We start from the raw sequence: 72,089 nt of genomic DNA, 5'->3' as shown, positions 1-72,089 counted from the left end.
TGAGGGTTAAGTTAGAGGAAAGTCTCTAACTATGCAAGAAGGTTGAGTTAACCATTAATGGTTAGGTAGACTTTGAGGGTTAACCTGTTGAAGACATAAAACTTTTAATGCATTTCAAAGACTTTGGAGGCTTTGAGAAGTGACTTCTCTTTTCTTAGGAATGCGACAATAATTAGGAGATGAATTAGGCTAAATTGGAAGTGATTAGAAGAATCTAGAAGGGGTTTAAGAGACAAGTGGGAGATGTAGGAAAATTCAAGTGGATGGAGGAGGATTTTAATTAAAATAAAATTACTTTATTTCAACAAAATAGATGCAACTTGCATAAATACAAGTAAGGGATTTAATAAATAAATTAGATTTATTAATTTGCAAGGATCAATTGAATTAAATGTAAATTTAATTAAAAAAGGAGAAAGGGGAATTAATTAAATAAAGTGATTTATTTAATTAAAGGATAGAAAAGGTTTAGGTGAATTTAATTAAATAATTTGACTAATTCATTTAATCAAATAGATGAATGTGAAGAAATTAATTAAATAGAATTTAATTAATAGGAGGAATAGGGTTAAAATAAATATTAAATATTCATTTAGGAAAGTGGTCAGATTTATACATCTACAGAATCTGCTATGGCAAATTATAGTACACCAATTTGGCATCAATAAGATCATATCCCTCTATGGCAATTAGAATAAAATCTCCAAAGGGAAGGGTACCTGGAATAAGGGATTGTTTTCCAAATGAACTTAAATTCATGAAACTAAAGTAGGCCAATTGTCTCACAGTCTCCAAATAAGCTATTCTGTTAGGCACTGTCTTGGGGAGGAGGAAAGGAGTATCTTCAAACCAAGACACTCTAGTTTTCTTACAATGTTCAAAGGAGTACTAGTTTCCCCAATTGTGATATACTTTTCCTCTCTCATCTCTATTGAAACTTTTGAATCTCAGGTGTCAATGCATAATCATGCGGGTGGCCAAAAATTTTATACAGTGGTTTGACAAAATATTCTTGGAAGTACAAGTAATGGGACTAGGTGCACTTACTATCCCATACTACAATCCACATCTGTATAGATGTTAGATTGTAATCCTGGTCATAGTCCATGATTCTCAAATGCTCTATCCAAATTTTCATCTCTTGGACCACATATAGAATCATATGTATAAGCAAGGAATATTGTGTAAAATATATAATCATAATTAGTTTCAATTGAATGTAGACCTGCATCAATCTTGTTTTCCAAAAATACTACATAATCAAATGGGTAGGCACCATGAATTTGTATATCTTCTTTTAAAACCATTGGCATAAGTGGTATGAGAGGAAGGGCATCTAAACCCAATATCTGACAAACTGAATAGTAAGTAACCTGAAAGTAATCTTTAAGCAATTCCACAGACAATGGAGGTTTATCATCAAAGTCAAACTTTCTAAGATCTTTTTTGTTTATTGTAGGTTGATGCAAAGGTAACCTCCATCTTTTGTAAGCATTATCCATATTGTGATATTCTTCTTTGAGGTCTCCTAGTATTACCTATTTGTCACAGTCATCATCCAACCAAAAAACTAAGGAGATATATTCTTTAGTGATTGCTACAAAGGATATTCCTTGAGAATCATATATCCTTTTTGTCTTTGAGTTGTAGTTTCTTGCAACTACTTTGATCAATTCTACATTTACATATACATTAGGCACAACCAATCTCCCCAAATTTACTTGCCATGGGTTGCACACATGTTTATGCCTAAACATTCTTTTGTAATGGAACATAAACAAGTCATACCCTTTATCGGGTGCCCATATGTCCCCTAAATTTTTCAATTTGTCTTCTAATCTTTCAGCATCAATATTTAATTGTGTGGTTTTTTATTGATTTAAGACTAGGACCAAGAAATTGGTCTATCAAATTTGGTTTTCCGGTCTTCCTTCCTTTGTTTGCCTCTTGGCTTTGGGTTTCTCAGAGGTTCCTTCGATATCTTGATTACTATCTCTTCTTAGTTAAAATAGAAAACCATAGGGAAAAATTCTCTTCAATTACCAAAACTTTGCAAGGAAGGATCCATATACTTGTAATTATAATCTTGAAGTGATCACTTTGATCCTTAACTGGATTCCTCTAATTAACATTTTGCAAGTCATGTATTCTTTATTGTCCTTCAAATTGTTTTTTATCATCTGCACCTAGGTCTCTGCATGAATTCCCACTCATGCGATCATTATTGTCAGCCAAACGACCTTTAATGCGTTTGATTTTTCAAATGATTTCATTGATGTGACAAGTCTTATTGGCAAGACGAAGATAGCTTCTCTTTGGTCATATTGTATTTGTTTGGTGTTATTATCATTATAGCCCTTTTGTATTCTTATATCCAATTGGGGAGACAATAAAATTCTCTCCTTGATATCAAATGTCTCCTCGATGAAGTCTTTCACTAGCCTTGTGACCAATCGCCATCAATCCCCATTCAATGTAATTCTATCTGATTGATTCTCACTCATATGATTGGAGAGACTTTAATAAAATCTCCTCATAGTATGGATATCTTCTCGATGAATTATTTCACTATCTTATGTTATTGTGTTGAAGACATGCCTCCATAGGTGTTTTATCAACAAGAGTTGATGTGGGAGACTTGTTATTTAGGTAGCAAGTGGTGTCAATAGCTTCAACCCAAAACTTTTATTCTAGACTAGCACCACTCAACATACTCCTAGCCTTCTCCATTAGTATCTTGTCCATTCTTTCAAGAACTACATTCTACTATTGAGAATTCAGAGTTGTCATTTGTCTATGAATTCCATAGTCTTTACAAATTCTATCAGTCCTCGAACATTTTATTTTCTTTTGAGTTTGCAACTCAAACATTACTTTAATTTCTTTAAATCAACTGAAAACTTCAAATTTACTCTTTAGAAAATATGCCCATGTCCTTCAACTATAATCATTAATAAATGAAACATAATATGCAAATTTTGCAATGGAAGAAATATCAACAAGACCAAAAATATCAAAATAAATAAGATCTAACACACCACAAAATTTACGAGAACTCAAGTAAAAGTAAACACTTTTTTATTTTGCATAAATGCAATGCTCACATAAATCAAAATCAAGATTACAATCATTAAAACCTTCAACAAGGTTTTTATTCTAGAAGGTCCTTGGAGCCTTTTCTCCAATTTGGCCAAGTCTCTAGTGCCATAACATAGTATTATATGTCAGTTTCTTAAATTCAGAAGAAAGAGCAAACCAAGGTACCAAAAAAATTCATATCCATCTATTGAAGGTGAAATCTTCACCCCTTCCAATGGAGTATTCACATATTTTCTTTTCACATAAGTACCATTCACTCAACAATGTATGCATCCCAAGTCACCGCATTCGCCGAATTTCCGGCTTCAGATTCAGAAATCAACAAATCTATAAAATATAAATAAAATTCAGAAAAGTTTGCTTCAAATTCGTATGTCAAAATGAATTGGTTTTGTTTGTCTGCCATTGAAGCTATATAGCTGTCAATCTTGTCGCTATTCCTATGTCGTGAGGTCCTAACTAGCCATTGTTATTCTCATGCCCAACTAGCCCTATTCGCGTGTCGTCTGAGCCCCTGCCCAGCCGTGACTATTTCCCTCGCGTTCGCAATGCACTTTCCCTCCACAGTATAGTTTTTCGATTACATTTTTTGTTTTGTTTTTTACGATTTTCTCCTTACATTAAGAGTAATGTTATTTTAATATGCTTACTACTTATTAGTTATCGATATTAAATAGATTTAAATTTATTTATTGTTTTATAATTTTAATTTATATTAAACTTTTATTAAAAAATATTTAGTATATTTAATTGATTATTATTTTAATTTATTTTTTATCTGTTTATAATGATTTCGAAAGTTATTAATATTAAATAGATTTAAATTTATTTCATGTTTTATAATTTAAATTTATATTAAATTTTAATTAAAAATTAATATTTAGTATATTTAATTGATTATTATTTTAATTTATTTTTAATCTATTTATAATTTTTCCAAATCTATTTTTCAATCTTAAACTATTTCGATAATTTATGAGATATATTATTTATATTTAAATATATATATTTTTATATATGGCAAATTTAATGTCGATTTTTTTTCCCAAATTTTTTGCCCTTTACAAACTTCATCTGAATTTTATGGTTGCCGAAATCGAACTCGAATTCGAAGACGATGACTTAGTATGCATCCATATTATATAAATGTGACAGATTTGACATCTCTAGCAATCACCATAGCACCTTTAACCATTTTGCATCCTACGTCAAAAAAGACTATTTGAACACTCACATCTATTAGTTTGCTCACAGATAAAAAAATTGTGCTAGTCTATGGATATGCAACACACCATTAATCCTTTTTATTCTGCCATCAAGAAACTTGATTCTAACTTTACCACAACCAACAATATATGAATGCGAATCATCATCGAAGTACACCTTACCTCCAAATTTTTCATAATAAAAACACCAATCTCTATGAGAGGTCATATGAAAAGATGCACCTAATTCAATTATACATGCATCATTACCTGCATGAGTGGCCAAAGTTGCAATGAATGCATCACCATCTTATATTTTTCTTTGCACTCCTTACAAAAGTGATCTAGTAAATAACTTTGGACTTTCTAAGAGATCTTGATCTCCCATTGGGCTTGGATTATTATGCTTCTCATTCTTCTTTCATTTTTCTTTACGTATTCCACAAACACTTAGGGCCTCCTTAGCATTAATGGATACCTTCCTCCTCATCTCTTTAGAAAGAAAAACAATTGCCATATCTTCTTCAAAATAACAAAAGTAGTACCAATATCCATAACAAGAGAATCCCATGAATCAGACAAATAACTAAGAAAACATTTATCTCATCCATCATGACACCAACAAATACCAATTGAGACACCAACATATTGAATGCTTCTAGGTGGTCTGTAATTCGTCCATCCTCTTCCATTCTCAAGGAATACAATTTATTTTTGAAAAAAATCTTATTCACTGGCTTGATACATGTCATCGAGTTTCTTTCATAGCTTCTTTGCAAAGGACTCTTCATGGACATTGATTAAAATAGAGGCCACCTTGCACAATCTAATTATTGGTAGACTTGTGTGAATATTGTTTTCATTGATGTCAAAAGCTATCTAGTTTGGACCAAACAATATATGCACATCTATGTTATCCGGATTTGGTCCAGATACTATATGCAGGCGGTATGTGCAATTTTTTGTTATGGACATATGTTATGATGCAATTAGATGGAGGTGATATAATGAGGTAATCTCTAGAAGATCTTCGTTCCAAAATTTTGAGTTCTCATTAGTCCTGGTATGAACTAAAAGAGGGGTAAAAAATTATTCAAACACAAAAGAGATACTGTATTAGATGTTTTGGTCATGACAGTAGTATCTCTTCGAGTTTCATGTTGCGGTATTCTTGGTATGAGTGGAGTCTATATCTTTGGAAGATTGGAGATGTTATGCTTAATTTTGTAATAATAGGTTAATATATTTGGGTCCGGATGACCCTACCCCATTCTGGTAATATCAGTATATGCATTGGAAAATGAAGTATGAAAAAGGAAGCGTGTAGAGATCTTGTAGAGGCTGATGTGAGTGTCTTGTTTATGTTGGATAATGTGTTGGGCTTGGCCGACACACTATTTCATGTTTGTATCCTCCGGTATATATGTGTGTGTAGTAGTACTACTACTAGTAGTAGTAGTAGTAGTAGTAGTAGTAGTAGTAGTAGTAATAGTAGTAGTAGTGGTATGTGTGTGGTAGAGAGAGAATGTGTGAAAAAGAGATTGAGAAAGTATACGAGGCATGTATGCAGAAGATAGCAAAGAAGCAGAGTGTGTAGTGTGAGTTGCAGACATCAAAGGAAAATAGTTAGTGGTGCAGTAGTTCTTCACTGGGCCTGCTGTAGGACAATTGTACACATATCTTTAACCGGATCTATTGTAGGGTTTGTGAATTGTAATTTGAGATTAATCTTAGAACTGATCTCATGCATTTGGAGATGCAATCCTTTTCAGTTCAACCTTTTCTATTGCAGTGAGCATTCCAGAAGTGAGCCATTCTTTTGTATCTTTCCAGTGAGCCATTTTTCTAATCTGGCAATAAGCCACCTGGTAGTGAGACACTCCTTTGTAAACAAAACATAATTAGTTATATTCTCTTGAGCGTTAACACTCTCTGTGGTTTTTCCCATTTGGGTTTTCCACGTATAAAATTTGGTGTTTCTCTTGTGGTTGTGTTCTTCATGATTATTCTACTTTTGCAGTTTTATATATGTTAAGTATGATAGATGAAGTTTGATATTTCTACGTAAGATTAAAGTATTGCTAAAAGTTTCTTTTTATATATATATGGGAATACCGATTCAACCCCCCCCCCCCCTCTCAGTATTCCGGTCCTTTCAACCTAATCAATAATTAGACCATTGGCTTTATGGTCCACAACATCATATTGAGCAATTGTAGTAGGATTTGTACATGTCTAAAGAGATTTTCATCAATAGCATCCCATAAAATCTTGATCTATTAGCAGATCCTCCATCTTTCGCTTCCACATCTCAAAATTATTTCTAAAAGAATTCTCCACCTCTATTTTCCTTGATAAAATTTTCATTTAAAAATTCCTACAACAAGATCACAAATTATCTTCTACACAAGCTCCCACTCAAATAATTTAAAGAAACACAACAAACCACTACTGAAACCCAAAAAGAAAACTACAAACCACTACTGAAACCAAATGTGATCAAGCTTAAATACCACTTGAAAGGAAGTTAAAGTAGCAGAACAACTTCCTACACTAAACTCGAGAGGATTATGCAAAAAAAATAAAAAATCTTTATGTTGGCATATGATGAAGCGGTGACAAAGTATGTTGTCATTGATGCCAATATGTGTTCAAGTAGGTACATCGGTATGAAGCTTGGAAGCAGTACAGGTCAACCGGTATGAAGAGATGTAGTGAACCAGTGTCAGGGTTTCACTAAGTGTGACTACCGGTTGGTAGTCTCAGCTTTAGGGTTTCCGGTTTGGCAATCTAGCTTGTGCGATGCAACCGATGATATTCTATGATGAGTTAGATAAGAAATAAGGATGAGATCGACATGCCATGTCATTTTTGTGCACGTGAAGGATTTCTTTGAGGATCTTGCATGTGAAGATTGATTGCATTAAATGTCTACCTCGGGAATGAACATTCTTCTTAGCAGTATGAGAAGAAAGCGTGATGGGTTATTGATTTCTATGTGCGGTGAAAAATGGACGATGCAAAATTACTTGTGATTTGTTTGAGATTGTTTCATTCTATGAAATGTGTTTGGACAGTCAGGATTGGACCGCTTGTAATTGTAAACCTAAGATGATTAGGGTTTAGGGTTTGTGTTACCGACCTAATTCTTGTCTATAAGGTCGATGAGTTTTGATATTGTTGTTGTTGGCAAAATTTGTGTATGTATCTGAGTGATGAGATACTTGTCAGACTAGTGAGTGAAAAATGCAAAGTGTGATTGCAGAGTAGAGGAACTGAAAAGGATCTGCCTTAGCATATAGTGTTGTTATCAGATCAGAGTTTTACCTGTTGTCTTCTAACCATTTCAACAGAAGGAAAATCTCTTTACCGGGTAGCTTTAACAGGCTGATTGTAAATCCTCTAACCAGGTGACTCAAGTTAATTGAGTTCTTTAAATCCTTTAGCGAGGTAGCCTTTAATAGGGTTTCAACCTTTAACAGGGTATATAGCCATCCCTTAACCGGGTGATCTTTAACAAGATCGGTTCCTAGTAGAACCTTATTGTAAAGTCTTTAACTGGACTAGGCTCCTAACAAAGAGAGCTTTAAAAGAGTTCAAAGCAAGCTTGTGGGTATTCATCCCCACCATGGTTTTTCCCATTTGGGTTTCCACATGAAAAATCTGTGTGTCATGAGTTGTGCATTTTTCATGTGATGATTAAGCATTCTTTGTTTAAGTGATTATGCATGCAAAGATAATGGGTATGGTATGGCTGATATACCACATGCATATGTTTTCTGGGTGAAGTAGTTATCAAGTATTGAATGTATTTGAAGTGTTCAGTTTTACCGATTTATGTTGTCTGAAGTCTTACTGTGTTTAACCGATATTGCCATGGTTAAGTTCAGTAATGAAGACAACCGGTTAGCATTGTTTTAACTTGATAAGTTGCAAAGAAGTTTTTGTATGTACTGATTCATCCCCCCCCTCTCAGTACCAGTTAGGGTATTTGTTGTTCATCATTATTCATCAATTGGTATCAGAGCAACTCCAGGTCCTTGGTGATATAAGCTTAACCGCTTGAGGTAAAATATCCCGCCTTAATGATGAAGAGGGAAGGTCCTAAGTTCAATAGAGATAACTTCAAAATATGGAAGGACGGAATGAAGATCTATATCAAGAGTTTGGGTTCTCAACGCTGGAGCTATGTTGAGAATGTCTATGTAATCCCCACTGGCATTCTAACCGATGATAAAAAAAGAGAGATTCAAGAAAATGGGCAAGTCATGGAAGCCCTTATTAGCAGTTTGTCTGATATTGAGTTCATTGATGTACAAGATAAGGACACTCCTAAATATGTATGGGACACATTGGAAATTATTTATGGCGGTGATGAGCATGTCAAGAAAGCTAAGGAAGAGAGCCTTAGAGGAAAATTTGAAGACATGAGGATGGTTGAAGGTGAAACCATTCAACAATATGGCATAAGGATCAAGACTGTGGTTGGAGATATCAAGAGCATTGGTGGAACAATTTAAGATGCCACCATCGTCAGTAAAGTTTTGAGATCATTGTTACCAGTCTATGCAATCAGAGTTGCTGCTATTCAGGAGCTAAGGTCTATTGACAAAACCAAGGTATCCTTAGACTCTATCATTGCAAAATTGACTGCATATGAGTTGAATAGCTGTGATGGTAGTGTTCAGAAGATTGAGTCAACCTTTAGAGCATCTGCAACACCAACCAGAAAAGAAAAAGAAGTAAGTATCAGTTATGAATCCAGGCAATGCAGAGATATGGATGATGAAGAGATTCTGATGGAGTTTGAAGCCCTTCTTGCCAAGAGACTTCCAAAAGGCATTGGAAAATATAGAAGTAAGCTTCCTTTAAAATGTTTTTCCTACAATAAGATAGGAAATATAGCTATTAACTGTCCTAACAATGACAATAAGGATAAACCAGAGAGGTTTAGAAAGTATAAAGGAGGAAATAGAAGAAATTGTCTTGTCGCAGTGGATGAAGGTGTTACTGATGAAGAATTTGAGGATGAAGAGAATGAGGACATAGTGTTTGTAGCTGTAAAGGAAGACGTGTCTAACAAGAAAGCACTTGTCTCTCGCATTGAAAACTCTAATGAGTGGATTATTGATAGTGGTTGTTCTCACCACATTACTGGTGACCGGGGAAAGTTTTTGTCTCTAGAAGAATATGGTGGAGGTGTTTTCAGATTTGGGAATGATGCACCATGCTTGGTAAAAGGAAAATGATCCATTTCACTGAATGGAAAGAGCAGTGTGAATGACATCTACTGGGTAGAAGGTCTTAAGCATAACCTGTTGAGTGTTGCTCAGTTAAATGATAAAGGACTCATTCTGGAGTTCAAAGGAGGAATCTGCAATATAATTGGAAAGAGTGGTGAACTTATTGTCACTGGTAAGCAGACCAGAGGTAACTTGTTTCAGTTGAATGCCAAGATTAGCCAGTGTTTGATGGCAAAGTTTGATGACAGTTGGATATGGCATAGGATACTTTGTCATATGAACTTTGATAATATTGTAAAGGCTAGTAAGATCAAGGCAGTAAGAGGATTGCCTTTGCTGAACAAATTGGAGAATGCTTTATGTAGAGAATGTCAACTTGGGAAGATGTCTTCCTCAACTTTCAAAGGTAAGTCTTTTTCAGTAGAAAACTTACTTGATCTGGTGCATATCGATTTGTGTGGTCCTATGAAAACTAGAAGTATTCAAGGAGATAGGTATTTCATGATTCTTGCTAATGACTGTTCAACGATGATGTGGGTCACATTCTTGAAAGACAAGTCTGAGGCATTTGGAAAGTTCAAAGCCTTTAGAGCATTAGTAGAGAAGGAAAGTGGTCAAAAGATAAAATGCCTAAGAATTGATCAAGGAGGTGAATTCACTTATGATGAATTCAACAAGTACTGTGAAGATAGTGGTATCAAGAGGCAGTTGTCTGCCCCAAGGACACCACAAAAAAATGGCATAGCAGAAAGGAATAACATGACTGTAGTTGAAGAAGCCAGAGCAATGTTGATCCAAGGAAAGGTTGCTCACGCTTTTTGGAGAGAAGCGGTGAGCACTGCAGTCTATACTATGAACCAGGTACTCATCAAGAAAGGTAAAAATAAAACCCCTTATGAGTATTGGACCGGGAAGGCTCCCACTGTGAGTTATTTTAAAGTATTTGGCAGTAAGTGTTACATCAAGAGAGGTGAGCATCTGAGCAAGTTTGATGCTAAATGTGATGAATGAATATTTCTAGGATATTCCACTAAGAGCAAAGCTCTCAAATGCTACAATAATAGGACTCATAAAATTGTTGAGAGTATCAATGTCAGGGTTGATGAATCCCCTAAGGAGCATGAAGAAACGTGCAACGAGAAAGTGGAAGATGAACCGGGTATAGCCTTCTGGGAACCCATTAAGAAAGAAACAAGTAAAGACCTCAGTGTTCCTATACCAATAGAAGTTGAAGAAGAAGAAGTAAGTGAAGAAGAAGAAAAGAAGAAAGCAGAACCAACTAGAGTCATTCCTAGATATGTGAAACTACATCATGATCCGAAGTAGATCATAGGAGATAAAGATGCATGGATATTCACAAGAAGAAAGGTGAAATAAAGCTCTTGCATGATTTCTGAATTGGAGCCCAAGACTTCCAGAGAAGCACTTATAGATGAAGATTGGATTAAGGCAATGGAAGAGGAGCTAGACCAAATAGAAAATATTGCAACATGGTCCTTGGTACCCAGACCAGAACACAAAAATGTCATAGGTACCAAACGGGTCTTCAAGAATAAGCTAAATGAAGAAGACATGGTTGTGAGGAACAAGGCAAGACTTGTATGCAAGGGATATGCTCAGGAAGAGGGAGAAGACTATGGAGAAACCTTTGCTCCTGTGGCTAGACTAGATGGTGTCCGAATGCTACTTGCATTTGCAGCATTCAAGGGATTTAAGGTATACCAGATGGATGTGAAGTCTACGTTCTTGAATGGAATCCTAGAAGAGGAAGTGTATATTGAGCAACCGGATGGGTTTGCCTTATCAGAAGATAGTAACATGGTCTGTAGACTACACAAGGCCTTGTATGGATTGAAACAAGCACCAAAGGCATGGTATGAATAGTTACACTCTCATCTTGTGAAAATAGGATTTCAGAGAACAAGTGAGGACAGTAACATATACCTGAAATTTGAAGGTGATCAGATTCTGATCTATGAAGTATTTGTAGATGACCTAATCTTTGGAGGAGATGATGAAATGAGTCATGCTTTTGCAGATGAAATGAAGAAAGAGTTTGAGATGTCTCTGATTGGAGAGATAAAGTTCTTCATTGGTTTACAGATTCAACAAATGAAAGAGGGTATCTTTATTACCCAGTCCAAGTATGTCAAAGAGGTATTGAAGACCTTTGGCATGGAGGAGAGAAAACTGGTTGGTACACCGATGGTGACCAGCTGTAAACTGACTAAGGAAGATGATTCAGCGTTGGTGAATGAGAAGGAGTACCGGTCAATGATCGGTAAGCTACACTATGTGGTGCACAACTGACCAGATATTGCTCATGCAGTGGGCATAGTAGCTCGTTTTCAGAAGAGCCCAAGAGAATCCCACTTGGTAGCGGTAAAGAGGATTCTTAGATACCTGAAAGGGACTGTTGACTATGGATTGTGGTATCCATACAATGGTGATTTTAATCTCAAAGTATTTATCGATGCAGATTGGGAAGGTAATGTGGACGACCGAAAGAGCACAACTGATGGAGCATTCTTTCTTGGTGGAAGACTAGTCTCCTAGACAAGCAAAAAGTAGAGCTGTATTTCTCAATCTACAGCTGAAGCAGAATATGTGGCAGCATTTATGAACTGTACTCAGGCAATCTGGATGAAGCATGTACTGAATGGCTTCAAAGTACCTATATTTGAACCATGAGTATATTTTGTGACAATACTAGTGCAATCAATATTTCCAAGAATCTAGTATTGCATGCTAGAACTAAGCACATTGAGCTCAAGTATCATTTCTTGAGAGGGAAGGTTCAAAATAGAGAGGTCGTATTACAACATGTTTCCAGTAAGGAGCAGATAGCAGACATATTCACTAAGCCCTTACTAAAGACTACATTTACCTATTTGAGAGGTGAATTAGGGGTTTTTCCCCTTCATGAAGTAAACTAAAGATGTGTGCTCCACATCAGTCAGGTATTATAGTGACAAATCTTTCAGGATTGATGTGTTGAAGGATGCTACTCCATAGGGGGAGCAACATAGTGGAGTATGGAAGCTTTTGCCTCCACTTTGGCATTGTTGTCAAAGGGGGAGAAGATATATGATAGGGGAGAAGATATCTGATGAAGATATTTTAGATGCACTGGTCTATGATGTTTATAATTGCAATGCTACACTAAGTATTGCCATCAATGCCAAAGGGGGAGATTGTTGGCATATGATGAAGCGGTGACAAAGTATGTTGTCATTGATGTCAATATGTGTTGAAGCAGGGACATCGATATGAAGCTTGGAAGTGGTACAGGTCAACCGATATGAAGAGATGTAGTGAACCGGTGTCAGGGTTTCACTAGGTGTGACTACCGGTTGGTAGTCTCAGCTTTAGGGTTTCCGGTTTGGCAATCTAGCTTGTGTGATGCAACTGATGATATTATGTGATGAGTTAGCTAAGAAATAACGATGAGATCGAGATGCCACGTTAGTTTTGTGCATGTGAAGGATTTCCTTGAGGATCTTGCATGTGAAGATCGATTGCATTAAATGTCTACCTCGAGAATGAACATTCTTCTTAGCAGTATGAGAAGAAAGCGTGATGGGTTACTGATTTCTATGTGCGGTGAAAATGGATGATGCAGAATGACTTGTGATCTGTTTGAGATTGTTTAATTCTATGAAATGTGTTTGGACGGTTAGGATTGGACCGCTTGTAATTGTAAACCTAAGATGCTTAGGGTTTAGGGTTTGTGTTACCGACCTAATTCTTGTCTATAAGGTCGCTGAGTTTTGATATTGTTGTTGTTGGCAAAAGTTGTGTATGTATCCGAGTGATGAGATACTTTCCAGACTAGTGAGTGAAAACTGCAGAGTGTGATTGCAGAGTAGAGGAACTGAAAAAGATATGCCTTAGCATATAGTGCTTCTATCAGATCAAAGTTGTACCTGTTGTCTTCTAACCATTTCAACATAAGGAAAATCCTTTTGTCGGGTAGCTTTAACAAGCTTATTGTAAATCCTCTAACTAGGTGACTCAAGTTCATTGAATCCTTTAAATCCTCTAGAGAGGTAGCCTTTAACAAGGTTTCAACCTTTAACAGGGTATATAGCCATCCCTTAACCGGGTGATCTTTAACAAGATTGGTTCCTAGCAGAACCTTATTGTAAAGTCTTTAACCGGACTAGGCTCCTAACAGAGCGAGCTTCAAAAGGGTTCAAAGCAAGCTTGTGGGTATTCATCCCCACCGTGGTTTTTCCCATTTGGGTTTCCACGTGAAAAATCTCTGTGTCATGAGTTGTGCATTTTTCATGTGATGATTAAGCATTCTTTGTTTAAGTGATTATGCATGCAAAGATAATGGGTATGGTATGGCTGATACCACATGCATATGTTTATGGGTGAATTAGTTATCAAGTATTGAATGTATTTGAAGTGTTCAGTTTTACCGGTTTATGTTGTCTGAAGTCTTACTATGTTTAACTTGTATTGCCATGGATAAGTTCAGTAATGAAGACAACCGGTTAGCATTGTTTTAACTTGATAAGTTGCAGAGAAGTTTTTGTATGTACTGATTCACCCCCGCCACCACCCCCCCCCCCCCCCCCCCCCCCTCAATACTAGTTAGGGTATTTGTTGTTCATCATTATTCATCACTTTGAAATAGTTACAAAAACTTAACCAAAATAAACATAAATAACATGCATACCACAACCCAATGAGTTACATGGATAAAAATCTATGAAGATAAAATCCCACACTCGAAAAGCTGCTCAATATACTTTTAGAGAAAGCTTCTCATCAAAGTATCAACATCCAAAGATCCAAAGGTAACTCAACATGTATAAGACTCAACATGTATAAGACTCTTACACACAACCTCTATCTCATGCACCTAATATATAAGAGATACAATACATGCAACCCTCAAACAGTATTACAAAACCATGAACTAAAACCGCCCAAAAAGAGGTGCCCAACTTATCTCAAATCCAAGATGACCTATGATTTGTCAAAAAACACAACAACATGTGTACCCTTCTTTTCTTGTATTAGTTCAAGAAACCCAACAAACCACTACTGAAACCAAATGTGATCATTTGCTTTGATATCACTTGAAAGGAAGTTAAAGTAGCAGAACAACTTCCTACACTAAACTCGAGAGGATAACTTTATGCAAAAAAAAAAAGATCTTTACAATAGTTATAAAAACTTAACCAAAATAAACATAAATAACATACATACCACAACCCAATGAGTTACATGGAGAAAAATCTATCAAGAGAAAATCCCACACTTGAAAAGCTGCTCAATATATTATTCAAAAATTAACAACAAAATATAATATACTTTTAGAGAAAACTTCTCATCAAAGTATCAACATCCAAAGATTCAAAGGTAACTCAACAAGTATAAGACTCTTACACACAACCTCTATCTCATGCACCTAGTATATAGGAGATACAATACATGCAACCATCAAACAATATTACAAAACCATGAGCTAAAACCACCCAAAAAGAGGTGTCCAACTTATCTCAAATCGAAGATGACCTATGATTTGTCAAAAAACACAGCAACATGTGTAACCTTCTTTACAACTGATTTATGTGTCCAACAAATTTTTATGTTTCCCATTTTAGAGAGCCCAACTTCTGGAGGTCATAACTTTTGATTTGGGTGTCCGATTAACGAATTGTTTCAAGCGTTAGAAAGCTTGTGAAGTACTTTATCAAGCTATAGCTAGCTACATTAGTAATGACAACCTTTGGGCTAAAAAAAATGCCTTTAATGCCTTCAAATTTGACTTTGAAACTTTCAAAAATTAAAAGTTTGATATCTTCAAATCTAGACATAATCTTGCAATAAAAATTTGTCGTCATGCTTATTTAGTCAATGCATAGCTTTGGAGAAATTTTTATACCAATCATGCTCAAATGTAAACTTACTATAAATAGTAACCTTATGTAAATGCAAAGTTGAGACACCATTTTCCTAACACATTTTTGACACTTGCTATCAAATAAGCACCCACAAGTGTCTTTACATGCATATGGTAATGAGTAGATAATACACACACACACACACACACATAGGAAAAACATAACTTTCCACTTACCTTGCCCCATCTGATGAGTATAACTTCACACATCTTCATGACTTTGTGGGGCTTCAACAAATATTCGAGTTGTTCAACTCTCCATAACATGCATGAAACCTATAATGTGCCATAATTTCTCCCCTTATTCAATGCAACATGTCAAGCTTGATTGAGGAGTTCTAGTCTCTCACCATGCGTAGAGGATTCCTTCAATACCAAATATAAAAAAAACTAACTCCTTTGAAGCTATGTTCCCTAAAACCCCCAAAAGAAGTATTCAACATGATAGAGACCCAATAAGGATACCCAAGAAAGAATGAAATTTTTATTTTCCCCTTGTCACATCTTGGTGCCTAAATTTTCACAAAATTCCTTTTGTGAAATATGACATATTTTTGGCTAGATGGTCAAAAATATTAATAGCTAGTAATTGATGACTATTCTAGAATGACGGTTTACATTTTTGGAAGAAAAATCTAAATATTTTGAGAGGTTTAAGACATTCAAATCCTTAGTAGAGAATGAAAATGGGCTAGAAAAATTGTTTAACAACCAAAAAAACCCCATATGAACTTTGGAAGGGAAGGCCAACATCAAAAGTATTTCAACATTTTTTAGAGGAAGTGCTATTTAAGAAGAGATGATGAATATTTGGGAAGGTTGATTCTAGGTGTGATGAAGGTATCTTTCTTGGATATTGCACAAGGGTTAAAGCTTGCAAAAGATAGAATAAATTATTGCACAAAAAATTTGGAAGTGAAAATGTGAGAGTTGATAAAGATATGCATCAAAAGGAAATAGCTCAAGAAGTTTATCACAAAGAAGAAGAAAATTGGAAAGAAGAGATATAAAATTGAAAATGAATAAGTTGAGAAAAGAGAACCAAAGACACCATCAAGGGCACATCCAAGACTCCATCTAGATTTGTCCAAAAGAATCATCCAAAAGACTTGATTATTAGGGAAAAAGATATATAAATTCAGATGAAAAGGAGATTTGCCAGTACATCAGATTATGTGAACTTAATCTTTCTTTCTAAAATAGAATCAAAGAAACATAAGCATTGGATAAAGTGTATGGAAGAGGAATTGGAAAAAATCAACAAAAATGAAGCTTGGGAACTCATCCAAAACCTAAGGGTAAGAATGTGATTACAACTAAGTGGGTACTAAAGAACAAGCTAAATGAGTATGGACAAGTTGTAAGAAAGAAGATGAGATTAGTATGCAAGGGATATACTCAAGTTAAAGGAATTGCTTTCGAAGATACCTTTACCCCTATTTATCATATGGAGGCTATAAGGATATGTTTAGCAGTTGCCAATTTTAAGAATTTCAAAGTCTATCAGATGGATGTGAAATCAACTTTCCTAAATGGAAACTTGGAGAAAGAAGTGTATTTTAAACAACCATTTTTCCTATTAGAGAACGAGGACTATATTTGTAGACTAAAGAAGGCAATTTATGGACTAAAACAAACCCCAAGAGCTTGGTACTCAACACTAGATATGTATCTTCAATAGTGAGGATTTAAAGGAGGAATTGTTGATAACAATGTTTATTTAAAAAACCAAGGAGATGACCTGTTGATTGTGTGGTCTGTGTGGATGATATCATTTTTGGAGGTAAAAGTGACAAGATGTGCCAAGCATTTTCCATGATTGGGGAGTTGTCCTTCTTTCTTGAGTTGTAGATTTCCCAATAAATTAAGAGAATATTTATTCCACAAACAAAGTATATTAAGGAAATGTTGAAGAAATTCAAGATGAAAGACTACAATCTAGTGAGCACTCCCATGGTTACAAGGTGCAAATTAAGGATGATGAATCTCTTGGGGCTAACCAAAATCTATAAAGGTCCATGATTGGAAGTTTATTAGATGTGACAGCTACAAGGCCCGATATTATGCGTAGTTGGTCTATTGGCACTGTTACAGACATCACCAAAGAAAACTCATGCACAAGAAATCAAGAGAGTTTTCAAATATATAAAGGGCAAATGGATTTTGGGTTGTGGTATCCAAGAGGTGAAGATTTCACCTTGGCAACATATACAGTTATGGATTGGACTGACAATGTTGATGACAAAAAAAGTACTAGTGGAGGAGCATTCCTCCTTGGTAACAATCTTGTATCTTGCTTGAATAAGAGACATGCTTCAATTTCTTTATCTATAACGGGGGTGAAATACATCACAATAGTAACTTGTTGCACACAAGTTCTCCAGATGAAACAAAAATTGAAGGATTTTAAGGTTGAGAATTAGCATCCCATCTCCATATTATATGGTAATACAAGTGCAATAAATATTTTAAATAATTTAGTTATGTACTCTAGGAAAAAGCATATTCCAATAAAATACCATTTCTTAAGAGAGAAAGTGGTTTATCAACAAGTGAAGTTGGTGTACATTGCTACAAGGGAACAAATTGCAGACATCTTCACAAATCCTCTACCAAAAGAGACTTTTGAGTACCTAAGGGAGAAATTGGGTGTGATATTACTCTAATCCTATCTCTAAGTTCTTTAGTAGATGCATGTGTACAAGGGGATCCATTCATTGTCTTATCCTTTAGCCCCAAAAATCCTTTTCCATTGATGTCCAAGGGAGAGTAGAGTGAGGGGGAGAATTTTTGTCAAGGGAAGAAGTTTGTTTATATTGCATTCCAAGATTATTTATTTGCAAAGTTTCCATCAATGACAAAGGGGGGATTGTTGGATTATGTCATTGATGTCAAAGGTCAATTTTATGGCTAATTATTGGAGATTCTATTATGCCAAATTTATGGCACTATTATTGAGATATCGTTAGGTAAGGAGGAATCAATTACTATGCAAAAATGATGACCTTTTATTTACATGGGCCGAGCCATGTCTCGTGCCTTTGTGGAGTTCAAAAATCTAGATTAATTATTGTTTTTATGGAGTTCAACCCCCCTCCTTGGTCACCCCATTTAAGGAAGCTAAAATAAATAAATAAAATATTTTTTGGAGCCTCACAAGAGGGTTGACCTCATTGACTTGGACACCCAATTTGGGAAAGCAAATAAAATAAATAAAAATTAGTTGTTGTTGGTTGGGCTGATCCCTCCTAGTTTTGACACCCACTTCTTGAGAGAAATTTTAAATAAAATAAAAGATATTTAATGTTCGATTGGACCAACCTCTTTGGAGAGTTGTATCTCTTAGATAAAGGGGTGTTATGACAAGTATAAATACAAGATTGAAAGAGTGTTAAATGTAAGCAATTCGAGGGATAATTATTTGTATGGAGAGTAGAAATAAGATGTTTTAAAGTAAATTTGCAAGAAGTATTTGAGCAGATTTATGAGCTATTTGAGCTTATTTGTGAGAGATGTTAGAGAAGACTTATGATAGATTTTTGAAGATGTTTTTAAGCAGATTTGGACAAGGTTATGAGCAAATTTAAGAAGACAATTTAGAGTAGATATAAGAAGAAGTTCCCAAACATTTATCATATCATTATCTTGAAGGTTGGTTCCTTCTATATAGGGAGATTGATAGGTTGGTGTTTCTTATTGAAAGAGATTGGCGTCTATTGTTAGTTCGGTGCCCAATTGTTGGGGATTAGTATCTCTTGTGGGTTGGTCCCTACAAAATTTGTAAGAAGGCTTCATACAAGGAATATTTATTGTGTTTTCTCCTATAAAGGTTTCCATGTAAAATCTTGTGTCCCTTATGTATATGGATTTTTTTGTTGGGTAATTGTTATTGTTATCACTACAATGTACACCCTTGTCGAACCCAGTTCAACCACAACAAAACAGTTGGATGGCCTCACAAAGTGTGGGCTCCAATGATTGAGACCAACCTCCAATTATAGAGTTGGTTCTCTATTGATACCTCACCTAAACTACTACCTTCACCAAGAAAAGGGAGAGAAAAGACTTAAAATGAAAGCAAAAATCTAATGGGTGATGCACCAAATTTCTGTGACATGTAACGTTGCTTGACATATAAAATATGCTTAATGAAAAAACTAGACTAAGCACAACTCAACTTTAACATATTTGTGCATAAGTGTTTCATAGTAAAGTTGAAGTTTTTGAAGATTTTAGAAAGAAAATTAGATATTCTTTGCAACTAAAAGATTCATAGCTCATAACATAAATAATGACTTGCACTCATGTAATTCTACATAAAGATAAACTAAAAATGAAACATAAAATAATGGACACATCGAATATCACAGTATTGTATCCATCATTCCTAAAACTTTACACACTATGAAGAATCTGAGAAAGCTAATAAACTTGTCTATTGATCAAAAGATATTTTTCTACGACTGCATAAAAATCTATTTCATATATTTTGAATTATAATATTGTTTCTTACTTGAAAAGAACTGATAAAATTACAATACTCAGTTTTGAAAAACAACAAGAACCCCTAAAGTGAGTCCAGAAATGTCCCATATCTAATCTTCAACGTTGAAGATATAAGAAGACAAGATCATGACTCCTTTGACTGAGTTTTTAACCAACCTCTACTTAGGCGCTTAGGAACTGATTTCCTGCCTTTTCTCCTTTGAATACCCCCCAACAAATTCTCTACATAACCGTTGGGACCACTTTACCCCACGTTGAACATTCTCTATGTGGCTTAATGACTATTTTCTTCATGATTCTAAAGACATACCTTAATTTCAGACTTCCCTTTAACTGTAAAAAATCACCTACTCATTTTCAACCGTCCAGGTAATCTTTGACTGCCACAAACTATATTAAAATCCAATCTGCTCTTTTGACCTGCAACTCCTTGTTTTATCTTGTCATTTTCAGTTACAAGAAAATCAAGCTTGTCTTCTTTTGCTCAAACGACTTCACCCAGGCGTAGGGGTTATAGATGGTTGAATCCTCCTAAAAGTAAATATGCTTGATCAACAGTTGTCCTCTATTGCTAAGACAGGTGGATGATAGTTGTTTGTTACAACAAGTGTTCATTTGGTAATCGATCTGGCACAAAAACAGGACATGCTTCCTACTTTATTGTAACTTTTTTTTTTTTCTCCTTCAACTCTTTGTGACCTTATGCATTGCTGGGGCTTAAGCTTTTATTTTTATGGGGTGGGAGGTCTCATGAAATAAAAAAAATTATGCTAGAGATTTATTTAAAATCTTTTCCTAAAAAATAGTAGTCTGTATTTTTTAGGACTGGACATATCGGGGTGGGGCTAGAAATTGCCCCACCAGCTCAGGGATGATATTTGCTACTTGTCACATATTTAAGTTTAGATTGCTGTTAAAATTTTTTTTTTTTTAAATTCCTAAAAAACCTCTACAGTACCTACTCTATTTTTTTAGTTTAAAAATATCTGTCTGCCTGTAAATATTATCACGCCATTGTTAAGCTTTGGAACTTTCAATGACAACATTTAGTAATGATGTGCTGGCTTTTCCATCAGATAACAGACTGGATTTGTTGATATCCATTTACATATTCCAATTTCTTTCTCATAAACAGCCAAATATGCTTGAAAATTCCCAACTCCACCGTTGGTCTGATAATCCACCAGATAGTACAACAGTTCAAGCTTGATCCACAATCTCTGCAAAAATTTCTCAACATCAAGCATCACAAATTTAAGATATCCCTCTTCATGTTTCTCATTACTAGCCATGGTTTGTCTTGAAACAAGTATTCTACCATAACTATAAGCATTTATTAATGCAAGTAGAAGACCTGCCAATGAATGAAACCTAGACATTGCACTGCTTACAAACCTACCTGCACTGTTTCGAGATTGCAAACAATCACTTTGTATAAGAAGATAGTTTCTTCCCATAGCTACTTACCTTATGAATAATATTCCTCTCTTTCATGTATCATTGCAGCTTAACTGTGTTTATATTGTCAATCTCAAATGAAAATAGGAATTCATTGACCGTCATAACAACACCATTCTATGAATCGTTTCCAAATCATTTGCAGATGCCTCAACCATATATTTTTTATCATCTGATAAGCATTATAAAAATGCTCGAACAAACACCAAGAGCATTTGTATATATCGTTGATTGCCATCTCCTAAGCGATTCTTGAAACAAGTCAAAAATTGCTCGAGAAATCTGTCAAATGGTTCGCAACCACATCTTGTTCCATGGCATTCTGTCAAACAATTTTATGCCTTTCATTCTTCAATTGGATTACAATCCCTAGCATCTGACTTCTTAAACAAAAGAAAAATAACTCAATAACAAATGCCCATCATGTGCAAATAGTGTGCAAAGATTCCAATCCATGGGATAACATTTCATTGAAGCATTTTAACGAAATAGTTTGAATGCTCTCTCTATGCCTGATTTCCCCTTCCACGGTTTGAATACATGTCTACTAAGTAGCTTACAACCATTGTTTAATAAAACATGCTTTGATGCAGATCCATGAAGTCGACAGCGTGAGGAACCACGAAACCGATAGCGTGAGGACCCCTGCAATCCACTCGACTGGAGCTAGGCGGCCCCTCTCTACCCAGCCCTTAAGTAGTCAGAAGATGGTTTTAAAACCCATCCCCTTAAATAAAATAGGAGGGATATTTCTGAGTTCCACACCATCGCTGGAGGTGTTCAAGGCGGACTTGTGAAGATCCCCTTCTCAACACTACATCCCTTACGAATATTACAAGATTTGCTTGCTTTATCTTTTTTGATGCATATATCCCACTATTTACATCCTCTTTTGTTTTCACTATACCAGTAGTTTCAACATGAACATCTTGCTTTCCTTTTCAAGCCCACTATCAATGTCACTTTGTACTTCTCATTCTCCATCAACATTCTCATCCGTAGAATCCCAACTATATCGCCTTGCATGTACAGTCTCAAATCCATATTTACTCTCTATCTCCCCATACTTGATGCAGCAAATCTTTTTTGGCTATAAACTTGAATACCATTTTAAAATAAACCATCTGCGCAGTCACTGATAAAAACCAAATAAGGATGCATTTTATGTTGTAAAGCTTGAATGCCATCATGGTCCCTATATGGACTGCATAAGATTTTCCACTTTCTTTAAACAAGACAGAAGTGCTCCTTAAGCTAAAAACCCTGAGAAGGATTTCATAGCCATAAAAGGACTTTAGCACTAAATCTTCAAAACTATTATGGAGCGGCAAAAGGATTCTTGACAACACATTTTGAAAAAGTGCTGTGGTTGACCACGTATAACCTAAAACTTGGAGATCCTTGGACAGATAGAAGAGATATGGAATGAGTCCTTGAAATTTATCAATTTTTTATGCAACGTGACATCTTCAAGAATTAACAGATTGCATTTTGTCTTTATTATTTAACATATTCAAAAGCACAGTAACATCCTAACAACATTAAAAAAAATTTAAAAATAAAAAAAAAGTTGAACTTAGACTAAATCATAAACAAGAGTTGCAAAGAAGCAAAGTTCCTGTCGAAGAGTGACAGAATGTATGTGTTGTTATTGACAGGCTTGGTAGAAGTGAAGCAGTGAGTTCCAACACAGGACAAAGAACACTTTGTAGTGTTGGTTGTTGATGCAGTAATGCAGCTTAAGGTAGTTAATTTCTTTTGGTTGTTAGTGTATTACTATTGCTAATGGGGAAGGGCAAATTGCTTTAAATATATATTTGATATTAATAGAATGAATTGTTGCCAATACTTATTTGCAGTGACTACTATTCATTCTATTTTGTTGGGATTAGCTAGGTTTCTTATGATGAGTGATGAGTTGTACAGATATCAATTTCTTCTTTATGTTATTATTTGGTTTTTTTTTTTTTTTTTTCAGTAAACTTAGGTTTGAACCAATTCAGAGTATTCCATGCATCTTTATGTTTTTAGGATTCTAACTTGTTCTGTTATATCTCTTACATTAATTAATAGCTCATGTTGATTGTTGTTTAGGGTAGAACCAATTTGGAAGCAATACAAATTATTGAAAAGGCAGGAGGGTCATTAAAGGACTCATTTTTGGATGAAGGGTAATTTTTTACATTCTGTTTTTCAGTTTGAGATTAATTAGAAGCATGATAGACGTAGATAGTGCTTGCCAATTTTTAATTGTGTATATTGTTTCGTATGATTATATTATGAAAAGTTATGCATGCAAGGCCTCTGTTAATACTACAAGAATGCATGATGGTTGTAATCTAATCTCAGAAGTTTTTAATTTTCTGTTGCCCTTAGATTTCATCTTCTAATCTTATATGCTACCATAAAAATCGACTTTGATGAGGAGGGGACTCTCCTTTTACAATTTGTCAAAAAGCCATGGAGAGATCTTCTCTTGCATGAAAATAGAATCTATTTGTCTTGAAACCCAGCAAGTCAAAATTGCTAAAAGCATTCAACTCAATCAACATGTTGTTCAGCATTTAGTTGGAAATTTTGCAATAATTAGATTGAAGAAATTTTAGATCCTTAATTCCTTTTTTGATAAAACATAATCTAGGAGAGTTAATACCACTTTGATTTTGTTCCCTAGGGGTCTCTTAGTTTTAAAAAGTTACACCAAAAAGTGAAGACTTAAAATTGGGACCTTTTGGATGTTATGACCCATGCATACAAGATCAGCCCAATGCAAACATACCTAGCATGTCAGTTATAATGTCCCCTTTTTGAAATGGGATTATAATAGTAATAAATTAAAATATAAAAAAATAAATACAGATATAATAAAATATAAAATATAAAATTAAAGTTTAATTCTATAAAAATCAAAGGCCATGTGAAGAATGATATATAAGTAATAACCATCATACTAAGAATAATAAAAAATAAATAGATCCAATAAAATCATTCAAAAAAAATATAATAAAAAATTTGGCATATGATATATTCTACACTACATCAAACGTGTAGATTTATTCCATTCACTCGTTGGCATTGTTGATAAGAGCCATTAGCCAACCTGACTTGCATATTGTATGAAATTGTATAAATTTACTTACCCCAAACATGTTGGAATAGATCTGGACCATTCTAAAAATTGTGTGAGAGAGAAGCAAGAATTTACTCTATTTTCTACAGACTATTGTTGCACCTACTATTTCATTTGTTGTTGCTATGTTGCAATTTTTGGGTCAACTGGATATCGTAAGGAGTATACTAAATATTAAGACAATAAGAAAATCAAAGTAGGATTAAGTCACCTGCTACAAAAGAAACATTAAGAACCAGGAATAAGGGAATGATACTTTTTTTAGAGCTCAAAACAAGTATGGATTGTATCCATTTCTTGAAGTATATTTACGTTAGTTGCATTATATAATAAGGGTGAAGAAAAAAAAGGTTTATATTAATCGATATTGTAGATATATGTTGAATTGGTTCTTCCTTCCATAAAAACAAGTTTCTAGAAGTGCCTTTTAAGGTAGTGTGATGTGACCAAAGTTGTGAGAGGAGAATAAATTGATTACTTAAAGTAGCTCTAAGAGACTTTGACCAAGCCTGGGCCCTGGACGTGGTGAGGACTCAATGCTTTCAGGCTTCAGAGCTTAACAAAATGTTTTGATGAGTAATACTAAAAGATTAACAACATTATATCCTAGTTTAACTATCAGATTGGATTAATGTTTAAAGTTCCAAAACTTGTGTCATCGAAAGTGTATATTTAGGACTTAAAGAAAATGTGTGTTCAAGACTGAAATATATAGAACAACTTTTCGATGCAACTAACATGAAGCCTGAACTTTAATCTATTATTAAATAAAACATTGACAGTCATCCCTTCCCAGCTGATAACATTCTCAATGTTGTAGGCAATGACAATGGAGAGACAGCTTCTTACATGGTCTTCAATCTGCAATAACATTATCCATCTCTGACAAAGTGGTGGTTCGCTTGGCAGAAAGCAAGGAGATATTAATAAAAATAACACAGCTGAGAAGAATAGGAATAGGCATGGTTATTGGCATAGTAGGAAAAAAGCGTCTCAATACGGTCCAGTTGGGGGACGCATTTCTGAGTGTAGGGAAAACTTATTTCTCTTATGCTGAAACAGTATGCATAATAATAAGAGTGGCAATGCAAAAAGGAGTAGTCTACAACATAATGATACGGCTGCAGAACAGTTATTCTCAACACAAAGCTTGACAAGAATTAATCTTCAGACAAGTTCTTATTACAACCAACTGAAGCGTCTCCCGAAACAATCTTTGTCTGAGATGTCTAAAGCCATCACGTGAAACTCTGTTCTGATAATCTGCAACGCAGTGACAGAACTTACGTTCTCTCTTCTGGGAAACTGCAATGCTTCCCTGCCATTTTGCAGAGGCCAATAACAGCCACACAAATTTTAGACTTGTTAACTTTCGAGCAGATTTTAGTTTTCAGTATTAGCCAGAACAAAACATAGTTTATTATTGGCCAAAGAAAGACGTTTTAATCACTGATTAATGTGAAAACCTCCACTATAGTTCCTTCTCTTTTTAACAGCGGGTTGAGGTTGGAAACCAAGTGTTTCATGGTTTAAAAATGCCGAATCTCGTCTCCTCAATCATCATTTGTCAGGGCTTTTCAGAGTCGGTTCTTTGGCTTGGATGGGGCATTTAGTTCACGTCGCTATTTCTGAATCAAGAGAAGAGTTCACATAAGATGGGATAATTCTTTAGATGTGTTACCACATCCTGAAGGGTTGGAACCACTTTTAACCACTTTTAACAAGTCAGTGGAATCTTTATGCTCAAAATCCTAATTCCAATAGTTATTTATTTGGTACTACTAAAGGGGCTGGAACTGCTATTCTAATTCTTCTCGGGGGATTTCACCCACAAACTCAAAGTTTGTGGCTAATTGATATCGTGCATCATCATTTAGCTATTGCATTTGTGTTTTTCATTGCTGGTCATATGTATAAAACCAACTTTGGGATTGGACACAATATAAAAGATATTTTAGAAGCACATGTTCCTCCGAAAGGCTTATTAGGACACGGGCATAAGGGTCTTTACAGCGCAATCAATAATTCTCTTCACTTTCAATTAGGTCTTGCTCTAGCTTCTTTGGGAGTTGTTACTTCCTTGGTAGCTCTACACATGCATTCTTTACCTGCCTATGCATTCATAGCACAAGATTTTACTACTCAAGCTGCATAGTATACTCATCATCAATACATTGTTGGATTCATTATGACAGAGGCATTTGCTCATAGAGCTATATTTCTCATTAGAGATTATAATCCAAAACATAATAAGGATAATGTATTGGCGAGAATGTTGGAGCATAAGGAAGCCATAATCTCTCATTTGAGTTGGGTTAGTTTATTCCTAGGTTTTCATACCTTGGGACTTTATGTTCATAATGTTGTTATGCTCACTTTTTGTACTCAAGAAAAGCAAATCTTGATTGAACCCATATTTTCTCCATGGATACAATCTGCTCATGGTAAGACCTTGTATGGTTTTGATGTACTCTTATCTTTAGCAAATGATCCAACATTCAATTATGGCAAAAGCTTATGGTTACCCAGTTGGTTGAGTATTATTAACGATAATAAAAATTCATTGTTCTTAACAATTGGACCTGGAGGCTTTTTGGTTCATCATGCTATTGCTCTAGGTTTGCATACAACTACATTGATTTTAGTAAAAGATGCTTTAGATGTGCACGACTCTAAGCTAATCCCTGATAAGAAAGATTTTGGTTATAGTTTTCCTTGCGATGGTCCGGGATGGGACGGTACTTGCGATATTTTGGCCTGGGATGCTTTTTATTTAGCAGTTTTCTGGATGTTGAATACCATTGGATGGGTTTACTTTCTATTGGCATTGGAAGTATATCACCTTATGGCAAGGAAATGTAGCTCAATTTAATGAGTCTTCCACTTATTTAATGGGATGGTTAAGCGATTATCTTTAGTTAAATTCTTCACAACTAATTAATGGATACAATCCTTTTGGTATGAATAGTTTATCTGTCTGGGCGTGGATGTTTTTATTTGGGAATCTTGTTTGGGCTACTAGATTTATGTTTCTTATTTCTTGGCTTGGATATTGGCAAGAACTGATTGAAACTCTTGCATGGGCTCATGAACGCACACCTTTGGTTTTAAGGTTTATTCCAGACCTTATGACGGTACCATCACTCCTAACACATTATCCAACAAGATGATAGACTTTAAGAAAACTCTTTCAAAAAAAAAAAATCTTTATTATTAAAGTATTTTTTATATTTAATTTTTGTCATGCCCAAACTTTTGGGCACAAACGGAATAATTTTTTTTTTATAAATACTTAACTTAGTACGACTAACTTAAATAAAATAATGCACACTAGTTTGGTCTTAACTATGTTTTGAGTGAATCAAACAATTAAATTAATTTGGTGATAAAATTATCTAAGTTACCAGGGAGCTAATATCTCTCCAAAAGAGTTATCACTAATCTTCCATTAATAAATAATTAGACTCTCCTAGCGATTAATCTCAAACGTAATATATAATCTCTAAAATTAATTGTCCAATAATCTCTTATAGTTCTTTAATTACTTAGGGTCTAAATAAAAGGACCTAGTTATTAAATTTAACAACCCTATTAAATAAAATCTCCATAAATTAAAATACCTTATAATTTAAAATTTAAATGGGCCACTTGACCCAACAAATATCGCTATATTTTTCCCAAAGGTTTATCCTTCCAAAGAGTTTAAAATCTTCTTATTAAAATGCTTCTACATTTATTTACTAATTTAAAAGTGCATTATCTAATTTACAATTAACCATTTTAATTCCAAACAAAATATAGAATTTAATTACATATATACATATATGTTGATAAGTCATGTATATATATTTATATTTCTAACAAGTGTGAGAGAATGTGAACAAAATATATTCACACACACACACACACATATATATGTATATATGTACACACACACACACACACATGTGTGTGTGTGTGTTCATACCCAAGGGTTAATGGAGCCCTCTTTTCTTTTATTACCTTATTTTGAATTTGCCCTAACCTGAAGTTAGGGTTAGGGCATGTATGTGACCACATAATATTCTTTTTTTTTTTTTTTTTGGTGTGTGTGCGCGCTGTGTGTGTATGTTCTTTTTTTTTGTGTGTGTGTGTGCAGGTGCGGGCGCGGCGGCCCGAGCTTCAATACTCAGCGGAGCCGAAGGGAGGAATGGTGGAGAGAGAGCAGAGCGAGGGTTTTTCTTTGTGCGGGAGTGGGAGAAGGCGGTGCGGGAGTGTGCCGCGGGCTGCGGACAGTGCCGCCCGCAGCTGCAGCTCCCGTAGTCTGTGGACGTCGCCGCCCACAGCTGCGTGTTCTGCAGCCTGTGGACGGCGCCGCCCACAGCTGCGGCTCCCGCAGCCTGCGGACGTCGCCGACCACAGCTGCGGGCTCTCGCAGACTGTGGGCGTTGCCGCCCAAGGTTGCGGCCCCCCACTTTCCACTTGCCAAAATCTTTATTTTTAAATCCCCTTTTTTTTTGTGTTTAAAAAAAATGCATAATACTTATTTTTTATTTTTATTTTTCTCTCTCTCTCTATATATATACAAAGGTAAGAAAATATATAGTTTTTTTTTTAAATATGCAGACTTCACATATAATGAATAATTTATATATATATATATATGTATATATATTCAAATATATATATATATATATATATATATATATATATATATATATATATATATATATATATATATATATATTGAATGACTTATTTAACCAGTTTATTAGTTTTCTCCTTCTTTTTATTATTTTTTATTATTAAATCTGTAATACATCACTGTTTTTTTTTTAATTTTAAAATAAACAGATTTTCAAAATGAAGTATTTAAATAAATAGGTGGTGTATATTCCTTATATATATATATATGCAAGTATATATTGCTGCTTTTAAATAATAACTCATTTAGGCATCTTATGAGTTTGATATTTTGTATATCTCTAACATGCATACAAAGATTTTCCTAATATTATTTGTGGTTTGTATAATGGGAAAAATATCCTCCTCTTAAAAGGCTGAAGAAATATATGCTTAATATTCTTTTTTTTTGTTTGTTTAAAAACTAACATTCTGAAACTATTATCTACCATGCATTCTAACAGCAAACTTAAATATGATCCTTTCTGGTAAATAAATTTAAGACTAGAACTATATGCTATTCCTTTTTTTTGTATAAAATAAGCTACTACTATAGGATTTATTTTCTGCTTTAAATGAAAGTAAAAATGACAGATTTAATTTAATTTGCAGCAGCATAAGTAAAATCAGAATATAATGTATGAGCTTTAATATACCATTTCTATCTTGCATAAGTGAATAAATGAACCCTTATTTGTAGAATAAATTTAAATGCTACAACTTTATTTTTTAAATTTTTTTTTAGGATTCAAATACAAGCTAATATATTTCATCTTCCCTTTTTGCAAAACTAACCAAAATAAGAGAAATACGTTTCTTTAGCAAATTAAAATACAAGGTAAATAACAATACAAATGGGTTTGAAAACCCAACTAGTATTTTCCCTTCCATAGTAATATGAATAATATAAATACACTTCTTTTCTTTTGGAAAATAAATACAGCAATGACTCTCTTTTTCTTTACAAGCTACAATATTAAATACGTTTGTCTTTTAAACTTTTCTGCAATATAAAACATCAACTATTCCCTTTATCTTTTCTTTTCCATCCCAAGCAACCTGCAATAACACACAACTTGACCATGGAGAGCTCACCTCCTAGCCTAGGCTTACTAGAAGCCACCACCGAGCTTGGAGAACCAAGCACTAGATGGGTTACAAACAAACAACAACTCAACAACAAAGGCAAACACTTAACATACATTATCCCATCCCAAGCTACACTCTCACCACAACTTGTGATGAACTTTCCATGGGTGGAAGTGGACCAAGTACCATTGGGGAGATTTCAAGCATAATACAAATCAAGCCACCTCATGGCAAAACAAAATACAACAATTTTCACCTCCACACCTTATGCCCCCACAAAGGCATAAAAGCCATATTTCCTCCCCTTATGACCCCCAAATGCATACACAAGGCTATGCAGCAAGGGTCACAAAGGACACCCTTGAGATCACTCTCCATAAGGAGAGCCTCTCACCCAAGGTTGTCATACTTCTTCCACTCCAAGACCATCCTACTCTCCCAAGAGTAGGAGGTCTTGGACACTCCCAAAACAAGAACACATAAACAAGAACATAGAAATGAAAACTTACATTTTTCCCCTACAACAAATTACATATACACATCTCTTCAAACAAGCATTTCTTTCTTTCAAAAAAAAAAAACAACATAAACAACATAAACAAAAGGAAATAAAACCAACCTTAATATGCCAATAGGTATGATAGACTTAGTTGGGGATGAGCTGCCCAAATCCTCACAAACGTTTCACCAACCCTTCACCAAAATTCTATCTTACAACTAAATTTCAAAAATTGCATAATCTCCAACAATGGAGAGTGGGTGATTACTCACTAAGTCCCTAATCCTTGCCTAAGAAGGCCTCTCACACACTTCCCAACTCCTTGGGTGAGGTGAGAGTTCCCATTGGTTGCTCTTCCCAACCTCTTACATATTACTAAAATCGGAAAGGGAAAAGGTGAGAGAGGATGGGGAAGAGAGTTTGACATCAAAAGGGAAGGTTGTCTATCCTAGGAGGAACCTTCTAAGTTGAATTTTCGCTCACCTTGGAAAAAACCACTTTTTGAGGTGACTAAACAGTCACATGGGAGAAGTCACATGTTTCAAAATACCCCTAACCCATAGGTATACCCTTTGGACCTTTAGAAAAGCCCTAAAACTGACCCTAGGAGTCCATTTGACCCCTTAGAAACCCAACTGAAGTTAACCTACGGGTCAAACCTGAGTTGACCACTCCCAAGACTCCCTACCCAAGGCAAATTTGGGACCACACTCTTGTGTTTGAATGGCTTTGGTAAAAACAAAACTCCCTCCAAGAGACAAGTCAAAATCAATGACACTAATCATCACATGTGTCAAGTGACACAATAAAATACAATATAAAAATCACACATGGAATTTGTCTCTTGTAGGTTTACACAATTAAATAAAATCAAATTAACACACATGCATAATTTACTTTCACAAATAAAATACATTACAAACGGGGTGTTGTCTCTCCAAATAGACAACCCCTGGCTTCACAAATGTACATTGGTCTAGGTTTGGTTCTCCATATTTATTCCATGGTCACATGGATAATTTTCCTGCGCATCTCAATTAACACATTAGTAATTCCAAGTAATCACAATTATACATAATTAAATACATAGATTTCATTGCACATCAACCACTCATACATTTGACAATAATAATTCAATATCTGATTCATTCAAATTCGATTCCACATAAGCAATTATCATAATTCTCAAAATTGAACCATTCATAAAATAAGCATCATTTTTCTATCATCAAAATGAAGTCCTGCAATTCCAATAATGACATTCACCATTTCAAAGTAATTCTATTCTAGCAATGTATAAAGTTTCATAATCAAAATGCATCAAATGAAGCATCAATATACGTCAATGTGATCCAAATCATGGAGTCATATAGGTTCTAAATCCATAAAGCATAAAATAAAGCATCCATAATAGTCTCAATATGCAAATAACTGAAAATGTCAAGCTGAGTCGGGGTAGGGCCTCACACCCTCCCCCTCTAGGCATGAACTTCCTCCTGGAGTTCATCAAAAAGGTGGGTGTACTATGATCTCATACGTGTTGCATCTTCCCATGAGGCTGTGACCTCATCATAGCAATCCCACTGGACCCTAACCTGGTCCAGCTCTCGACCTCGAAGGCCCAGCGTCTGGCATGCCAAAATGCGAATGGGCTCCAAAGCTAGCTGCCCGTCCGACTTCACCTGCAAGGCATCCCAATCTAGAATATGAGACTCATCATAGATATACTTCCTCAAAACTGAAACATGAAACACATCGTGGATGCGCAACATGCTAGGTGGCAATGCTAAACGGTAGGCAACTGGTCCTATCCTCTCAAGGATCTCAAATGGTCCTACAAATCGAGGTGCGAGCTTAGAACCCTTTCCATATCAGATTGGACTCTTATGCGGTCGCACTCTCAAGAAGACTCTGTCTCCAACCAAGTAGCTACGATCTATCCTCTTCGCATCTGCATATTTCTTCTGTCTATCCTATGCCCTCTCTAAGACGCTGCCTAATCAAATCCACCTGCTGCTCCATATCCCGAACTATCTCAGGACCAATGGCAACTCTGTCCTCTATGCGTTCCCAACTCAACGGTGTCCTACAAGGTCTACCATATAATGCTTGATAGGGTGGCATCCCCAAGGATGTGTGATGCCCATTGTTATAGGCAAACTCCACTAAGGGAAGGTATTCTTCCCATCTGGTCTGGTGATCCATGACGTACATGCGAAACATATCCTCTAACACTTGATTAACCCTCTCTATCTGGCCATCCGTTTCCGGATGATAGGCTGTACTGAAATTGAGCTTGGTACCCATAGCTGCCTGTAATGCCTTCCAAAAGGAAGAAGTGAAGAGGGAATCCCTATCGGAAATGATTTTGCGTGGAACGCCATGAAGTCTGACAATGTCTCGCAAAAACACCTGTGCTACTGCTGGTGCTGTGAAGGTGGTACGAACTGGTGAAAAGTGGGCCACTTTGGTCAACTTGTCAACCGTCACCAAGATGGCATCATGGCGACGAGATGACATGGGGAGACCAATGATGAAATCCATGGATATAGTATCCCACTTCCACTCTGGTATAGCATGAGATTGGAGCAACCCACCTGGATGGCGGTGCTCCGCCTTGACTCTCTGACACTCAAGGCATTGGGCTACCAACTCAGCAATAGGCTGTCGCATTCCTGGCCAATGGTACAATTCCCTCAAGTCTGCATGCATCTTCTTAACCCCGGGATGTGCTGCATAAGGAGCTCTATGAGCCTCTGTGATAATGAACTCCCACAATCCCCCGGAAGAAGGTACATAGATGCGCCCTCTATGGCGTAATAAACCATCGGACTCTAAGGAATAATCCACATATTTCCCTTCTAAAGTTTCCTGAGATCGAATAGCCTGGTAAACCTCTAAATACCATCCGTCCTCTGGCAACTGCTGCATGATCTGATCTCTCAAATCCGTGCTCATAGATACGGTGTATACCTTGTGACGTCTCCTACTCAAAGCATCTGCAACTACGTTTTCTTTCCCTTTGATGTAGTGAACGTCAAAATCATATTCGCACAAGAATTCCATCCATCTCCTCTGACGTGCATTAAGGTTCGGCTGAGTGAATATGTACTGAAGGCTCTGATGGTCTGAGTGCAACTCAAAATGATGACCCAAAAGGAAATGTCTCCACCTCACAAGTGCATGCACTATTGCTGCAAGCTCAAGGTCATGAGTAGGGTAATTAAGCTCGTGAGTGTTGAGTTTCCTAGACTCAAAAGCTATAGCTTTGCCACCCCGCATAAGGACTGCTCCTAAACCTTCTAGCGAAGCATCTGTGCAAACCATGAAATCAACTGAAGGATCTGGTACTACAAGGATAGGTGCGGTAGTAAGTGCCTTTTTAAGTTCCTGAAAGGCCTTCTCGCACTTTTTCGTCCACTCAAACTTCTTCCCTTTGTGTTGAAGAGAAGTAATAGGATGAGCGACTCTAGAGAATCCCTCAACAAAACATCGATAATAACCTGCTAAGCCCATGAAGCTCCTAACCTCTGTCACATTGGTAGGCGCTGGCCAATCCATAATGGCTCTGATCTTCGATGGGTCTACTGAGATCCCATCACCGGATATAACATGACCAAGGTAGCTGACCTCAGTTCTAAAGAAGGCACACTTCGACAAACTGCCATACAACTGATTATCCCTCAAACACTGCAAAACCTATCTCAAGTGCTCCTCATGCTCCTCCTCATTCCATGAATATATCAATATGTCATCGAGAAATACAATCACAAAACAGTCAAGGAATGTGCGGAATACTCCATTCATGAGACTCATGAAAATTGCTGGGGCATTCGTAAGACCGAATGGGACCACGGTGAACTCATAGTGGCCATATCTAGTGCGAAATGCGATCTTGTGGATATCGCTATCCACTATCCTCAACTGATGGTACCCTGACTTTAGATCAATCTTGGAAAATACTTTGGCACCCTGAAGTTGGTCAAATAAATCGTTGATCCTGGGCAACGGATATCGGTTCTTGATGGTTACTTTGTTCAACTGACGGTAATCCATGCATAATCGGAGAGATCCATCCTTCTTCTTCACGAAGATGACTGGTGCACCCCAAGGGGATACACTAGGGTGAATGTGGCCCTTCTCTAGAAGTTCCTCAAGTTGCATCTTGAGCTCATTAAGCTCATTTGTGGTCATTCTATATGGTGCTCTTGAAACTGGTTCGGCTCCTGGAACAAGGTCTATATGAAAGTCAATCTCTCTATGGGGCAACATACCGGGTAACTTTGAAGGAAATACGTCTGAAAATCCCTTAAGGATAGGATGGTCTTCAATAGATGGTTCCTTTTCCTCTTCTTCTTCTCTATCACTAATGGTGATGGCAAATAACTGACATCCCTTTCACATGCTCCGCTTAAGCTGCATGGCGGAGATCATACAAAGAGACACGGGTCTCTGAATTCTAGTGATCACTATGGGAGAACCATGATCATCCTCACACTCGATCCTTTTCAGGCGACAATCCATCTTGGCTCTGTGGGCATAAAGCCAATCTATGCCAAGTACGATGCCGTATGATCCGAGTGGTGTAACTCTAAGGTCTACTAAGCTGGTGGTATTACCAATTTGAAGCTGACATCCCCTAACCTCTGATTCCACTAACACTCTAGCCTCTGAAGCTAATTCCACTTCCCAACTGACCTCTTGTCTAATTGCCACTAGCCCGCAACGCTCCACAACCAATGGAGATATAAAAGAGTTAGTAGCTCCTGAATCAGATAATATAGATACACTGCTACCTCTGATCATACCTGGTACCTCAATAACCGTGGCCTGATGCTCTGCCTGGCGGTTGTCAACCGCTGCGAAGACCCTATGGGACTTGCCCATATCCCCAACTGTCGGCTCTGATGTTGTCATCCTCTGATTGCCTGCCATCTGACCCTGAGGAAACTCTCTCGCCATGTGTCCCATGGCTCCACATGTGAAGCAAGCGCCACGTGCCTGAAACTGCACTCCCTGTGGTCTGGAGAAAGACTATCCCCCTGTCCTGCTAGAACCACTATACCCACCTCTGGAGGACTGCTGAGTCCTCACCGGAGGTGTGTAAGGAGCCTGAGATCTCTGATCTTGCCTCTGACCCTGTGACTGCCACTGCTTGGGCTTCACGCCCTGCTGACTCTGCGGAGGCCTTTGCCTCTGGTTTTGCTGTGACTCCTGCGGAGGAGGGGGTTTGGAGAACCCCGATGTGTGTCTGTTGTTACCCTTCCAATGGGGTTTCTGAAACCCGTAAGTCTATGGTGTAGGGTTACGGTTCTGGAACTGATCCCTCGAGTCCTGGGGTCTGACCTGAATCTCCTCGGCTATCAAAGCCTTCTCCATGGCAACCCAAAGGCTCCCTGGAGTGGCCATCCTCACTGGTCCTGCTATGTCGGAATTCAATCCTCTGATAAAACGGTTGACGAGAAGCTTCTCGTCTTTCAGGTAGTCTACGTACGGTAAGAGTTCAAAGAACTTGTTCTCGTACTGGGTCACTGAAAGACCCTTCTGCTGGAGGTCATGAAACTCATCCACCCTACGCTGTCTGAAATTCTTTGATAAGTACCTCTCCTTGAATCTCTCTGTGTAAATCTCCCAAGTGAGGGTTTCTATCTCTAAGCCACACTTATATTCTTCCTGTCTCCACCATGTGGAGGCTGTTCCTCGCAATAGGTGAACTGCTGCACATGCTTTTAGATTGCTCTCATAAGAGCGCAATGCAAAGCACCTATCTAGGCTTAAAAGCCATGCCTCTGCTTCTACCCCATCGGTAGATCCCCCAAAAGATGGTGGCTGAAGACGCATAACCTCTCTGATTAGATCCCCTGGATCCCGACGTGCCCTCTCATAATACACTGGTGCTACGACTGGAGGTGGTGCTGGTAGGTGAACGGACTCGGGCTTATGCCCAGCTTGACTCTCTACGGGATTAGGAGGTGGACTCCTACTCCGTTCCTGTTCTCCTGTTCTAGGGCTTCCTGAGTTCTGGTTCTCAACATTCTGATCTACTGTCGGAAGCCTATCCTGAACTATGCCAATCAGATTCTGTAGAGCTACCAAGATGTCTCGATTCGGGTCAATTGATCGTTCGGGAGGGGCTTCTGGGTTCACTTCCGGAACTGATTCCTCCCTATTGACCTCTTCGCGTGCCATGCGTTCATGCCTAGGGCCTCTACCACGTTTGCGAGTTTGTCGCGTAGTTGGAGGCATCCTTTTTAAGAAAATAAAATAAAATGAAATAAATAAATATTTTAGCAAATTTAAAAATAACATAATAAAAATAATTATAATTTAATTAATTAAATAATTATAGCGAAACGTAATGGAGTAAGGTTCCTAGTGTTGGCAACCTTGCTCTGATACCAAAATGTCATGCCCAAATTTTTGGGCACAAACATAATAATTTTTTTTTGATAAATACTTAACTTAGTACGACTAACTTAAATAAAATAATGCACACTAGTTTGGTCTTAACTATGTTTTGAGTGAATCAAACAATTAAATTAATTTGATAATAAAATTATCTAAGTTACCAGCGAGCTAATATCTCTCCAAAAGAGTTATCACTAATCTTCCATTAATAAATAATTAGACTCCCTTAGCGATTAATCTCAAACTTAATATATAATCTCTAAAATTAATTGTCCAATAATCTCTTATAGTTCTTTAATTACTTAGGGTCTAAATAAAAGGACCTAGTTATTAAATTTAACAACCCTATTAAATAAAATCTCCATAAATTAAAATACCTTATAATTTAAAATTTAAATGGGCCACTTGACCCAACAAATATCGCTATATTTTTCCCAAAGGTTTATCCTTCCAAAGAGTTTAAAATCTTCTTATTAAAATGCTTCTACATTTATTTACTAATTTAAAAGTGCATTATCTAATTTACAATTAACCATTTTAATTCTAAACAAAATATAGAATTTAATTACATATATACATATATGTTGATAAGTCATGTATATATATTTATATTTCTAACAAGTGTGAGGGAATGTGAACAAAATATATTCACACACATTTATATATATATATATATATATATATATATATATATATATATATATATACACACACACACACACACATATATAAATGTGTGTTCATAGCCAAGGGTTAATGGAGCCCTCTTTTCTTTTATTATCTTATTTTGAATTTGCCCTAACCCGAAGTTAGGGTTAGGGCATGTATGTGACCACATAATATTCCTCCTTTTTTTTTTGTGTGTGTGTGCACTGTGTGTGTATGTTCTTTTTTTTTTTGTGTGTGTGCGCAGGTGCGGGCGCGGCGGCCCGAGCTTCAATACTTAGTGGAGCCGAAGGGAGGAATGGCAGAGAGAGAGCCGAGCGAGGGTTTTTCTTTTTGCGGGAGTGGGAGAAGGCGGTGCGAGAGTGTGCCGTGGGCTGCGGACAGTGCCGCCCACAACTGCGGCTCCCGCAGTCGTGGACGTCGCCGCCCACAGCTGCGGGTTCCGCAGCCTGTGGACGGTGCTGCCCACAGCTGCGGCTCCCGCAGCCTGCGGACGGCGCCGCCCACAGCTGCGGCTCCCGCAGCTTGCGGACGTCGCCGCCCACAGCTGCGGGCTCCCGTAGACTGTGGGTGTCGCCGCCCAAGGCTGCGGCCCCCCACTTTCCACTTGCCAAAATCTTTATTTTTAAATCCCCTTTTTTTTGTGTTTAAAAAAAATGCGTAATACTTTTTTTTTTTTTTTTTTCTCTCTCTCTCTATATATATACAAAGGTAAGAAAATATATAGTTTTTTTTTGAAATATGCAGACTTCACATATAATGAATAATATATATATATATATATATATATATATATATATATATATATATATATATATATATATTTGAATGACTTATTTAACCAGTTTATTAGTTTTTTATTTTTATTTTTTATTTTTATTATTATTAAATCTGTAATACATCACTGTTTTTTTTTTTTTTTTTAAATAAACAGATTTTCAAGATAAAGTATTTAAATAAATAGGTGGTGTATATTCCTTATATATATATATATATATATATATATATATATATATATATATATATATATATATATATATGCAAGTATATATTGCTGCTTTTAAATAATAACTCATTTAGGCATCTTATGAGTTTGATATTTTGTATATCTCTAACATGCATACAAAGATTTTCTTAATATTATTTGTGGTTTGTATAATGAGAAAAATATCCTCCTCTTAAAAGGCCGAAGAAATATATGCTTAATATTCTTTTTTTTTGTTTGTTTAAAAACTAACATTCTGAAACTATTATCTACCATGCATTCTAACAACAAACTTAAATATGATCCTTTCTGGTAAATAAATTTAAGACTAGAACTATATGCTATTCCTTTTTTTTGTATAAAATAAGCTACTACTATAGGATTTATTTTCTGCTTTAAATGAAAGTAAAAATGACAGATTTAATTTAATTTGCAGCAGCATAAGTAAAATCAGAATATAATGTATGAGCTTTCATATACCATTTCTATCTTGCATAAGTGAATAAATGAACCCTTATTTGTAGAATAAATTTAAATGCTACAACTTTTTCTTTTTTTTTTATTAGGATTCAAATACAAGCTAATATATTTCATCTTCCCTTTTTGCAAAACTAACCAAAATAGGAGAAATACATTTCTTTAGCAAATAAAAATACAAGGTAAATAACAATACAAATGGGTTTGAAAACCCAACTAGTATTTTCCCTTCCATAGTAATATGAATAATATAAATACACTTCTTTTTTTTTGGAAAATAAATACAACAATGGCTCTCTTTTTCTTTACAAGCTACAATATTAAATACGTTTGTCTTTTAAACTTTTCTGCAACATAAAATAACAACTATTCCCTTTATCTTTTCTTTTCCATCCCAAGCAACCTGCAATAACACACAACTTGACCATGGAGAGCTCACCTCCCAACTTAGGCTTACTAGAAGCCACCCCCGAGCTTGGAGAACCAAGCATTAGACGGGTTACAAACAAACAACAACTCAACAACAAAGACAAACACTTAACATACATTATCCCATCCCAAGCTACACTCTCACCACAACTTGTGATGAACTTTCCATGGGTGGAAGTGGACCAAGTACCATTGGGGAGATTTCAAGCATAATACAAATCAAGCCACCTCATGGCAAAACAAAATACAACAATTTTCACCTCCACACCTTATGCCCCCACAAAGGCATAAAAGCCATATTTCCTCCCCTTATGACCCCCAAATGCATACACAAGGCTATGCAGCAAGGGTCACAAAGGACACCCTTGAGATCACTCTCCATAAGGAGAGCCTCTCACCCAAGGCTGTCATACTTCTTCCACTCCAAGACCATCCTACTCTCCCAAGAGTAGGAGGTCTTGGACACTCCCAAAACAAGAACACATAAACAAGAACATAGAAATGAAAACTTACATTTTTCCCCTACAACAAATTACATATACACATCTCTTCAAACAAGCATTTCTTTCTTTCAAAAAAAAAAAACAACATAAACAACATAAACAAAAGGAAATAAAACCAACCTTAATCTGCCAATAGGTATGATAGACTTAGTTGGGGATGAGCTGCCCAAATCCTCACAAACGTTTCACCAACCCTTCACCAAAATTCTATCTTACAACTAAATTTCAAAAATTGCATAATCTCCAACAATGGAGAGTGGGTGATTATTCACTAAGTCCCTAATCCTTGCCTAAGAAGGCCTCTCACACACTTCCCAACCCCTTGGGTGAGGTGAGAGTTCCCATTGGTTGCTCTTCCCAACCTCTTACATATTACTAAAATCGGAAAGGGAAAAGGTGAGAGAGGATGGGGAAGAGAGTTTGACATCAAAAGGGAAGGTTGTCTATCCTAGGAGGAACCTTCTAAGTTGAATTTTTGCTCACCTTGGAAAAAACCACTTTTTGAGGTGACTAAACAGTCACATGGGAGAAGTCACATGTTTCAAAATACCCCTAACCCATAGGTATACCCTTTGGACCTTTAGAAAAGCCCTAAAACTGACCCTAGGAGTCCATTTGACCCCTTAGAAACCCAACTGAAGTTAACCTACGGGTCAAACCTGAGTTGACCACTCCCAAGACTCCCTACCCAAGGCAAATTTGGGACCACACTCTTGTGTTTGAATGGCTTTGGTAAAAACAAAACTCCCTCCAAGAGACAAGTCAAAATCAATGACACTAATCATCACATGTGTCAAGTGACACAATAAAATACAATATAAAAATCACACATGGAATTTGTCTCTTGTAGGTTTACACAATTAAATAAAATCAAATTAACACACATGCATTATTTACTTTCACAAATAAAATACATTACAAACGGGGTGTTGTCTCTCCAAATAGACAACCCCTGGCTTCACAAATGTACATTGGTCTAGGTTTGGTTCTCCATATTTATTCCATGGTCACATAGATAATTTTCCTGCGCATCTCAATTAACACATTAGTAATTCCAAGTAATCACAATTATACATAATTAAATACATAGATTTCATTGCACATCAACCACTCATACATTTGACAATAATAATTCAATATCTGATTCATTCAAATTCGATTCCACATAAGCAATTATCATAATTCTCAAAATTGAACCATTCATAAAATAAGCATCATTTTTCTATCATCAAAATGAAGTCCTGCAATTCCAATAATGACATTCACCATTTCAAAGTAATTCTATTCTAGCAATGCATAAAGTTTCATAATCAAAATGCATCAAATGAAGCATCAATATACGTCAATGTGATCCAAATCATGGAGTCATATAGGTTCTAAATCCATAAAGCATAGAATAAAGCATCCATAATAGTCTCAAAATGCAAATAACTGAAAATGTCAAGCTGAGTCGAGGTAGGGCCTCACAATTTTTTTGGGAATTCAAAAATAGTCAATAGTTGCATCCTATGTTATTGGTATTATACAATTGATATGCTTATGGTATTAAGTTTGAAAAAGTAAAAATAGATTTATACGAATTCATCCCCTTCTTATTATAAGTGTATGTGTTTCTTCACATTATGTAATTTGAAAAATATGACAACTTGTAATGTAGCAATGTGATAAACGTTCACATGATGCAACCATTTGATAAAATTGCATGTGATGTGGCAATACAATAAAATTTTACAAATTGTTATAATCCATATGAATGTATTAACAAGTCTTTGTTTAGCACATGATACTATTTAATATATCAACCATAAAGGTTGTTAAATTTAATATATTTCTCCCCTTCATTTAATTTCATCCGACATATGAAAGGAATTGGAGGAGGGGGAATGATGATGATGATGATGATAAAAATATAATGATAATTCAATTGAAAAGATTTGTTCTAGTGTATACGTATGCATATCACAGGAAATACAATGTGTCCTATTTATTGTCTTGGATTATCATCATTTTAACATAAGATATGGTGATATAAAATATGTAATTCCAAGGAACATAAATATTTAATCAAAACATAAAAACATGACAATAATCTAATCATAAAAATATTTGTGAGATAGGTAAGATAATGACTAAAGTTTGTAATCTTAAGCATGATATCAATCAAAAGGTTAAAAAGTAGCAATAGATAAATTATTGTCAAGTATTATTATAACTTGAGCATTGTATCACAAGAGAAAGAATTTTTTAGGAAGATAATATAGCACATTTATGTTATCATAAGATAAATTATTTGATATGAGCATGACATAATACATCACAAGATAAGAATTAGGGACATAGCATGAACATGTTGATAGATTAAGATGTAACATTAGACACATATGAGGATGAATACACATTTTAAAAAAAATCAAGAAACACAACACATGTAGTATATGGGCTAAAATATCAAGAAACGCTTATAAAAATAAAGGCTAGGTAGAAGAAAGCATAAGAACTAATGAAGGAAATCATAAGGAGCTAAAATCTGTGACATATCTAGAAGATTGGTGGAAGTATAAACATATCAAAGGTGAAATAAAGATTAGCAAATAGGGAAACATGACATAAGAAGCAATAGAAAAAGGAAATACGCATTGACAAAAAAGAGGCACAAAAAGAATAGGTTATAAACATAAACATGTGTCCCTTGAGTAAGAAAGACAAGAAATTAAAATATGAGATTGATTTTGATATTGATCAAAAGTCCTTAATAAGTGCAAGGTATATGTGATAATAAATAAGGAAAAGCACACCATACATTACAAGACATAGAATAAAGGGAAAAAATAAGAGATTAAAGAAAACATCACATATCATGGCATTTGATAAGAAATATTGATCGGAAGATGTAAACTATGTAATCATTCTCATTAGCTATGTCTATAATATAATAAAAGCATGTGCCACTATTAAAACCAATACCCCCACATGAATATGTGTGTCATTATAAAGTATGCTCATGTGAATAATAGTGGAATATGTTGTATGTTATGAAAGAACTAGCTTATTGTATTAGGTGGTTTCTCTTTTATTTCATGTGTAACCTTCATGTAAGATATGTTTTTCAAGAACAGTACCAATCTCTTGACAATCATTAGAAGAACCTATAGCTAGGAAATCGGAAAACATCAAAGCAAATATCAAAGTACTAATCTAGCTCAATCACAAAAGCTCATTGCAATGATCTATCCTAAACACACTCAATAGAGACATAAAGACAAAACATTCAAAACTAAATACTATGCAAACCAAACGTAGATATGAATGCTTCCTTCATGCGGCTCCATTGTTCTTCTTTCCTCTCCAAATAGCCTTTGTTTGTGGATCTCACTTTCAAGTGCATACACATGAGATGAAAGCAAATAGACAAGATTATGGCACAAGAGTACTCGAAATGTGATTTGACAAAGTGATTAGAAATTCGATAATCTGATTAGGGATTAGATTGAAGAAATTCATCCAATTTATAGACAAATTGGAGAGATGGATCAAATTAGCATGATTCAATCCAAATAGAAATTGCAAATCAAAAATGTCAATTATGACAATTTATGACAAATTATGCACCTTCTATGCAAAATTTGATTGATTGATAATTCATGACAATTTATGACAAATTTCTATGTCAAAATTGATTGATTGTCAATTATGACAAATTATGACAAATTTCTATGTCATTCCCATGAAATTAGGAGAAAAATAAGAGAGAATTGAAATTAGGAATTAGGAAAATTAGAAAATTGGGAAAATAGGAAAATTAGTGAAAAAGAGGAAATTAGCAATTAAGAAATTAGGTGAATTAATTCACAAAAAGAGGAATAATTAGCCAATTAAATGAACATTTAATTGTGATGAGAAGACTTAGGATAAATAAATAATTTATTAATCCTAAAGGGAAAAATGACAAACAAGGTTAAATGATTAAATCATGAAACCCTAGAAGATGAATTAGCAATGCGAGAATGACAATTAGGTGTTGATTGAAGATAATTGATATCAATCATGATTTTGAATTGATAAATGACCAATGTGATAAATGATTTGATTGATAAATGCGCCAATTGACGAGGAACAATGACTAATTGATCCAAATTGACATAATTGAGACAAACAACGACCGATGACAAATCGATCGCAAAATGACAAAATTGACAAGAGGAGAAGGATCGATGACAAAATAGATCGCAAAACGACAAGATTGAAAATGACCACGATCGATGACGAATCGATCGCAAAATGACAAGATTGAACATGACAACGATCGATGACAAATCGATCGCAAAATGATAAGAATTGATGACAAATTGATCGCAAAATTAACGAGATTGACAGAGGACAAAACCCTAATTAGGATTGACGATGTCCAAAATGATGACAAATGAGCACGCACATTGATGCGATAGGATAAGATCGATCAAAATCATGACTGGATAGTGTTGTTGACAAGACCAAATTTGAGAGCGAGACGAATGAAGAATGTAGAAGAAAGACTCGATGCTCGTAAATGATAAAGACCAAGTGCGTGACATAGGAGAAATGTTAATGCGACGCAAAAACCTAAAATGAGGCAATGCGCAAATGTTAAAGTATGATTCCGCAAGCGTTGACCATTTTTAGGTGTCTACAGAACCTTCAAAATTTTCTTTTATAACATTAACCTCATGAAGTGAAGCAATGACACGTTCTCATGAGTACACTCAATGCTTATCCCTTTTTGTTTACAAGATCTCGAATTTTATGTTTGAACACATATTATTTAGCTAAAGAATGCCCATGCAAGTGATTACAAGCACAAAAGCACTTAGTCTTGTGTTGTGCAAAATTAGAGGTGTTCATTAAGTTGACAAGAGGTTATGTTTGAAAATTTGTTCAAATACCATATGTGAAGGATATTTCAATGTACTGAATTATTTAAATTGCTTTGGTTTGATAAGTGTAATATAATAATCATGAATATCATTAGGTACAACCTCATTGGTCCTATTTTATAAATATGACAATAATGTATTTCATGGGAAAAAGGAAAAGTACTATTGTATGCGGGAAAAGCGAGTCGATAGAACTCAATATGTGAAAAATGGAGCTCTATGGAGCCTTGCTCACACACCCACAGGACTTCTTGGTGCAAGCTATGGAGTAATGAAGTATCACTCAGCTTCCCAAGGTTGGTCCCATGGTTCTCTATCTTACACGGTCCCTCAAACCAATGTTTTTGCTCTCAAATCACTGAGCAAAATGGTTTAGGGATGGCAAATGCAAGAACGAGGGATGCTTTTGATAGATTTTAGAATGAAATGCATCCTAAGCTATGCATGATCTTAAAATGCAATAAACTAGATTATAAGATGACAAGGTTAGTATAAATACTATCCTAACATGATATATTAGTCCATGATTGAGCTAAATGATAAAGAAAGTATTCTAAACATGCATATTTAGACTAATTCCTAATTAAAGAGAGGCTAAAATGATGAGCATAAAAATGATATATGAAAGCTTGAATGTATTTGAGCATAAGTGTGATACTACAAACTTGGATTGATCTCCTTAAAATGGAGGAATGAAAGCTCTATTTATAGCAAAAATAGGGCAATGGATGGCTAGGATTGAAATAGTTAATCAAGGGTTGAGTTTGAAAGTTGGGAATCCATGTTTGCAATTTGCACCAATAAAATGGTGACAAATGTCAACATAGGGCTGGGTTGAGAGAAGGGGTTGGAGGCATTAAATGCCTGAGAAGACCTTATGGTTATCTAGAGGGTAAGGGTCAAGCCTAAGTTAAGATTACCCATTGGATTAAGAGTTAATTCAAGGATAAATTCTTGTGCAAATGATTAAGAGATAATCATGGTCAAAGCATTAAAGGCTTGATGCGACCCTTGGGTTGGATGAAGGTTAAGTTAGGCAAAAAGTCTCTAACCATGTAAGAGGGTTGAATTAACCATTAATGGTTTGGGAGACTCTGGGGATATTAAGTGGTTGAAGACTTGAAGCCTTTAATGGTTATCAAAGACTTTAAGGTTTTGAGAAGTGACCTCCCTTTGCTTAGGGATGTGACAAAGTTTAGAAGATGGGTTAGGCTAATTAGAAGCGATTAGAAGAGTCTAGAAGGAATTAGGAAGGGGTTTAGGAAGCAAGTGGATGGAGGGATAATAGGATTTAATTGAAATAAAGTTAATTTAATTCAATTTGGTTGTTATTTGGGGAAATTAAATAAATTAGATTTATTCAATTTAGGATAGCTATTTAATTAAATTTGAATTTAATTAAAAGTGGATAGGGGGGATTTAATTGAATAAAATGATTTATTCATTAAATGGTACAGTGAATTTAATTTAAATAAATTGAGTAATTTACTTAATTAAATAGAGGAATGTGGGTAATTTAATTAAATTGGATTTAATTAAATAGAGAAATGAACATAAAATATTCATTTAGGAATATGGTCATTTTTATTCGTCTACATTTTGCCCCTCTTTGAAGTGACGTGTGTGCACATGTTATTTCAAAGAAAATTTGTCAGATATGCTGTCAAAATTTGATCGATATGATGTTGTGGATATGAAAAATTGATTTGATATGAAAAGTCAATATGATGCCCCAGATTTGATGAACGATATTGATGATGCCCTAGATATGAAGAATTGTTTTGATATGAAAAGTTGATATGAGACTGATGTCGATATGAAATTGATATGAAATTGATGTCGATATTTGATATGATAATGCCCCCTCGGGAGATCGTTCGTGCACACAAGGCATGAATGATCTCTCGAAAGAAGAAGAATGTTGTTTGAAAGATAGAAGAGTGGATAGTGATGGCATGCATGGGTTTGATAAGATTGATTAGATTGATTGGAATGAGAGCAAGTCTGGTTTCAGGTATGACACCTCCTGTATAAGACATGGATGATCAAGTGTCTGGTTTCAGGAATGATATATCGCCTGTATAAGACATGGATGATTGAGCATCTGGTTTCAAGAATGATACTGCCTGTATAAGACATGGATGATCGAGTGTCTGGTTTCAGGAACGATATATCCTGTATAAGACCGATCAAAATGCCTGGTTTCAGGAACAATATATCCTGTATAAGAGCTGATCAAAACATCTGGTTTCAGGAACGATATATCCTGTATAAGAGCTAATCAAAACATCTGGTTTCAGGAACGATATATCCTGTATAAGAGCTGATCAAAACATTTGGTTTCATGAAAGATACATCCTGTATAAGACATGATAGAAGATAGTTTGGAAGAATGATGAAGATAGTTTAGAATAATGATAGAAGATAATTTGGAAGAATGATGAAGATAGTTTAGAAGAATGATAGAAGATAGGTTGGAAGAATGATAGAAGATAGTTTAGAAGAATGATAGAGATATGAAAGTGAAGAAAGATTCTATGATGATGTGATAGATATGCATGCGAGGGATGCAATGATGAATGATGAATGATATTTTGAAAATGAGATGTATGATATGATATGCAACTAATTGTAAAATGATATGCAACTAATTGTAAAATGATATGTAACTATTTGTTTTTGAGCATCCTCATTCTGCATTTGTCATCCCTGTATAACCACATGTTGTTTTCTTTCTGTGTATATATCATCATTGAGAATTTATTGATTTTTGGATATGTTGAAAATTTATACAAGCACAATGGCATAATTGAACCATAATGACCTGAGAAAAATTTACATGATTTTTGATTTTGCAAGATAGCACAAGCGTCAAGGTATAATTGAACCAGGACGACCTGAGTGCGTATTGCGTAAATAGACAAGATTAAAACATTTGTATGCATGAAGTGGAATCAGGCCTTCAGTGATATTCGATGTATCACGTCCTGAGGTAAGTATTCACACAGTACAAGTGATCACCTCCTAGACAGAAGACTTAAGAAAATATTGGAAGTTCCCCATGATCTCTAGCTTTGAAGCATTTAGTGAGAAAAGGAAGAGAATCCAATAATTGAAAAAAAATGCAAAACTAGTCAAGATTTTTATGCTATAATGCAACATTCAGTACTTCAGAAAATCATCCATCCTTGGTATGTTTGTGAAGATTGTTTTTGTTTTGTTTTGTGATGAAGCGTAGTTTTGGTTGTTGGATGTCATTCTTCTGAGTGTTGCTAATAGTTTTGATGTCTTGAATGCTCGCAAATTTTGACGATTCTAATGCCCCTAGTTTTGAGTGTGCCTCTTGATGTGAATATGTACAGTGATTTTCAAGCCATGGTGGAATGTGGTAAGAGTATATATATGGATAACCCAGGATAGTGACTATGCTAAGTATGTCCTGAATGGATATGTGCTAAGTGTCGGGCGATGGCCGATAGTGTTTGTACGGATAAAATGGTATGGAGATAGACAGAGGAGCCATTCTTTCACAAGAGCGCCTGTTTACCAGGTTTTCACCATTTGTTTTTATTGTACTTTGTGTTTTTGCTTTTTCTGGATTTTTTTTTTTTGCTTGTTTTGGCTTTTTTCGTGCACTAGGCTACTTAAGTGTAGTACTTCTTCAAATGGATGCTGTTAGTTGGTTCGTCGAGCACATCTCCTTCTGAAGTTGTGAGCTGATAGGCACCTGATCCATAGACTGATATGATGACATAGGGACCCAACCAATTAGGTTCAAACTTCCCTTTCTTTTCTCGATCTTGTTGATTTCTTGGATTTTCTTTGAGGTCTAGGTCACCAACTTTGAAGTTGCAGGGGATGACCTTGTGATTGTAGCTCCTGCACATGCGTTGTTGATATGCTTTGAGATGAGTGTAAGCATGCTGATGTCTTTCATCTAATAGTTCGAGTTTTTGCAGTCAGTTAACTCGATACTCTTCATCTAGGATTAAACCTTTCAAAGAGACTCTGAGAGATGGGATTTCTACTTCCAGGGGTAAAATGGCTTCTGATCCATACACCAATGAGTATGGTGTTGCTCCTGTAGGTGTGCGGATGCTAGTTCTGTATGCCCAAAGTGATGGATTGAGTTGTACGTGCCAATCTTTGCCTGCATCATTCAGTGTTTTCTTTAGGATTTTCAGTATTGTCTTGTTAGATGCTTCTGCTTGACCATTTCCCTGTGGGTAGTAGGGTGTAGAAAACCGATGTTGGATTTTGAATTTTTCACATAGTTCTTGTACATCTTGGTTTTTGAAAGGCCGTCCATTATCTGTGATGATTGAACTTGGAATACCATATTTGCAGATTAGATAATTGAGGATAAAGGAGGCAATTTGTTTCCCAGTCATTGTGGTCATGGGAACTGCTTCGATCCATTTGGTAAAGTATTCTGTTGAAGTTATAATAAACTTGTGTCCATTTGAAGACGAAGGATGAATTTTGCCAACTAAGTCTAGTCCCCACTGACAAAAGGGCCAGGATGTTGTAAATGGTTGTAGTTCTTGTGCTGGTGCATGTATCAGATTACCATGGATCTGACATTTAGGACATTTCTTGGCAAAGTGGTATGAATCTTTCTCCATTGTAGGCCAGTAGTATCCCATTCTTAGAAGCTTTTTAGCAAGAGTAGTACCACTTGAATGTGTTCCACAAATACCTTCGTGAAGCTCGTGTAAAGAAAAATCGGAATCATTACGATCAAGGCAACGAAGAAGAGTACCATCTAGACCTCGACGATACAAAGTAGCAGCAGTAAGGGTGTAACGGGTAGCTTGCCGGATAAAGTTACGTTTTTGGTTACGGGATTGGTCAATTGGTAAGATATTGTGCTTGAGGTAGTCGTATATTGGTCCATATAGCGGAGAATTTGAACCAGTCAAGGCATAGATAACATGGGATTCAGAGTGGTCATAGGCGAGGGAGAACAGTTGCTCTACCAGGAACTCGTAACGACTCTGTTGCTCTGGAATTTGTAGTAATGAAGCGATAGTAGCCATTGCATCGGCTGCTTTGTTATTTAACCTTGGTATTTTCTCGAAGGTGATGTGCACAAAATACTATTTGAAGTCATCCACCATTCACTTGTAGGGTAGTAGCTTGTCATCTTTTGTCTAATAGTCGTTGTTGATTTGATGGACGACCAGTTGTGAGTCTCCGTAGACTTTTAACTCTGTGATTTTCCATTCAATAGCCATCTTGATGCCTATAACCAATGCCTCATATTCAACCACATTATTTGTGCATGGGAACATAAGCCTATATGATCTTGGTATAGTGTGTCCTTCAGGAGTGATGAATAGAATGCCAGCACCTGAACCATGTTGTGTGTAGGATCCGTCAAAGTATAGGGTCCATTGTTTGGTAGAAAAAGAAAGAACGTCCCTGTCTGGAAATTCAATCTTCATGGTTTGTTTTCCTGGTAGTGGTGCTTCAGCCAGCTGATCTGCAATCGCTTGTCCTTTGATGGCTCATCTTTCTGTGTATTGGATGTCGAATTCACTGAGAATCATGACCCATTTAGCCAATCGGCCTGTAAGAGTTGCCTTGCTGAGTAAATATTTGAGAGGATCAATTTTCACGAGTAGCTTAATGGTGTGTGCTAACATATAATGTCGGAACTTCTGAGATGCGAAGACCACTATTAGGCAAGCCTTTTCAATGAATGTATAGTTGAGTTCATAGCCATTCAATGTCCTACTGATATAATATATGGCCCGTTCCTTTCCTTGTTGATCTTCTTGTGCCAATAGTGCCCCCAGCAACATATCTGTTGTTGAGATATATAGGATCAGTGGCTTTCCTGCGACTGGTGGTACTAAAACTGGTGGATTCATCAGGTACTGTTTGATTTGATAAAAAGATTCTGCACACTTGGTCTCCCGTCTGAATGGTACATTTTTGTGTAGTAAATGGTTAAATGGTAGACTTTTATCTGCTAGTTGAGCGATGAATCGCCTGATTGATTGAAGTCATCCTTGTAGAGATCTAAGTTGACTTATATTCTTTGGTGGTGGCATGTCCATAATGGCTTGTACCTTTGCTGGATCTACTTCGATACCTTTAGCTGAGACTATATAGCCTAGTAACTTGCCTGATGTAACCCCGAAGACACACTTCTTAGGGTTGAGCCTGACTTGGAATTTCTCCAATCGATCAAAGATCTTTGTTAGGATGCTGAGATGTTCTGCTCTGGTGAAGAATTTAGCTAGTAAATCATCCACATAGTCTTCCATAAATGTGTGCATCATGTCATGGAATATTGTTGTCATTGCTCTTTGATAAGTGGCCCCTGCATTCTTTAAGCTAAAAGGCATAACATTCCAATAGTACGTTCCCCAAGGACAGGTGAACGCAGTTTTATCTTAATCTTTGGGAGCTATTTTGATTTGATTATATCTTGAGAAACTATCCATTAGTGAGAGCATTGCATGGCCTGCTGTGAGATCTACAATTATGTCGATATTGGGTAGAGGAAAGTCATCTTTTGGACAAGCTTTGTTGACGTCTCTGAAGTCAGTGCATATTCTGATACTATCATTTGGTTTTGATACTGGAACGATGTTGGAAATCCATTCTACATAGTCAATTGGTCGGATGAATCCGACGTCTAATAATTTCTTTAGTTCAGTTTTGACCATGAGTGCCACCTGTGGATTCATCTTTCATAGCTTTTGCTTGACTGGTTTAACTCCTGAAGAGATGGACAAGTGATGCATGATTAAGTGTGGATCCACTCCAGGCATATCGGCATATGACCAAGCAAAGTTAATTTGCTGTTCTCTAAAGAAAATGATGAATGCTGATCTTTCTTCCTCTGTCAGAGATTCTGCAAGGTGTATGTTTTTTATTGTCTCTGTGGTACCAATGTTGATTGATTGAGTGGGCTCAATCAATATGGGTGATCGCTCATGAAAGTGCTCAGGAAGAGTGTCAAGTCTCCCATCGTTAGGTGCCTTAAAAAGGTTTTCACCCTCAGATGCATCCTTTATTTTTACTTTTTTGTGATCTAGAGCTACCATTGTTTGGTTTTCAGCATCAGATCCTTTATTTGGTTTATTTTTGCGACTGAGAGACTTGGCACTCCCTGATTGGCAGACATCGTTACTTTGTTCACTGGTAGAGCCTATTTCTGGATTTACGGTACACAGGTAATGGATAATAGATTCATCATTTGGGAAAATTGGTATATCATGGATTTCAGGTTCATCCCAATCGATGAGGTCAGGAAAGACAAGTGGTAAGGAATCATTAGGTGGATCAAGTTCTGCTACTGTAAGTGTTAGGACAGAGTTTTCATTATGATTGTTCTTGTTTTTAAAGAAGTCCAGGATTTCGTCAAGGTCTTCGATGGTATTATCTTCCACATAGACTTGTTCATAATGTTTCTATTCACTTTCCTTGGCGTCATAGATATTCTGTGGTCCAAATTCAAGAGGTCTATCTTCTGTGTTATGTTCTTCTTGAGAAAGGGATATGGAATTAGTATTATCAGGGATATCTGTAGTAGCATTGGAGCAGGTACCCCATTCATATTCATTAGAATCAGTCTCTGAGGCATCATCCCAGATTCTATTAGTGCTGTAAACTGGTATGTTGTATGGTGAAAACAAATCTTTGATGATGGATACCATTTTGATAGTTTTTGTTGATTCTGTGTCAGATCCGGCTTCAATTTTCTGTATTTGTTCATAGACTGTGCTTCCTCGGGGAGAAATAGAGGTATCCGGAGATGATTTTATTGGTTCTTGAGATATTGGTGTTTGAATATGAGCTACTGCTGCAGATATGGCCCTTTTGTGTTTTAGAAGCTTTTCCTGATGTAACTTCTGATCTTGACGTTCCCGTGCCTTGCGGATTGTTTCTACTGATTCAAAGAGTGCTTCCTGCCAGGATTCTTCTTTGTACTTCTTCTTTACTTTCCATTGAGGTTTTGTAGTTAGGAAGGGTGGCCTTTTTAGTAGGAAAGTGAGCTCACAACCCAATCCTGCTTTGTTTCCATTGGGTTGTGAAGGAAGATCTATGGGTTTGGTGACTCCTTCTCTGCATTTCCCAATAGGTCCTTTACCGTCATATCCCATTTGCTGCATGATTAAGTATCCTTTTCCATACAGGTGTGTAGGTAGAACAATGTCCAGAGCAGCTACTCTATTATCTTCTTCCTCATCTTTGTATAACCAGCTAAGAATATCCTCGTCTTTTGATTCATGTGCTAGAGTGCCCAATTGGATGAAGGTACCATCAAATTTGGTGATGGGCTGAGTGACCAGATGTGTTGATGTAGTAGGCAAACCATGAGATCTAGGTGATGTTGGCAATTTGGCCAAACATAAGGGCTCCAAAGAGTATTCTCCTATGCCTTGGTCTTTGATTTGCATTTTTTGTTTGAAGTCTTCAGATAAGGAGTTGGGCTTTGTTGTTTGTCGATCTGATGTTGAAGATCGCTGCTTTTCTCTATTATGAGGAACCAAACTGTCTTGGGCTACCCCCATTGCGTTGCAATGTTGAAATGGATTGTGATCAGCAGATATGGAGACTTCTTGTCCGTCATAAGGAAATTTGACACACTGGTGATATGTAGAAGGTACTGCTTGCATTTCATGTGTCCAGGGTTGCCCTAACAAAATATTGTAGGTAAGATCTATGTCTAAGACCTGACACATAGTATCCTTTTGCACTGGTCCTACTTGAATGGGTAACATCACAGTTCCTTTAGAGGATCTTTCCTCATCATCATATTCCTTTATGGTAATCTTTTTATAAGGATCAATAGACTCTTCTGAAAAGCCTAATGCACGGATAAGCTTTAAAGTACATATATTAAGTCTGGCTCCTCCATCTATTAAGACTCTTTTTACTTGGTGTTTGCAAACAATGACTTCGATATGGAGAGGAGTATTATGCGGATGACTTAAGGAAGCATCGTCATGCGTTGAGAAGGTGAGGTTATGAGGTCCAGTCATATGGGCGACCATGGCTTGAAATCTGTCTGTATCCAGATTTTGAGGTACATTGGTTTCCAATAGCGCTTGTTCCAATATGTCTTTGTGCTTTGGTGATAGTTTCAGCAATTCTAGTATAGATATCTGTGCTGGAGTTTTGCGTAGTTGGCTAACCAAGTCATACTGGATTTTTGGTGTAGTAGTTGTAGGTGCAGTATGTCCTTTCAAGACATATTTTTGAGTTCGGGTTGTTACATTGATAGATTCATGATCACGCCGATCTCGGATGGTGATGACATTTATTTGATGATCTTCAGCTGATATGTGATTTATGGTGTTGTTGTAGATATGGTTGATACGAGCTCCGCGTGTATCATCTGAGGTTGAAGCTCCATCCTTGGTGTAATTTGGGAGAGGATTTTTAAAGGCTCCGTGATCACTGTTTGTTTTGAGACCATCCACTGTTAAGTTACCTCGATCAATCATATCCTGCACCATGTGTTTCAATCTCATGCAATCGTTCGTTTGATGACCCCTGTTACGATGGTAATCACAATAGTGTGAATCATTCCACCAAGGTGGTTTGATTTGGGGTTCATAGTTGCTAATTGGAGGCAAAGAAAGAATCTTGTGTGCCAAAAGTTCTCTGAATGCTGATTCTAGTGATTGCCCCAGTGGTGTGAAGATATGTTTTTGGAAATTGTTTGTGTTGTTGCGTGAATTGTTGTTAGGTCCTGGATTTATGTTTTTGCTTTGAGTATCATTGGTGTTGTTTGTGTTGAGTTGTCCTTGATCAGTGTTTGGTGCATATGTGTTAGCATTTGGATTAGGATTTTTAGGATTTTTCGTAGCCTGAGAATTTCTGGATAATGCAAGCACTGGTTGCTTAGATTTGGGATCATATGATTCATTGTTGCCTTCGTTTTTGTTTCGAGTCCAAAATCGAGATTTGTCAAGGTTGGTGTTGTTCTGGTTATTGTAGTTTGATGAGTTTGTTCCTTCCTTGTAGAATTTGAGTGTTCCCTTTTTGACACATGCTTCCTCTACTTGAATGCCATTTTCAATCAATTTAGCGAAAGATGGTATGCATTGAAGTTTTAGCCAGTAACTCATTTCACCATTCAAATTGTCAATGAAGATTTCCATTTTTTCCTTTTCAGGAATATCTCGAGGATATCTGGATACTATACGTCGCCAGCGTTGAAGGAACATCATGAATGTTTCATTGTTCTTTTGTTTGGTGTTGCAAACATCTAGCATGGTTATGGCGTGTTGGATGTTATAGGAATATTGGGTTATGAATTTGTTAACCAATTCATCAAATGATCTGACAGGTGGTGTAATTTTGGATAACCATTCCATTGTTTGCCCTCCCAAGCTTCTTGGGAATAACCTCATCAGATAGGTGTCATCATGAGCAAGTTCAAGACTCATTGTGCAAAATTCTCGAACATGATCTCGGGGATCACTTTTCCCATCATGTTTATCAAATTTGGGAACATCTGAGTTTGGAGGAAAAGGCACCATGTTTAATCTTCTGTCAAATGGATAGGGACAGATTTCGTTTAAAGAGTACCACACTGTTGTCCCTTGTTGCATATCTTGTATTTGTCGTTGTAACATTTGCATTTGTTGAGTAAGAGCAGCCAAAGGTATATTATCTTGTCGAGGGAAGAGTTCTTCCCTTGTATTAGTTCTCAGCTGAAAAGGTGTGTTAAATGGTATATTTTGCTCTGGAGTTTCTAGCTCAGGTATACGCATTTCTGGTATACGTTGTTCTGGAATATGTTGCTCAGGTATGTGAGTTTCTTCCTCTCTTTTTTGTTCTTGATACGCATATTGTTGAGATCCGGTTTTAAAGATGTTTGTGTCTAAATCTTCGGGAAGTTTAACGCCTTTACTTGTGAGCATGAGTAGATACTTTTCTTTGTCATCTTCCATGAGCCTTTCGACAAGTTTTTGGAATGAGGGGTTTTCCTGACATTCCTGAAGAAGCACTTCAGAAATTTCAGTTTCTTCTAAGTGTGGAACTTCAAAAGGATTTGATAATCTTCGATTCATACTAGACTCTGCGTGTGTCTCGCTTTGTTGGTTTCTTTGAGAGTGAGTAACAGGCATTTTAGTAGAAACTTTTAGTGATGAAGGGGACAAAAGCCTCGTTGATATGTTGCTCGGAGGTGAGTGGTTCTGGTCGAGATGTGTTATAAGTGATACACTCGTCGGGCAAGAATGCTAGATTGATTTTTCCTCTGCGGTTTATGATTTGATTAAAAGCAAACTTTTGATAGTAGACTCTTGTTTTTAAAGGTTCTTTGTCAAATTCGTTGGATTTGTTTTGGATATAACGTTTGACGTGATGAAGGAATACCCGATGAGATTTGAAGAGTTGACGATTGATGTATAAAAACTTGTTTCTCTTGATGAACTTGGAAAAACTAGGTTGTTGTTTCTTCAACGTGATGTTACGATAAAGGTTCTTTCTTCTCAGAATATGCGGATTAGTCATGCATGAGTGATCAATGGTTTCCTTTGATTTGTTTGGATTCAGTTGATCTTGTTTGGAATATTTTCAAATCTTACTCTATCAAAGTGAAGGTTTAGATGCCCCTTCACGACAAAGTGTGTCAAATGATATGGATAAAAGCCTCCCGATATGGAGACTTGATTTGACAACTTGAAATTTTTAAACAAGTGTTTTTGAGATGAAATCCGTAAGATGGTAAAAGATTCTGTTGATACTAATGATGAGGTTTCTGAATTATGATAAGATAGATATGTTTTATCGTGCGATCGGTTTAGGATTTTTACAACGTTTGTTTGGATACAAATTTAGCTCAAGAAATAGTTTTTAACAGTTTGTTTTTGTCACTCTGCTTTGATGAAAAATGATAATGATGGAAAAGGCTTCTGAAAAATGTTTTCAAAATTTTAAAATTCCTCACTATTTTGCCCTCTGTTTATATGTTTTTGATCACGCGCTAAAACAGAGACTACATGCGCTACCAAAATTACTTCACGCGCTAAAATAAGGACCACACGTGCTAGGCTGCCCCCAGACACGCGCTCAAGTTGTAACTGTTCAAGCAAAAGTTTTCTATCTGTTTAAAAAGTCATGCGTTACCCTGGGCCTGTAACGCGCTAACCTGTGAACCTGATGCGCTAATGTTTGGTTTTCACGCGCTAAGCTTATGCTTCCACGTGCTATACTATTTCTCTGATGCGCTAAATGTTTCAACACTGGTTTGATTTGGGATAAAACGCTACTGTTTGGAACTGACGCGCTAACTTGATGGTTGGATGCGCCAACAAAAATACCTCACGCACTAAGAAATTGGTCTTACACGCTAAACTGCCCTGATTTTTCCTTCGGTTGGTTTTTTTGCAAATTTTGAATTTTTTGTTGTGAATTTTTCAAGTTTGATGGATGATTTTTTGAAGTAGTAAATGCAAACACGGCACAAAAAGTACAACCATTTTGCCTAATCTAACAAAAAGTGTATGTTCTGTGAGGATGTGTTCAAATCCCCAATGTTTTAATAGGTTTGGATACGAATAATACACTTCAGAAAGACTCTTTATTCAAAGGTCATAAATAACATCATAGCCCACTAACCTCGATACTCCGTCAGCTCAAACAGCCGTGTCACCCCCTAGAGGGCACTCATTTTTTTGCCTTTTGCTAGAAATTAACCCAAAGTGAATTGCTTCACAGTTGAGTAGTTATCTTGGGAGATATATGGTGAGTAATCTTGGGGGCGGATTCTTCCCCACCCTTGCACTATGATGTTATAAATGTCTGGTTACTGACTCGGTTCAAAGCTTCTATTTTTATGGTTCGTAATCAGGCTTCCCGTTCGGCCATCAGTGATAAACTCCCTCAGGAGGCTTCCCAACCTTTAGAACAAAGGCTTTACGTATCTCAAGGATACTGGGGGAAGGCTAATCGCTGCACGCAACCGTTGAAGAGGACTTTCGTCACTTTCCACGTTTGATTATAGTGGGTTGGAATTCTTGGCGTCAAAGCCGTTCCCCACTTAGGTCGTTCCCTTCACACCGGCCATAAACGACTTTAAGAGTTGATTTCAACTCTTCGGGAAGGCAGGCCTGCTAAAGGTTTTATGCTTGAAATACATAAAGCTTTAAGAGTGGTTTGGCTTTTTGATCACCTAGTTAAGGGGAGAGCATATACCTTCCACTTTCGAGACAAGACAATCAAAGTTCTTTTTAAGCCTTCAATTCAGTGATTTGCTAATCTCTACTTTGGAGATGTTGCTCCAAAAAAAGCATGGTGTTCGTTTTAGTTCCTCAAAGCAATGATTATTTAATCTAGTGAAGGAACCTGCTCAACAAAGCAAAATTTTCGATATGGTCAACAAAAGAAAATCGAAAAAGGGGAATAACTTCCCTCTTTTGATTGTAACCAAATTTCGTAAGTGAGGTTCTTTCCTTTGCAAAATTTGAAAATGAATCCTTTTATACACCAAAGGATGGTGAGGTTCTTTTTATATCTACTTTTGCAAAAGGAAAGTTTGTTTTGTTCGTTTTAGAGCCTAAAATAAAGTTTTTCTCCTATAAAAGCAAGAAAATTTCCGATAGTGGTTCTTTTTTCGCCCAAAAGAAATAAGTGAGTTCAATTTTAAGAATAAAAGATGTTTAAAAATTTAAACTAACTTTAACTAAGTTAGTGAAAATCTTAACTATCTAAATATTCTAAGATTAAGCTCCTTTCTGCACCAAATTTGTTAGAATCCTGCAAGAAAACCAGAGAAAAAATAAAATAAAAAAATGTTAGATGATTTGGTGGACTTCCACAAGTCTAATTTTTTTTTTAAAATTTTCGGTTACAAATTTTAGTTCTTTTCTTTTTTGTCTGTAATGCGCTACAGAACAAACTGTACGTGCTACAAAATCTCAGTGATGCGCTAAAAGAAACTCGTGATGCGCTATACTATCTTCGAGATGCGCTACTCTATTTTTCTCCCGCGCCGAGACCTATAGAAAATTGTTAGAAGTATGATGCACTAAGAAAAAGAATTTACGTGCCATAGAATAAACTGTAAGCACTAAACAGTGAGCTGGATGCGCTATCTAACAGACCCGACGCGCCACACTATTTTTCAGATGCGCTACTCTATTTTTCTCCTGCGTTGATGCCTATAGGAAAAGATTAGTGGAATTCATGCGCTAAAGAAAGGACTTCACATGCTAGAGTATAGACCCCACGCGCTAAATAGTAAGCGGGATGCGCTAGACTGTTAACCGAATGCGCTAGGGAATGTTTCCCATGTGCTGATTCCTGTTTCCTGTGGACCTGCAAAAGTGGTTAATTTCAAAAACCGATTTGATATATGGGGTAATGCCCCACGGTGGGCACCAGAAATGTATGTGGGAAAAGCGGGTCGATAAAACTCAATATGTGAAAAATGGAGCTCTATGGAGCCTTGCTCACACACCCACAAGACTTCTTGGTGCAAGCTATGGAGTAATGAAGTATCACTCAACTTCCCAAGGTTGGTCCCATGGTTCTCTATCTTACACGGTCCCTCAAACCAATATTTTTGCTCTCAGATCACTGAGCAAAATGGTTTAGGGATAGCAAATGCAAGAATGAGGGATGCTTTTGATAGATTTTATAATGAAATGCATCCTAAGCTATGAATGATCTTAAAATGCAATAAACTAGATTATAAGATGACAAGGTTAGTATAAATACTATCCTAACATGATATATTAGTCCATGATTGAGCTAAATGATAAAGAAAGTATTCTAAACATGCATATTTAGACTAATTCCTAGTTAAAGAGAGGCTAAAATGATGAGCATAAAAATGATATATGAAAGCTTGAATGTATTTGAGCATAAGTGTGATACTACAAACTTGGATTGATATCCTTAAAATGGAGGAATGAGAGCTCTATTTATGGCAAAAATAGGGCAATGGATGGCTAGGATTGAAAGAGTTAATCAAGGGTTGAGTTTGAAAGTTGGGAATCCATGTTTGCAATTTGCACCAATAAAATGGTGACAAATGTCAACATAGGGTTGGGTTGAGAGAAGGGGTTGGAGGCATTAAATGCCTGAGAAGACCTTATGGTTATCTAGAGGGTAAGGGTCAAGCCTAAGTTAAGATTACCCATTGGATTAAGAGTTAATCCAAGGATAAATTCTTGTGCAAATGATTAAGAGATAATCATGGTCAAAGCGTTAAAGACTTGATGAGACCCTTGGGTTGGATGAAGGTTAAGTTAGGCAAAAAGTCTCTAACCATGTAAGAGGGTTGAATTAACTATTAATGGTTTGGGAGACTCTGGGGATATTAAGTGGTTGAAGACTTGAAGCCTTTAATGGTTATCAAAGACTTTAAGGTTTTAAGAAGTGACCTCCCTTTGCTTAGGGATGTGACAAAGTTTAGAAGATGGGTTAGGCTAATTAGAAGCGATTAGAAGAGTCTAGAAGGAATTAGGAAGGGGTTTAGGAAGCAAGTGGGAGATGTAGGAAAATGCAAGTGGATGGAGGGATAATAGGATTTAATTGAAATAAAGTTAATTTAATTCAATTTGGTTGTTATTTGGGGAAATTAAATAAATTAGATTTATTCAATTTAGGATAACTATTTAATTAAATTTGAATTTAATTAAAAGTGGATAGGGGGATTTAATTGAATAAAATGATTTATTCATTAAATGGTACAGTGAATTTAATTTAAATAAATTGAGTAATTTACTTAATTAAATAGAAGAATGTGGGTAATTTAATTAAATAGAAGAATGTGGGTAATTTAATTAAATAGAGAAATGAACATAAAATATTCATTTAGGAATATGGTCATTTTTATACGTCTACAACTATAAATATGATTATATAAAAGACAATTTATTTTCATAAAGCATGTAAACATTTACATTTAGTAGCACATAAATTTGAAAATGAATAATAAACCTTGAAAAAACTTGTCCTTTGATGAAGGGAAGTACACTATTAATGAATATATGTTGGATCTCAATATCCTATAATATAGATCTTATATTAGTAATCAAAGCTTAACATCTCATGATATAAACCTTAAATTGGTCTATTTTCTTCACTTACATTGTGTGACTTCTATCATGTATGTATTATACTCAATATGAAATGAAAGTATTTTACAAACATCATCTCTAACTCCCCCAAAATAAATGATAGAACCACAACATAAGGAATAAAGTCATGCAAATCCATTGTCCATTCAAATTTGTTGAAAATAGTTTGGCAAACTATCCTCATCAAAATAGGAAAATAATATAGTAGTGAAGGTCCTCACATAAAGAAGTGGATCACCTTTAACATTATACTTAGTACATAAGGGTTCCACTAATCCAATAGGTGAAGAATAAGTTAAAATGTCATATGCTAAATTTTGGCTCTTTGCAACTAATAGAAAGGAAGTAAAAACATTCAAATTTAAATTTGATGCCTTAGATCATAAAGATCATTTTCACATTTTTTTATGTTAGACGAATCAATCTTCATATCTCACACAACTAGAAGGAGTGAGTAGAGAAATGACAAATATTGATGACCAAATATTTATGACTTTTGAGTATTACTTCAAAAAAAAATTACAATGATCTCAAACCAAATATAAATACTTTTTTTATTCTTATGATCACAACTAAGACATAAGAGAAGAACATACAATTATTTAGATGCATTAAGGTATGAGATGTTCCATAACATCTCTTAAGCTCTTATTACCACAAAAGCTAGTTACTAGCTTTATAAAAAAGTGAATTAAGAATATTGTGCCAAAATGATTGATAATGTTAGTCTTTACTTTAATTATAGATAACCTAATTCTAAATGGAAAACACATTATTCCACCATAAATCTAAATTTATAATGCACATATATAATATATCCACCACATTGTGTTGTTCATCTAGAATCCCATTGAAGGATGCACCATCTTCCAATATTAAATACACGATGAATGCCAAGAATATTGAAGATGTTCTCAAAATCAAGAATATAATGATACATATATAAATATTTGATTTTCTTAACAACATTTCATGTAGATGATATCTACCATTCTCCAAGGACACTTGTATGTATCTCATTGAAATGTTATGAAAGAACAAGATATGTATTGTGTGAAGTTTCTCTTATGTAGTGAGTGCAATATTTTTTTTTTGTGTGTGATAAATTAAAATTGAGTGGTGTTATAAATATCAGCTAAGGAGACAAAATTAGTTAAAAGGAAAAAAAAAAAAAATTCATATTAACTTACCCTTCACATAAAAAAGACTATTATGATGTATAAAAATAGTGCTCATGTCATTCGAATTATTAATAGACATAAAATTTGATTTAATGAATTAGATGTATTAGATTAGACATGTACTTCACAAAAAAAAAGAAGATTTTTATACTATCTATTCCCAACATGAACTAATAGAAGGAAAGATAAATGATATATTTATTATTATTTAAACTAGAAAATTAAATAGAGACCATAAGATTGTTGCTGAATTTTTTAATTCTATATGCTCATTGGCTAAACTAATAAAAGAAATTGAATGCACTATATGCATTAGCATTCCTCCTTAGATTAAACATAAATATAAAAAAGATAAGAAATATATAACTATTCACTAACCTTTATTAAATATTATTTGTCTCATTGTTAATTTTAAAAATGTTTTAAACAAACAAATGTAAATTTTAATTATTTTATTGTAAATTATTTTACTCACAATCTCTTGTATTTTCTCTATTTCTATTTTTCAATAAATTAAAATCGACTAAAATATAAATAAATTGTATTGTTTGGCCCACAACTATTTGAATAAAAATAATTTTATTTATAAAAGAAGACAATAAATAAAATCAAAAAGTCGTATGAAAATAAATTTGCACTAAAAAGTTAAAATGGAAAATTTATAAGATTATATGGCTTACATCACAATAATATGAATTCTCACATTTTTCATCCAACAAAATGGTAGATAAAATAATTTTGACATTTTAAAAGAAATTTGAAAAAAAATATACATTATAAAATTTGGTCAAACTATTTTAATTCTAGCATCTCATTGACTCTTTGTTTTTTACTAAGGTAAGTAGGGGAATGCCCCCAACCCATATAGTTCAACACATAGAATAAAAAAACAACCAAGAGGTTTGAAAGAACAAACCAACCTAGAAACTAATTGTAATAATTACAGATAAAGAGACTGTCATCTAACAAAAAAATATTTTAAATAGAAACAACATCTAACATAGTTAAAGCCTAACAAAAACCATACACAAAAGAGCACATTATATTGAACACTACCATATGCTAAGAGTGGGGGGTGAATCATCATATATTAAAACTTAACCAATTTAACTGCTCAATTATCATTTACCATGTATGCATAAATAAATAATTGAAAACACAAAAAGAATCACACATGAACACCAAATTTTTTACATGGAAAACCCAATGAGGGAAAAACCATGGTGAGAACTATCTCATTATATGAAGAATAGTGTACAATGTTTAAGCTCAAGGTCAAGGAGCTCATTGCCCTTGATGTGGACTTGCAAGATAGAGGTGCAAAACCTCAGACAAGATACAAAAGACTTGCAAACATTGAAGATCACTTATTCAAGGAAAGATACATTACAAATAAAAGAAATACATCATTATTATTGAATTGTAAGAAACTACACCCACATATATGTTGATTATAGTTCTTTGTTAAAACAAATTTGAAATTGCCTTCATTACTACTCTATTATACTTATGAACCTTTGCACTACTTCACAAATATTTTGCATGACATATACAACTAATACATCAATATACAAAATGATTCCATTCTATATATACCATCCACAATCACAATAACATCAATTAGGTCATCCTAATTAGATGTAATGTGAAAATAAAGAACATCTAGCCCAAAAATAATCTCCAATGCATTGTAGAAGAAAAAATGAAATGTGTGAGGCATCACACCATGTCGACACACCTTTTGATCCATCCCAAATCATCACCTATAGATCCACATGCAACTGGATGAACCAAAACATTATAGGTCAGCTGCAAAATATAAAGTGGTTAAGGCATACCAATACAACTAACTCCAATTATGATGTGGACCACCAAAGACACATGTGGATGCTCAAGATAGCATCACTTATCACCAAGAAATCCAAATGAATAGACAATATCAATCAAACCAATTGAAGGGAGAGTAATGCAACACATTCTTGTATACTATCACCAGAATAGTCACACATAGCTGAATATCAACCATGATTCTTAGAAATCAACACCAAAGCTCTAAAAACTTCATGATACCTCTTTTTATACCTTTTGAAGCATTCACAAATAGACTCCACACATTTGTACGATCACAGTACTAACCCATTGTTATTGCATTATACTAGACCATGTTCGGACCAGGGAATGCTACCAATTTACACATTCAAATCAAGAAGTTCGACATTAATGACAACAAGAACTCATATTTGAAACACATTGGACTCTAATATATCTAGTCCCAATCTTCGACATTTTTTTCCAACATTTCCTACCATCTAGTAGCAATCGTAGTCTTCTTTTCTTTCCTTTGGTCTGTGACTTTGTCCTTTTGTTCTTTCTTTTTTTCTCTTTTCTCCATTTTTGAAACAATTGTAACCACTCCTATTGAATTTTTCCCATAAGAATATTAATAATCCTTACAATTTATCCCATGACCCTTTCCTGGGAGACATTTTTTTTCCTATTTTCACACAACCCATGCATTTCTGGGAATTTTCCAAATTATCAATCCTGACATTGAGATCTTCTAACTCTATGGAGAGAACCTGCAAGTTTTGTTCTTTTCTCATTATCTCTTTTTATCTGGGTTCTTTCTGCACCTCCTCGCCATAGTTTCTGGGTATATTGAGACCTTCTAGGGCTTAACCAGAGGGAGTGTTATAAGGTGGGGAATAAGATAAATTTCCTCTAGGGTTAAATTGTTGGTAATATTTGTTGTCATTTATGTCAGCCTGATGTGTAAAAATATATATTTTTAATTTATGTTTGTGAGGCATAGTTGAGAGTAGTTGTGCCTCTAACTTAGTTAAGTATTTGAAGATCGACAAGGAAGATAGTCTGGAGAAGTGATAGAGATATTCATGAGAGTATGTTATTCTAAAGTTAGGGTATGTGCTAATTTACATGATTCATGATTTTTTATATGATGTAGTCACTGTGGTTGATATCTACAAGCTCAAGAAGTCAATTGGAAGATGTCTTGGTTCAATTCCATATTCGGTTGATTAAGGAAATTTGTCTATGTATAGAACAATGTGATTTCTTATATCTATGCATAAGTATTTTCGTTCACATCTTGCTGAATTAAATGACTTGGGCGTGTGTTTCATAAGTTATGCTAAGAGGTATGTATGACATCCTTCTACCATTTTTCATGACAAAAACATTTGTACAGAGAAATTTATGAGTGTTTGTTCTCTACTTAGCAATTTGTCAATGTAAAGTGTTCATGTTAGCTCACTAGAATCCTCTGTATTCTACCATGCTATTTGGTATGGCTATGTAGTTTTGGGAGGATTTGAATAATGGTGTATTGGATTAGTGATATGATTTTCAAGTCTATTGGTTCTCCAATGCATAGTATTCTTCATATTGATGTCACACAATTTGTCTGATCTACATAATGTTTACCTACTTGGTGTTGTTTATCTTCTTCCTTAGAAACTAACAGTTGATTACTTTAGGAGATGTTTGTAGAAAGGTTTCTAATGATATGAATATCCTTCATGTTGGTCCCCACAATTTTTTTTGCTTCTCCCCAATAGCATTAAGATAAACAATTAGCAATTTTGATAGTGGTGTTGACATCTAAGGTGACTAGGTATGTTCCTATAGTGTCATAAATTGTACACCCTTAATTAGGGTTGTACAATTCCACACTTAGGTTAGCACCCACCTTAGTGTGTTGCATTTTTAATTTTAAATAGTCCTTTAAGAATTTAATTATTAATTTAATTAAATCTAAATTCCTCCCTTATCATTCCACACATTATAAAATTGGGCCCTTAACCCTAAGTGTGCCCCTTTTTATTTTGTGTTCTTTAATTAATTAATTAAGTCCTAATAAGGTCACATTTTGACCTTCAAGGCCCAATTTCACATATCTAAACACCTTGGATTATCGCACCAAGATAGGATAAAATTTGGAAAAAAGTCGGCCGAACCATGGTGTGACACCATGGTCCTGACTTTTTCTCCTTGAGATCATGTTTTGGTGGTATTATAATATTTAAATATTTCTTTGTGTGAAATTATATCAATTCTAGGTCAGCCTATGATCAAAAATAAAGTTAGGGTTTCATATATTGTTGGCATATGTGCAGAATATGTTGACATGATGATATTGTGTTGTCATTGATGTCAATATGCTCCAAGAGAACCGGTATGATGTTTTGAACCGACATATGTGAAAAAGTGAAGCGATATGCTTGTTCAAGTGAACCAGTATGATGTTGTGAACCGGAACCGGTATGTCGGACCGAGAACCGGTATAAGGAATGTTTTGTATCTAGGGTTCATATGGAATAACTACCAGTTGGTAGTCTCAGCTTCAGGGTTTCTAGTTGAAGTGTTTTGAGCCTGTGTGTTTCAACCGATGGAATTGTGTGATGAGTTAGCATTGTAATAGAGATCAGACCATGTTGCCAAGTCAGCCTTGTGCACATGAAGGATCTTGCATGAAGGATATTGATCCTATCTACCTCGAGAATGTGCGAAGTCTCTGCAAACAGTGGAGAATGCGTGATGGGTTATCACCTCCAAGGAGCAGCGAAGAAAGAATGATGGAGAATGTCTTGAGATCTGTTCAAGACCATTGTATTCAAATGAATAGTGTTCAATGGTCATGATTGAACCGACTAAATTTCTTAACCTAAGTGTTTAGGGTTTAGGATTTATGCTACCGACCTATCTGTTTCCTATAAGGTCAATGTGATGTTTCATGCTGAGGTTGTTGGCAAATGTTATGTGTGTATCTATGTGCAGAGATACATGATTCTTGCTAGACTAGTTGAGAGGATTGATACCTGCATAGTGTGTGTGCAGAAGGAAGGAACTAAAGTGGATCTACTTTGGCATTGAGTGCTATTACCAGATCATTGTAATACCTGTTGATCTCTAATCACTTCAATAGTTGAAAAATCCCTTAATAGGGTAGCTTTAACCAACTTGCTGTAAATCCTTTAACAGGGTGACTCAAAGCCATTGAGTTCATAAAATCCTCTAACAAGGTAATCTCTAACAAGGTTTAACCCTTAACTGGGTATTCTAGCCATCCCTTAACCGGGTGATCCCTAATAGGATCGGTTCCTAACAGAACCTGTTGTAACAGTCTTTAACTGGACTAAGCTTCTAACAGAGTGGACTTATAAAGAGTTCAAAACAGCTTGTGGGTATTCATCCCCACCGTGGTCTTTCCCAGTTGGGTTTCCATGTGAAAAATATGTGTGTCATATGTGATGTCTTTTTCATGTGATGCTTTGTTGTTTTCTGTCAAGCAGTGAATCATGTTGATCTAGCTAGTTATTGTATCTCTGATGATAGATTGTCTGTTTATGCATAAGAACAAAGTGGAAATGAGGGAGTAGGTTGTATGAAGAGTTAAGAAGATTGACCGGTTCATGTCTTTTACAGTTGCACTGTGTTTAACTGGTAGCAATCTGGTTTGGACCGGTGTTAGGGATTGCCAGTAGTTTTTAGTCTGCAATCAAACCAGTTTAGGAAAAGTTTTTGTGCCTATACTGATTCACCCCCCCCTCTCAGTACCGGTTTGGTACTCACTTTTCATCATTGAGTTATCATATATAACCTTTTCTTAACTCATTTGAAGGATCCATCTACAAGCCATTGAAGGAGACCTCTTATGAAGTGAAATCAAATGTTTATGTGAATTCTACAATTAGAAAATCAAGAACTCATCAAGTCTTCATCAACCTTCCTCATCATCAATCAAAGCTTAGGAGACATTGAAGAATAATAAGGAGATCACTGATCGTTGATTGGCTTGTACCTCTCCCTTAGGGTTTGGTATGGTTTCATGTTATTTTCATATTTCTATGTGAGTTTAATATCATTAATATTTAGATTTATATTATTACTTTAGATCCATATTGCATTTGTGATTTGAAGCATTTACATTTACATTATGTTCATTTAGGGTTTTTACTCAAAAACATAGGGTAGAACTCTAATTTGCATTCTAGCTCATTTAGGATCTTACAAACACATGAGATTCTAGGGAACACACACACACACACACTTTTCAATATTACATCGACTATTTGTGGAGGTGGAAATCACCAAAACAATGGGTTAGACTAAGGCAAAACCCTATATAGCCACCCATACACCATTTTTCAAATTGCAGGTGCAGGTACAAGATTCTAATGGAGCTATGAATTTTCGGGAAGCTAGGATTTGTAGGTACAGGTCTAGATTCATAAGAAAGCCCTAGATCTCTAGGACTGGGGTGCCCAACACCCTATTCCTTTGTATTTTGTGACAAAATTTGGCAGTTTTGATCTAGAGCTCTTCAATCTGTAGATTTCCAGTTTTCAATTCAGTACAGTCTCTTGGACCAAGGCACCCAACACCTTGGTCTTGCTAGTTCAAGCTCAGATTTCTATGATGGGTGCATGTAAGAATTTCCTCTTTAGTTATGTACTCTGTGTCTGAGTCTCAGTTCTATGTCTTTCTATTATTGTAGTTTACATAGTTACTTTTGTTCATTTCTTTAGTTTAGCTTATCATCACCTTACATTGGACTCATTTCCCACATATCAACAAAGAAATAGAAACCCTAAGGATATTCCTTGACTCTTTTTCATAAGAGGAATTCAAAGTGAAATATCTCTTTAGGTTCTTTAGTATTCCAATGTATGGAGGAAAGTGGGGTTAGGTCCTAGTTTACCAGATCCCATTTTTCACCCATAGTTCCTTCAATTGTTGTCGGTCCAAACCCATTTGATTTGCCTTGGAGGATGTGGTATGACACATTTTAATTTTATATTAAGTGTTTCTTGATCCACAACTTATTTTTGATAATGTTGAATGCATATGGGTTGACCTATGTTATGTTGCACATTTTATGTGTTAGGTTTTATTTGAGCCAACCTAATTGATATTTAGAGATGTTCCAGAGGATATATAAGTAAGAATAAATAATTTTTAAAGATATGAGACTTGATGTGAAGTATTTTAATGTGAGAACTCAATTAGTAATATTTCAGATGATTATGAAGTGTGTGAAATCTGTGACAAAATATTTAGGCTACAATGAGGACTGCACTATTAGCATTTGACATATGCTTCTTCTATAGTAGTTCATATAATTTTTTTCATTGTAATCTCATTGTATCTTGCCCTGAAGAAGTGATCTTCAATTTTCATGTCCATTTGTATCTTGCTCTAGGGCATTGTGCCTTAGCCTACAAGTCTACTTAGGGAGCAAACATTGTAATACTTGTTTCATTTATTGTGAGTTGATTCTCACCGTGATTTTTCCCTCAGTTTTTCCATGTAATATCCTGGTGTTCTTGTATGGTGCATGTTTTATTTTTATTCTTTACTTTTGCAGATCTAATTTAATATTTTAAAGGTTAATGAATGGTTAAAATTTATATGATGATGATTCACCCCCTCCTCTCAGCATCCAAGTGTGTTCAACAATTGGAATTAGAGCAAGGTTCCTAAGGTGAACAACTGAGGTAGACCCTGGATTTGAACACAAAGGTTTCTAGTGTGATGTTAAATAGTGAGATTCTTTTGGAAGCATATTGTTAGACACAATGTACCACTGAGAGGGGGAGGGGGTGAATCAGTGGTTCTCATAACTTTTCCCTTCAACTCTCCTTTATGAGCACAATGGTTGAAGGGTCTAACTTAATGCAGACTTACCGATTATACAAGAGACTAACTTAAATGCAAAACATACTCATAAGAGAATATCACATAACACCAGTATATACAAGGAAAACCCAATATGGGAAAAACCTCAGTGAGAAATGTTGTTGGAGTCTACTACTCCAATCCAACCCCACAATAAAACACAGTTACAAATTTTAGGGCACCAACCCAAGGAGCACCAACCCCTGACTTTAGGGCACCAACCCAAGGAGCTACAACCCCTATCAGATTTATGGGCTACAACCCAAAGGATAACCAACCCCTACACCGAGCTACAACTCATGTTACGAGTGAATCTTGCAACCTTATCAAATGTCTTACTCTGTCAATGAAGTACCTTCTCTCCTTTACTGACTCACTCTTCTTCTTGCTCTGCACCTACTGCTTCTTTGCTGAATCTACACCTCACTCTCTGCACACCACCAGTATCACACTCTGCCGGTATAAAACTACCGGTTCTTCTCTCCAACCGGTTGAAAGCTTCAACCAGGTTCACTCTCACTCCCACTCTCTTCTTAGATGCTCGTTGAGCACTTGGCTGAACTTGTTCTTATTTGCAGAAGTCTTCCACTTTGCAACAACACAATATTCTCCTATTTAGCCATGACATTCTTCCTCTTCCATCGTATACTTATAGACTGGTTTTCCCTCCAAAAACCAAATCAAAAACTAGGCGGTTAGGGTTTCCTCACCATTCTAGAGGCAAACCAAATCCAATCAGATCTTGCACAATCTGATCTTTCTGACATCTAAATGCACAACTCCGCCATGGTCGCATCTCCTGGATCACGCCTTCCCTTTCTGGCGACTTGCTTTTTACCCTTATAGCTAATCCCGAAGTCAATCACGAAAGATCTGTTGTGCTGTTTCCTTCATCACCTTGATCTTCTCAATCTCTCTTAGCTGATTTGTAGTTGTCTTCTAGACCTCGAGCCTCAAACCCCTACAATAGCTCTGTGACATGTCTCATGATTTGGGTGACTTTTCATTAAAGCTGACCAACCCTGCAACAACCCTATCATTGTACATTCTATCTTTATCCAAATGTGGGTTTGCCATGTTGACTCCACGTCGACTATCTGCCAACTTGGCACTTCAAGTCGGTCCAAGTAGGATCACTGACCAACCACCCTACCGATTCCTTACTTCTTCCGGTTTCAACCATTCTATCAGTTACCTTATCATATCTGCTCTCATCTTGACATGTTGATGGAACACACAAACTGATCTCCAGACTGGTAAATCCAAAGTATGCTCATTCCCACAAATGAGAAATCTTTTGCAACTTCACCTTGCTTATATAACCAATGGACTCATATACCGGTCACCACTCATGATGACACCATGTCATCAACCTTCACAAGACTCCTATCTTCTTCCAGTGAGGTCATATTCCTATGTTTACACCTACTCAACCTTTCTTCCTGATCGATGTTGTTTCTTCCTCTACCAGTTTGTCAAGGTGACAAACACTTCAAACTTCCTCTGACTCTTCTCATGATGACTGTATCTTCAACCAGTGGGATTTCTGCTATTCTGCAACCTCATAGCATACCGGTTCATTCTTCTCTTCTAGTGTTGAAGTGATTCAGATAACATTCTGCCTCTTAATCACAAGCAACTGCTCAAACCACTTCTCCATCTCATCACACAAGTCATGTGCTAACTTGTGTATTGATGACCTCTGAGGTCATGTTCCTTACCTTTACTGGTATATATCCAAGCTATCACATCCTATACTCCTTCATAAAAATGTTGCACATACATCTCTTCTACCAGTGGTCATCCCATACCGGTTGAAATCAATGACAACACAATGCCAACAATCTCCCCCTTTGACATTGATGTCAACACATGTAGTATCTGACATACTACATAATTCTTCTCCCCCTTTGACACAATGACAAAGGGCACTGTCAGTATATTATTTCTCTTTGTATGT

General features: G+C 35.8%; 1 pseudogene; it reads left to right on the top strand.

Annotated features, from left to right (window-relative positions):
- Positions 1-25,523: 25,523 nt before the first annotated feature.
- LOC131045362 (photosystem I P700 chlorophyll a apoprotein A2-like) lies at positions 25,524-65,473 on the top strand (annotated as a pseudogene).
- The last annotated feature ends 6,616 nt before the right edge of the window (positions 65,474-72,089 follow it).

The sequence above is a fragment of the Cryptomeria japonica genome, chromosome 8, assembly GCF_030272615.1.
Source record: "Cryptomeria japonica chromosome 8, Sugi_1.0, whole genome shotgun sequence".
Classification (NCBI taxonomy): Eukaryota; Viridiplantae; Streptophyta; class Pinopsida; order Cupressales; family Cupressaceae; genus Cryptomeria; species Cryptomeria japonica.
Note: the sequence above shows the minus strand (reverse complement) of the source record. Positions and strands in the feature narration are given on the sequence as shown.